The sequence below is a fragment of the Antechinus flavipes genome, chromosome 3 (genome assembly GCF_016432865.1).
Source record: "Antechinus flavipes isolate AdamAnt ecotype Samford, QLD, Australia chromosome 3, AdamAnt_v2, whole genome shotgun sequence".
NCBI classification, from domain to species: domain Eukaryota; kingdom Metazoa; phylum Chordata; class Mammalia; order Dasyuromorphia; family Dasyuridae; genus Antechinus; species Antechinus flavipes.
Window position 1 is genome coordinate 10,683,467 of NC_067400.1, and position 61,295 is coordinate 10,744,761.

Here is a 61,295-nt window from a genome sequence, read left to right on the forward strand (position 1 = left end):
AAGTTTGAATCCAGGTTCTCTGATGGCAAATTCAGCTGCTGAATCCATGGAGCCATGCAGAATCTCAGAAGAAACCTTGATGGCATGAACTATGGATGCCTCCATCTTGGGGGTCTGCACATCAGACAAAGCCCTAGCAAATACAGCATATGTGCAAGTCAACGTGCTGTGGGAGGAAGTACTAACGACTGGGGGGACAAGGAAAAGCCTGTGTCGGGTGACACGAAGCTCCTTTTGTAGGGAGGAATTCTAAAGGAAGAGGTGATGGGAGGATGGATCTCACACAGGTAGGATGCACAAATTTAGGGTCAGTGGCAGAGTTTGGAAGTAAAGTCAGGATTAGGGTTAGAGCTAGAACAAGATGGAAGACCTGGCTGACTGGAATGGAGTCCAGGAAGGGAACTAAGGTGTATAAAGTATGGTGAGGTGGACTGGAGCCAGATTGTGAAGAGATTTAGAGTCTGCATTTTATCCAAGAGGCAATAGGGAGCCACAAGAGCTTCTTGAATGAGGGAGTGACCCGGTCTGACTTGGAATATCACTTTGTCAGCTGGTCAGATGGATGGAAGATGGGATTGAGGTGAGGTTAGGGAACAAGGATGAGGCTGCTGCAATTGTCCAGCTAAGGAGCTAAGAAGGGACTGAGTTAATGTCTGTTTTTGAATAGGGAGAGAGTCATAGGCTCTTAGCATACTAGATTTATGTCAGATACGCCTCTCACAGCTCATCTACCCAATGGGAGGAGGAAACAGATTTATCAGTTAAGTGACTTCTTCTGTGTCATCCAGGTGATCTTGGCAGAACTAAGATTCGTATCAGACATGGGGACTGATAATGGAGGGAATGGGGGAGCAGTGAAGGGAGAGGGAAGAGTAGAGGATGCTTCAAATGAGCTTAGACTTGCCCTGAAAGCCCCGACCCACTCAGGTGCTGGAAGGCCAGGCCATGCTTAGGGCTCTAGACCTTTCAGCACTCATGGTGTGGACACGGCAATCAATCAAGCTCTCCAGATGTGCACACCTGCTTTTTTTTTTTTTTTTTTTTGGTCTTGGTCTTGGCCAATGATGACCTTGTGGCATGTGTGGCGACCAGTGGGCAATGGAACAGGTTTCCACAGATGGACCACGGGCTTGCTGAAGTTGTGGCCATCAAGAAAATAATGCTGGAAAAAAAAAAGAAAATAATGCTGGAGACCCAGGTTAGCCCCCAAGTTCACTGACCTTTGGCCATCTGAGGCTAGAAAGCCTTGCCTGGGCAGGAGAGGGGCAGCTGTGGAGCTGAGTGGGCGTCTATTGGTTTTTCTCAAGAGTTAATGAATAATACCCACCCACGGTTGTGTGATGACTTAGCTTCAGAACATTAAACAAGCATGATGCCAGAGTCAGAGTGTGGAGGGGAGCTGCCCCTGGACCGAGTGTCAGGAGACTTTCCCATCATGCCCTGTGTGACCTTGAGGAAGTAATTCTGTCAGTGTCTTCTGAGATTCCTTCTAGGGCCAGATCTCCGATCTGGTGACAGGGAATCTCCCGGGAGTATGGCCATACTCTAGTTTGCTGTGATGACTGGCCCCTCCAATCACAACTAATGATTTCCCTCAAGTCAGTCATGAGCTCTCTCCTCAGTTACTGCATTAGCTCCTTCCTGCCTCCCCTGCCTCCAGTCTTACCCCTTTCCAATCCCTCTTCCATGTAGCTGCCATATTCATCTTCCTAAAATGCAAATTTGATGTCACATTTCTGCTCAAGAAAGTCTAGCCTCTTTTTCCCCTCTAGGATACAACCCAAACTCCTGCTTTAGCACTTAAAGCTCTTGTGTTCTGACTCCAGTGTATTTTGAGACTGAATAAGCATCAATGTCTTTCATACGGGTTTTTTTAATTAGCCAAGCTGGCATTCTAGGCCCCAGATGTATAAATGCAAGAAAATAGCTCCCCTCTCAGGACAGTTTTGTTGGGTTGATTCATTGAGGTGATGATGATGATGGACTGGACCAACCATTGCACTGGCATAGGAAGCCTCCCACCCACAAAAGAGAAAGAAATATATATATATATATATATAAACTTTATTGATAGAACCCATGCCAGGGTAATTTTTTACAACATTATCCCTTGCATTCACTTCTGTTCCGATTTTTCCCCTCCTTCCCTCCACCCCCTCCCCCAGATGGCAAGCAGTCCTTTACATGTTGAATAGGTTACAGTATATCCTAGATACAATATATGTGTGCAGAACCGAACAGTTCTCTTGTTGCACAGGGAGAATTGGATTCAGAAGGTAGAAATAACCCGGGAAGAAAAACAAAAATGCAGATAGTTCACATTCGCTTCCCAGTGTTCTTTCTTTGGGTGTAGCTGCTTCTGTCCATCTTTGATCAAGTAAAGCTCTCTTTATCGAAGAGACCCACTTCCATCAGAATACATCCTCAAACAGTATCGTTGTTGAGGTATATAATGATCTCCTGGTTCTTCTCGTTTCACTTAGCATCTGTTCATGTAAGTCTCACCAGTCCAAAGAGAAAGAAATCAATGAATTTGGGGAATATTCTCACAGAGGGGGCACAGAGTGATTCAGGGTATAATTTCTACTTTACAGAATTAATTTCCTGTGTCCTTTGAACCTGGGTGTAGTCAGGGCAGTGGAGGATACAAACCAGAATAGGAACCTTTGGATTGGGGGGCCAAAGTTAGAATATGTGACTCCACAATAACAAGAGACACTTATAAAAATAACAGGACACTAGCTAATCAGTAAATTCACATTTATGAAGCACCTACTAAATGGCAGGTACAGCATTAATATCCATAATTACACCTCCTTTAATAATAATGAGCCACTGATAATTATCACCACAAGATCAGATCATTCTCTGAAAATAATGGGACTGGTCCTATATCTCTGATTTCACTTCTCCCCTTTTTAATCTTCAACTGGTAACTCTTAATTCTTCAATCTCCTCTGCTCTTAAATCTCCTTTCCCATCATCCTCTCACCATTCATCTTTTGCCAAGTCTCAGTCTCTTCCTCTTATCTCCTCTTTCTATTGACTTTCAGCCTCATTGGGCATTCCTCCCTTCCTTCTCTCTGTGATCAGCCAAGCGGACTTTCTCTCCGTTGTCTCACATGAGGCACTGCATGTCTTCTCTCTGGGACTTGGCACTAAAGAGCCCCATGCCTAGAAAAACCCCTCTCGTCACCATTCCCTCGGGATGCAACTGGGGTACCATTTTCTTCATGAATCCTTTCCCAAATCACTGACTGCTTGTGACCCACCCCCCAACCATTCTGCTTTAATTTCCCTATATTTATCCCATATGTGTACATTTTATACACACACACACACACACACACACACACACGTACATATCTTATTCTAATGTAAACTTCTTGGGAATAGGAATTGTTTCATTCTTTATTTCTGTACACATGGTAACTAGGTCAATACCTGGCACATTATAGGGGTTTAATACATTCTGGTTGTCTGATTGGCTGGAGATACTGGGCTCCTTGTCCCTGGAGGTCTTTCAGCAGAGGCAGGAAGACTGGTTATTGGGTCTGACTTAGAAGAGATGCTTGTTCTGGTCAAGGTTGGGTCACCTGGTTTCTGTGGACCCTTCTACCTATGAGGTTCTGTGAGAACTTGGGGAAAGAGCCAGAATCTAATGAGTTCATTGCCAGGAACTTGGGGTAAATGGCTTGCTTTGACTTCTTGAGTAATCCCTTTGGAAATGGTTGGGAAAACAGAGCTTATTAATCAGTGATTAATAAGTGGAGGGGAGCCCGGCCACAAAAATTAAGTGGAAACAAGCGCTGTTCTGCCGCCAACTTAGTAAGGTGCATGTCAATCATTTATTCGATTTATCGCTTGCTTGCAGATTTCAAGGTAACATCACCTTCCCTATCATCAAAGGTCAGCCTTGGATTCAGGGGATAAAAGGGCTTAAAGGAGAGATCTGTATTAGCCTCCCATTGTTACAGACGGAGGCAGCCAGTTCAGCAGCATGATCCTCACTCTCTCCCTGGGCCTCTTGGTCCTGGTGCATGGTGCCTGCAGTACATCTCCCCCAGGTGAGGTCTACCAGCCTCCTCCCCAGCCCAGCTGCAATGACTCTCGAGTGTTGTCCGTGGCGGGCCTTGCTTTGGAAAAGATCAATGAGGACCGGAAGGAAGGCTACATCTTCAGCCTCAATCGAGTGGCTGATGTCCAAGAACATCGTCAGGTAAAAATTGTGTTCACTAGGGAGTGAGGATGGTGGGGTGGTCATGGGGACAGTGGGGACCTTGTCCATCTGCTCACACTGTTACAGCCAAACAACTTATCTTCTCTGAAATGGCCATCCATCTCTTACCTCCCACCATGATCTTGCACAGCTTATCTCCCATGTCTGCCATGTACTACTTGCTCAGCTTTGTCTCTTTGGCTTTCTTCAAGGCTCAGTTCAGCTGCTAATTAAGGTAGATGGTGATGAGCCTTTGGGGATACTCTTAGTTCTTCCCCTTTTTGTTTTCATTGTTGGTCAAGACGTGATTTCACTGGAGTTCTTGGGAACCTCTCTTCATCCAGGCAGATCAGCAAATCCTAGTTTTAGGAAGTCTCCTAGAGACCCTAAGATTTAAGATGACTTGTCCAGAACGGCACAGACCATATTCCACAAAGACTCAAGACTGGGTCATCCTTACCATTCAGGTCATTAGTCCTTTCTTTAGCCCCCACACCATGTTATTTCTAGAGCTGATAGTCATTTCTCTGCTTACATGTTGCATCCCAAGGAGAATGAAATTTTTTTTCCTCTTCTTTTTCATTAAATGTATTTAGCATTTTATTTTCCCTCAGTTACATATAAAAATAATTTTAGCATTCATTTTTAAAACCTTTGAGTTTCAAATTCTCTCCCTTACTTCCTCCTCACCCCATTCCCCCTCAATGATAAAGCAAATAATTTGATATAGGTTATACATATGTTATCAAGCAAAACATTTCCATAATAGTCATGTTGTAAAAGAAAACATAGACCCTCCCCCAAATCTCTCAATAAAAATAAACTAAAAAAGTACACCTCAATCTGTATTCAGACATCATCATTTCTTTTTCTGTACATAAACGGCATTTTTTTTTCTCATAAATCCTTCAGAATTGTCTTGGATCATTGTATTGCTGAGAATAGATAAGCCATTCACGGCCGATCATCTTATAACATTGCTGTTACATTGAACACAGTCCATTTCACTTTGCATCAGCTCATGAAAATCTCTCCAAGTTTTTCTGAGGGCATTCTTCTCATCATTTCTCATAGCACAATAGTATTCTGTCATAATCACATACACAATTGATTCAGCCATTCTTCAATTGATGAGCATTCCCTTTATTTCCAATTCTTTGTCAACAGAAAAAAAAATAAACTACTCAAAATATTTTTGTAGATATGATTTCTTTTCCTGTTTGTTTTTGTTCTTTTTTTGGATACAGACTTAGTAATAACATTTCTAGATCAAAGGTGTGCATGATTTTATATCCTATGAGCATAGTTCCAGATTGCTTTACAGAATAATTGAATCAATTCACAACTCCATCAATCATGATATTCTGTCTCATTTCCCCCCACATCTCCACCATTTGTCTTTTTTCTTTACTGTCTTATTAACTAATATATGTGAAGTCATACTTCACATATATATCTATCAGATTGACTAAAAGAACAAAAGTAGTACTTCAGAATTGTTTTAAATTTGCATTTCTTCCAGCAATAGTGTTAGAGTATTTTTTTCATTTGATTACTTTGATTACTTCATCTGAAAACTGTTCATAACTTTTGATCATTTATCAATTGGAGAATGGTTCTTATTTTCATAAATTTGACTCAGTTCTTAATTTGCTTCAATTTTTTTCATAGTTACTATTGCTCAATGTATTTATCTCCTATCCTATCCTATCTGCATAAACACACATTTATTCTCTCCTTTCTCTTCTTTCACCCTGTCCCTCCTCAAAAGTATTTTGCTTCTGTCTACCCCTCCCCAACCTGTCTTCCTTTTTGTCATCACACTCCCTTATTCCCTTCCCTTCCTACTTCCTGTAGGTTAAAATAAAGCTCTATACCCAATCAAGTGTGTATGTTATTCCCTCTTTGAGTCAATTCTGATATCAGTAGGCTCACTCACTTTCCATTTCTTTCCCCCCTTTCCTTCTATTGCAAAAGCTTTTTCTCGCATCTTTTTTTGTGCAATAATTTATCCCATTCTATCTCCCCCTTTCTCTTTCATCCATCCCTTAATTTTATTTTTTTAGATATCAGCTCTTCATATTCAACACACACTTGTGCCCTCTGTATATATATACTCCTAATTGCCATTAATAATGAGAAGATTCTTATAAATTACAAGTATTATCTTGCCATGTAAGAATATAAACCGATTAACCTTTTTAATTCCTTTATTATTTTCCTTTCCTATTTACCTCTTTATAGTTGAGTCTTATAGTTGAATATCAAATTTTCTATTCAGCTCTGCTCTTTTCTTCAAGGATATTTGGAAGTCCTCTATTTCACTGAATAGCCATTTCCCCCAAGAACTGTACTCAGTTTTGCTGGGTAGGTGATTCTTGATTGCAATTCTTGCTTCTTTGCCTCTGAAATATTATATTCCAAATTTTCTGATCCTTTAATGGAGAAGCTGCTAACACTTGTGTCATTTTGACTGTGGCTCCATAATACTTCAATTGTTTCTTTCTGACTCCTTGACTTGGAACTCTGGAACAAGCTTTGGAATTAAGATAAAATATTCCTGGGAATTTTAATTTTGGGGTCAGTTTTGGGAAGTGATTAGTGGATTATCTATTATATAATCTGTTTATAGCATATCAGGGTAGGGTTTTTTTTTTTTTGATAATTTCTTGAAACATAATGTCTGGGCTCTTTTTTTGATCATGGCTTTCAAGTAGTCCAACAATTCTTAAACTATCTCTCCTGTATCTATTTTTCAGGTCAGTTGTTTTTCCATGAGGTATTTTATATTGTCTTCTATTTTTGAATTCTTTAAATTTTGCTTTATTGTTTCTTGATTTCTCATAATGTCATTAGCTTCCATTTGCTCAATTCTGATTTATAAGGAATTGTCTTCGTCAGTGAGCTTTTTGTATCTCCTTTTCCATTTAGCAATTCTAGTTTTTAAAAATAGCCTTTTATTTTTCCCCCAGTTGCATATCAAGAAGATTTTTAGCATTCATTTTTGCAGGGTTTTGAGTTCCAAATTTTCCTCCCTCCTTCTCTCTTCTGAAAATGGTAAGCATTTTGAAATAGTTTATTCACCAAGTAAACATATTTTCATATTAGTCACAATTGTGAAAGAAGAAACAGATTAAAAGAAAAGAACAGAAGAAAGAATGAAGTGAGAACGATATGCCTCAATCTGCATTCAGAGCCTACCAGTTGTTTATCTGGATAGCATTTTCCTTTGTGAGTCCTTTATATTTGTCTTAAATCATCATGCTGTTGAGAAGAACTGAGTCCGTTATAACTGATCATCATACAATGTTGGTGATGCTGTGCACAATGTTTTCCTGGGGCTGATTATTTTACTTTGTATCAATTTGTACAAGTCTTTCCAGGTTTTTTTTGAAATCTGCTTGTTCATCATTTCTTATATCCCACAATAGATTCCATTACATTCATACATCACAGGTTATTCAGCCATTCCCCAAATGGTGGGTATCTCGGAAATTTTCAATATTTTGCCATCATGAAAAGTGATGCTATAATTATTTTTGCACTTGTAGATTTTTTTCTGTTTTTATGATCTCACTGGAATAGAAACCTAGTAGAGGCATTGCTGGGTCAAGAGGTACAGGTAATTTGGTTGGCCTTTGGGCATAGTGGGCATGCCTCTAGTTGGGCATAATTGCTCTCCAGAATGATTGGATCAGTTCACAACTACACTGATGATGCATTAGTGTCCCAATTTTCCCCTATCCTCTCCAACTTGTTTTTGGATCATATTGGCCAATCTCATAGGTGTGAGGTGATATCTCAGCATTGTTTTAATGTGTATTTCTCTAATCAAACATGATTTAGACCACTTCTTCATGTCTATAGATAACCTTTGATTTTGATTTTGATTTCATTTTAAAACTGTCTCAGTTTTATGCTTTAAGGAGTTTTTTTCCAGTGAATTTTTGTGCTTCTGTTTTTATTTGGCCAATTCTGCTTTTTTTAAAGGCATTCTTCTTTTCATTGGCTTTTTGTACGTCTTTTACCCTAATCTGTTTTTTTCCCTTTGTGTGAGTGTTTTGCTTATCAAGTTCTATATTCGTTTTTCATGATTTTCTTGCTTCTCACTTTCATTTCTCTTCCTATTTTTTTCCTCTACCTCTCTTATTTGAATTCCAAAATTCTTTTAGAGCCATGGCATATTTTTCTTGGAGGCTTTGAACATAAGAGCTTTTAGTCATAGGACTATAGTTATACTGTAGTCACACTACAGTAACACGATCAAGGCACCTTGACTGTATGTCTTGATCTTCTTGTTTTGTAGTAACTTTGTAGGGTCAGATTTTATTGTTGTTGTTGTCTGCCCATTTCTCCAGTCTGTTACTTGACTTAACCCTTTGTTAAAGTAGGGGAATGCTTCCAGGGTGGAGGGTGTATTGTCCCAGGCTCCATGGGTTTTGTGCAGTTGTATTCAGAGATCCTTCTAGAAATCTGTAAGTTTTCAATAATTCCAAGGTAGTAATTATCTGAGGGGAGGTGTTTACTCCCTCCTGGCCTATACTCTGTCCGTGAGTGACCACAAGCACTGTCTCTTCTCTGGAACTGTGAGAAGGATTCCCGAACTTATGTTGAAATGGAAGGAAACAACACATACATACAAATATAAATAGAAAACAGAGAATTAATACAAGATAATGTGGGAGAGAGATTGGCAGAAAGGGACTATAGAATAGAGGGGGGGGGTATAGGGAAAACCTTTATATAGAAGGTTGTGTCTGAACTAAGTTTTGAAAGGAATGAGTTGACCTAAGATGAATAGAATCACCAATCATTTGATAGTCCACTTTCCAAACAATATTATTGTTTTGAAGATCCAGGGCTGATTCTCCCCCTTATGCTTTGTTGGCTCCCCTTCTCTTCCTCTATCTTACCTAGTTAAGTTAGAAAAGTTTCAAATTCAGGGTTACTATGGACTCTATGTCTGCCTGTGGGCCAGCATGATGCATAAATAAATATCAACAAATATTTGTTATGTGCCTATCCTATAGCCAGGAACTATGGGAACCTCTGGGGACATACAAGCAAAAATAAAAAATCTCTGCCTTTTACAAATGTATATTCTGTGAATGAATTAAGGGATTATTCTTCACTTGATCCCAGTGGAATGGATATTTTGGTCAGGTGACTACAACTCTCAAAGATCATCTACCAAGTTATGGAGTAGTTGTAAACTGTGTCAGGGGAGGGAGGATGTCCTGCCCAAAGATAAAATCAAGAAGGCTTGAGGAAGATGGGATCACTAAAAAAGACTGCTACAAACCACTTTTACATATGTGGTCTCTTTCCACATCTCATAAGATCTCTTTTCAAGATCTCTTTGGGAAATAGACTCAGTAGAGACACGTCTGGATCAAAGAGTATGCAGTTTTTTAGCCCTTTGGCCAGAATTCCAAATTGTTCTCCAGAATGGTTGGATTCACCAACAATGCATTAGTTTTCCAGTTTTCCCAATCCCCTCCAACACTTATCATTATCTTTTCCTCTCACTTTAGCCAATCTCAGAGGTGTGAACTGGTACCTCGGAGTTGTCTTAATTTGCATTTCTCTAATAAACAGGAACATTCACTTTTTTTGGTCATTTTTTATTATAATTTTTTATTGACAGAACATATGCATGGGTGATTTTTTACAATATTATCCCTTGCTCCCACTTTTGTTCCGACTTTTCCCTTCCCTCACTCCGCCCCCTTCCTTTGATGGCAGGCCATCTTGTGCATGTTAAATAAAACATTCACTTTTAAGAGCAGGAATCAATGCAACTTTTCTGGAGAATGTGGTACTTGAGCTAGGTTTCATAGTGGAACATAAGCTCCTTGAGGAGATCAGCAGAGGCTGATTCATTTTGGTCATTGTATCCCCAGCTCCTAATACAGTGTCTGGTCCTAGTGAATGCTTGCTAATTTTTTAGCAATTAATTTTTTTGCTGATTGATTAAGATGAGTCTTGAAGGAAGAGGAGGTAAGGTTGATCAGGGAGTGCTTGTGTGAAGAAAGCAGTAGATGTCTGGTCCAACCTGGGAACCAAGTAGAAGTCCCATATGAAAGGAACATCATCCTTTTTTTTTTTTTTTAAATTATAGCTTTTTATTCATAAGATACATGCATGGGTAATTTTTCAGCATTGACAATTGCCAAATCCTTTGTTCCAATTTTTCCCCTCCCTTCCTCCACCCCCTCTCCCAGATGGCAGGTTGACCAATACATGTTAAACATGTTAAAGCATAAGTTAAATACAATGTATGTATAAATGTTCATACAGTTATTTTGCTGTACAAAAAGAGTTGGACTTTGAAATAGTGTACAATTAACTTGTGAAGGAAATAAAAAATGCAGGCAGGTAAAAATAGAGGGATTGGGAATTCTATGTAGTGGTTTATAGTCATCTCCCAGAGTTCTTTTGCTGGTTCAATTCATTACTGCTCTATTGGAACTGATCTGGTTTATTTCATCGCCAAAAAGGGCCACGTCCATCAGAATTGATCCTCATATAATATTGTTGTTGAAATATATAATGATCTCCTGGTTCTGTTCATTTCACTCAGCATCAGTTCATGTAAGTCTCTCCAGGTCTTTCTGAAATCATCCTGCTGGTCATTTCTTACCGAATAATAATATTCCATGTTATTCATTTACCACAATTTATTCAGCCATTCTCCAATTGATGGGCATCCACTCAGTTTCCAGCCTCTGGCCACTACAAAGAAGTATTCTTTCACATACAGGACCCTTTCCCTTTTGAAAAATCTCTTTGGGGGTATAAGTTCAAGTAACACTGCTGGGTCAAAGGTTATATACAGTTTGATAGCTTTTTGAGCATAATTCCAAATTGCTCTCCAGAATGGCTGCATGCATTCACAATTCCACCAACAAGAACATCATCCTTTTCATTTTGAATGAATCAATATTTCATTTTGAAGTTTGCAAATCTTATATAAATTGTCTCATTTACATATCATATAATAATGTGGTGATAATGATATTGCATTTTAAGGTTTGCAAAATGCTTTACATATGTTAATCCCATTTGATAATCATAGAGCATGTGAGAAAAAAAAATTAGTGTGAGATGAGGCTGCTAGGGTAGATTAAGCCTCTCAAACTCCTCCTTGGCTTAATCTGGATAGGACCAAGGGGTGAGAAATCTTCTTGGGCAATGGTGGTCAATGCCAGGGCTATCTCCTTACTGAATGTGATGGGACTTATCCTTTCCAATCTATCCCATTCTCAGTTGCTCCATGAAATGAAACTTGAGGGTTTTATAGTTGTCTTTCATTCCCAGATCCCAGCTCTCCAGATCCTGGCACAACATTGCCTGCCATGGGCGAGCCATGCATGAAACATCTCTTATTTCCCCTCCTCACAGGCAGGTTCAGGCTCCGTGTACTACCTCACCCTTGATGTGTTAGAAACATATTGTCACGTGCTCAGCAAGAAAAACTGGAAAGATTGTGAGGCCAGGCGGCTGCATGATTCGGTAAGTGTTTATTCTCAGTGAATTCAGAGAGAGGAAGGGGAGAGGAGCCAAAGGGAAATGAGTCTCTGAGTTTGTTTTGTTCTGAAAAGCCTCGAGCTCTTGCAGAGAAAGCTGATTTGGGGGGGTCAGACTTGGTGAGTTTTACTACTCACTTACTATATGATATTGAATAAATCTATTTCTTTCTTTGGCCCTCTCAGTTTTCTCATCTGTAAACTGAGGGTGGGCAGGAGGGTGAACTGGATGGGCTCCAAGGTCACTTCTGGCTTTGTAAATATTTCCCTTTTACTTAGATGCATGCCAGTGGAATCCCATTGTTTCACAGCATATTCAATTCTCATTCCATATAATTGAGAAATACACTATGCTGATTTCTTTCAGTATGGAAAGTCTCCTTCCAGATCCTGCATTCTCATTATGTCCCCCATTACCAATTGTGAAGCTTCTTGGCATAAAATTGTGGAATGAGATGTGGACACCATCTTGTTATCTCAGAAATTATAACACTAATGTGTTTGACCCTAGATTTATGGCCAGTGCAAAGCCATATTTTATGTTAACTTGCCAAGAAGAATTCTCTACTTACCTGCCTATAATTGCACCATTCGTCCAGGTGAGGTATTTTTCCTTTGATTGGTCTGTTGAATTTGTCTTTAAGTTTTATTGATTTTAATGCTACAAATCATTTCCTGAAAAACAAAAACAAATTTCTCCTTCCCTATGTATGCTATGGTTCATCTTTCATTCAACTTTCTAATTGATCTTCCTAAACCATAGATCTGATCATGTTATTCCCCTTTTCAACAAACTCCTTTTACCTTCCTTATTCTTTTTGCCTCTTAGATCAAAGCTAAGACTTTTTTGACTCTGAAAGACCTCCATAACCTAGTACCTTCCTACTTTTCCCATCTTCTCAACCTCCATGTGTCATTGCCTCCCCTCTGCTCCTTGTACAGGACATGCCTAATTTCATATCTGGCTCTCTCTCCCTCTTCTCCCAGGATCCCGGCTTCCTTGATTTCCTTCTAATTCCAGCTCAGCATTCTCCTTCTGCAGGAAGATTTTTCTGGAATCCTCTTGATCTTAGTGCCTCTCTCTGGGATTATCTTCAATTCATCTTGTACTTATTTTATCTGTGCATGGTTGTTTGCATGTTGTCTCCCTTAGTAGGTGGTGAAAGCCTGAAGATGAGGGACAATGTTCTTCCTCTGTATTCCCAGGGTTCATCACGGTACTACCACATAGTAGGCACTTAATAAATGCTCGTTGGCTTGATTTGAACCACAGAACTTGTTTAATTTGAAGGGCACTGCCTCAGTCCAGCAGATCAAAGGTTCATGATCACCCGGCTACACTTTAAAAAAAGCTCCTAACTGACTGAGACTGACAAACCTAGGTCATTCTCGTTTTTGTTAAATGCAAATGTTGAGCTTTTCATGAATTCCCACAAAATTTATCTTACCCAGTTCACTGGCCTGTAAAGTTCCTCCTGGAACCTGACTGTCAACCTCCAGAATTAATCATCCTTCCAGACGTTAGGGCCTCTGACAAGACTGGATGAACATTCCCTCTTCAGCTTTATCTTCATCTCTGATCAAAATCTTAATGTCTCTTTATCGAATCCTCAGCAGAGCAGTTGTGTATAATAGGCTTCTTGAATTGGCAAAAAGCTCTTAGTGTGTTGAAAATTCCCCAACTACCTAATGTAGTACAATAACATAATGTGCAACTATGATTTTAAGAGCACAGAGAAGTTTATTTTTTCCCTATTTGTTTAAAAATCAGTGTCTAGTAGAGAGATTGCCACATTGTGCCCCGATTGCCCCGTGCTCCTTCCCAACAACATCTCAGATCCATGGATTTCTCAAACTGTTACTGAATCTCTGAAAAAAATCAACAAGGAGATTGGAGTGGGGAAGGCATTTCATCTCTTCAAAGTCACCGAAGCTCGAACCCAGGTAAGTGGGAGCCTGTTCTCTAGCTCTGTTTATCTGCTACTTTAAGATTAGAGGGAAGATCTCTCTCTCTCGTTCCCCTCCCACTTGCCCCCTTCTCTCTCTCTCTCTCTCTCTCTCTCTCTCTCTCTCTCTCTCTCTCTCTCTCCTGGGATTATCTATATACCTCAGGCCATCTTGCAATATAGATTGTGGGGAATTAACCTTTCCCTAACACAGGGATGGGGAATCTCCAGCTTGGGGTTTTTATTTATATAATCAGCTTCAGGTCTGGCGAAGCTGAAAGCTAATGTTACCTTTCCCTGCTTGGATTCTACAAGATAATAATCATCTCCCCTCCTGACTTGTCCCCATTCTCCTGCCTTCTTTTTCCCTTGCCTCCTTCTTCTTCCTCCCTCCAGTGGGTAGTGGGCCCTTCCTTCTTCGTGGATTTCTTAGTCACCGAGTCGCCCTGCACCAAGTCACTGCCTAAAGCATGTCTGCCGCCACTTGCTAATGCCCAGGTAAGCTCCTGGCCAAGGATTCTGGATCTTCTCCCCCAGGGGGGGTTAGCAGAAAATTGGCTAACTCAATCCAGAAAAAAAGATCTTTTAAATGATTTTTGGGCCCTCCAGGAACTGGTATTATCTGCTGGGATATTCTCTAAGGTCAAAAAGATAATTGAGCCTCCACCAGAGCTTTAATTAAGTGTTTACTGTGTACGAGCCTCTGAGCTCAGAGGCAGAAGCACAAATGGCAGGGAAACCAAAGTTAGCACCTGTCCTCAGGGAGCTTTCACCCCAGTGGGGGAGAATAACAGAGAAGATCGGGGGGAGGCAGAGAAGGAAGGGCTTGGGATCTGGGACCCTGTCCAGGATGGGCTCGAGGCTGGTGCGGGCTCCCTCTTTGGGAAGGACCAGGCAATGGCAGGCAGAGCCTCAAGGGGCATTGGATACTTCCAGTGCCAGAAGGTCACGGCTGAAGTGAGCTTGGGGGGGGGGGTGGGGTGGTTCTGGGTCATTCCAGAGAAGCTCTAGAAGGAGATTCAGGAGCGTAGCTGGGAGAAAAATGAGGAGCATTGGTCTATCCGAGGGGGCTGTGAAGCTCCCTGGAAAATGCTAGAAAAGCAGAGGAGAGCCCCGCTTCACTGTGGGCACAGCTCTCCCTAACAATGGCCTCTTTCCCCCTTTTTCCAGCCTGTAGGGATTTGCGAGGGTTCCCTAATTCGCGACGAAATCGAAACATCTGTCTCTGGGAAGTGTGAATTCTTCCAAAGCCAGGTATTTTTCAGTCCAGTTGTGTGCGCCTTCCCCAAACAGTAGGAGATGGCACCCACCCTCCCTTGCTCCTGCTGCCCTCTCCCTTCCCCTTCCCTTCTTTGCTGAAGGGGAGACAGTTCCAGCTAGGGCTCCCCAGATGGATCCCCTGCCCACTCATTCCAGTGGACAGCAGGCAACCTTTCCCCATGCAGGTGAACAGCAGATGTCCTGCCTCTGGCATTCTCAGCCAAAGGAACACTAAACTAGCCCATCTGTGCTGATTCCTAACTTGGTGTTCTCCTTGGGCAGAGCATTTAATACCTCAGTCTCAGTTTCCTCCTGGGTGAGCCAAAGATCTAAATCCACGCTCGCCCTCCCTCCCTGCAGGACCCAGTCGGAGCCAGGGCTCTCCTACCACTCATGTTCAGGGCTCTCCATCCTCCTGTGATGGGGAGATTAGGAACCCGTGGGTCTGGGGGCTCCAGGGGAATTTCTTCTAGAAGGAATTCTGGGGGAGGACATTCTCTCTAACAAGACAGAGCAGCACCTGTTTGTAGTTGACTGACTGACCTGGGAGTGTCCTGACTGTTCTGGGAGTCTCCTGATTGAGAGTACTTGACTATCCAAGTGTCCTGACTGTCCCAGAGAGTCCTGACTGTCTGGGAATCTCTGACTGTCCTTCAGTGCCCTGATTTTTCCAGAGTGTCCTGACTCTTCTAGAGTGTCCTAGTGTCCTGACTGTCCAAGAGTGTCCTGACTTTTCTAGAGTGTCCTGACTGTCTGGGAGTGCCTGAGTGTCTGAGTGGCTATGACCACTGAGAGTTTAGAGGCTTACTCAGGGGCGTGGAGCCAATGTGTGCGGGAGCCAGACTGTTCTGCTTCTGGGATTGGTCGGCTCTCTATCCACAACACCATGGATGCCTTTCAGAATATTGCTGCCCCCAAAGATCAAGAGAGGGACTTGACCATGGTCACATGCTAGTAGGGTCGGGGCAGAATTGGAATCCAGGGCTCTCCTGACTCCATGCTGAGCCCTTAGGCACTGACTACAGCTCTAGGTGCCTGTGCAGATGTCACATTTCCAGAAGGTTCTAAGGTTTGCTAGATCCTTTGCAGGGGCTTGGCTCTTTCACCCTTCCCAGTACCTTGGACAGCAGTGGCTCCTGGAGAGAGCTCTCTGACATTGCATTTTCCATGTGGGAGGAAGGTCCCTCAGAAAGGGAATGCAAAGTTGTCCTGCTGGGGACCCATAAGCTTAGAAAGGGTCACCCTTCTTCTCCCCTACATTTGGCATGAGAAAAGACTTTATCTTTCAGTTTTTGAAGCCTTTTTTTTTAAATTGGGGAGCCCTAAAAGTCATGCTCTTGAAATCTTTCTTTTTAAGAGCTAAGTAGGGGCAACTAGGTGGTGCAGTGGATAGAGCAGAGGATAGACCCTGAAGTCAGGAGGACCTGAGTTCAAATCTGGCCTCAGACACAACACTTCCTGGCTGTCTGACACTACGCAAGTCATGTAGTCCCATTTGCGAGAGAGAGAGAGAGAGAGAGAGAGAGAGAGAGAGAGAGAGAGAGAGAGAAAGAGAGAGAGAGAGAGGTCTCAGTAGGTTGGTGGAAAGAATGGGTCCGGGGATGCTCAAGTGGTGAGCTGTATGTGTTTGAAGGTGTCCCTCTTTTCAGCCAACTTCAGCCCCTGAGAGCCATCCTCCAGAGCACCAGGTTCCACAGCAACTGGCCTCCACAGCTGCACCTCCACTGGAGGGGCCAAAGGGATCTGTCCAGTTTTTGCCTGACCCGTCTGTAGGGAAGATTGAAGACTTCCAGGAAAAGAAACCCATCGTGACCTTCCCTGTACATGTCAGCTTGACTACACATCCCCTGGGAGAGGTCCTACACCTACCATCCCATTTCCTGCTGGAAAAAGAGGAGCTGCCCGTTGTGTTTCCTTTCCCAGAAGGATCAAGATCAAATGAATGTCCAGGACCTGCTGAGCACCCTAATTCTCTTATTCTTCCACCATGAAAGTCAATTTCTCTTCTCTCTCTCTCTCTCTCTCTCTCTCTCTCTCTCTCTCTCTCACACACACACACACACACACACACATCTGGTGTCATATTTGGGATGGTGTGTTGGAGGGGAAAGAGAGAGTATCTGGTATCCCACAATTCCATGCTGAGTATAATAAAATTTTTCCCTTTTTGGCTCATCTTTAATCTGAAACTATTTTGCTAAATTTTTTGATCATGATGAAGTAACATTACAAATACTTACTGGATGTGACCATTAAGTTCAGAGCATTAATTGGAGAGTGGGGTGTGGGATACAAGGAGATATAAGGCATAGATCCTGACCTCGATGAACTCATATACTAGGAAGGGGGTCACTCAAATTTTGCTTCTATAAACCACAGATATTTTCAATGAGAATATTCCCCCCAATGATTCAGTTCTCAACCACCCACATTTTTCCATCTTGCATTACTCTAGTCAGCGTCCTCCTGACAATACTCAATAGTCTCCATGCTTAGAGGTCTTCTTCCAAGGATCTGAGTGTCTTCTTCCAAAGATCTGAACGTCATCTGGATCCCATGTTGTGCCTCTTGGTTAATCTCTCATTTCCCTGGATCTTTTCTTCCAGTCGTGCATTGTGTTGACAAAGCTCTTCATAATACTTCCCACAGCTCCTTGCAGTAATGCCCATCTGTCCATTTACACCTGCCCTAGATTTTACTGTTGCTCTTTTGCTGAGCTGCAACTATAATTCTTTGGAATAGAAGTCACAGCCATACAGCATCATGGGAACAACACTGGAGTCCAGAGGAAAGGCTTTCTTTCAGGGAGAAAGAACAGGGGGCATTCACATGGTTGAAAAATTCCCAAATGGATTGCATTTGGGAAAGGGAGATCCAGAAAATAGCCAGGAGGTCAATGAGTGTTTATCAAGTCTTTACTGTACATTCAGACACATAAGCAAGCCAAATGCTTATATATATAAAAAAAAGGTGGAAACATGGCCATTGCACTCAAGGAGCTGACAGTCTAATGGGGGAGGTGACATGTCTATAATTATGTACAAATAAGTTATGAACAGGCTAAAAAGAAGATAAGCAGTAATGGGAAGGCACTAGAGCTAAAAAGGATTGGGAAAGGTTTCTTGTTGAAGGTGCAATTTTACTTGAGAAAGGGAGAGAGAAAATAAACATTTAAAGGAAAAGGCTTTTTTATTTTTAAAGAAAGACACAAAGACATATTGTGTCTTTTCAAATTTTCCCATTTCTGTCAAAAGCACCATAGGCATTCCAGTTCCCAAGTTTGTGGCTTCAGCATTACCTTGGACTCTTCCCCCTTCTTTCAATCAGTGGCCAATACTGGCTGTCTTTATCTTTCTTTTTCTCATGCAACTACCTCCTTAGTCCAGGTTCCTATTGATTCTTGCCTGGATGCAAGAGCTTCCTACAGTCTCCCCATGTCATATGTCTTCTCACTCCAGTCCATGTTCTTGCTGCTGCCAGAGTCATTTTATTTAAGCTCAGGACTGTCCCACTCAGTAACTGCAAGGGCTTCCTTTCACTTCTAGGTCTTTAGAGTCCTTGTTGACCTGTTTTCAATTAATCTTTCCCATCTTCTTGCATTCTGCAATTCAAAGCTTCTCTGGTCCTTTCCATAAGACACTGTCTCCCATCTCCATATTTTTGTGCCTACTGCCCTCACACCCAGAACATGCTCCCATCTTCCCTCTTACCTCACAAAGTCCTCTCTTCTTGAGATCCAATTCAAGCAACATTTTCTGCAAGCAGTTTTCGCTGATGTCCTAAATTCGCGCTATTTTCCTTAGCTCTTAGTATGTTCCTCAAAAAATGCTGTATTTATTTCAATGTGTATGTGGCAACACCAATCAAATCTAAACCCTTTGAAGGTAAATCCCCCAATTCCTGGCTCATGGCAAGACCTCCATGATTGGTGGCTGAATTGAATTGGGTCAGATGCCTTTGTGAACCCCTCTCTCCTTCTCCCTCCCATTTCAGGAGCCTCTTCTCAAGCTCTTACACTCCTTCCTGTCACCGGCACCAGAAAGGGCATGATTGTCCCCGCTTTAATGAAATAAAGTGACTCCTGTGTGCCTCATTGGCAGGAATAGAAACCTCTTGGTCTGAAACCTGGACACATGAAGATCCCCAAAGATCGCTTCTGTTAAAAAAAATTTGGATAAAAAATAGATGGATGGTGGTACCATGCTAAAAGTTAAGGATACAAAACCAAAAATGGTACTTTATCTATCCTTCAGCAGTTTACTCTCAATTAACCCACAATTGCTGAATAGGTTTTGTTCAATCCATACTATATACCAAGATAAGATCAAAGTAAAACATGGTTTAGAATCAAGGGTGATATTCTAAGAAAATTAGAAGAATAAGAAATAATTTGCCTATCAGACTATCAGAAGGAGAATTCAAAACTAAACAAGAGATAGAGAGCATTATAAAATGTAAAACACATAATTTTATTTTAAATTAAAAGGCATTTGCACAAACAAAATTATTGCAACCAAGATCAGAAGGAAAGCAGAAAGCTGGGAAACACTCTTTACAGTAAACATCTCTGATAAATACTTTATTTCTTAAATATTTTGAGAACTGAATCAAATTTATAAGAATGCAAGTCATTTCCCAACTGACAAATTGCCAATGGATATGAACAGACAGTTTTCAGATGAAGAAATCAAAACCATCTATAGGTATATGAAAAAGGGTTTCAAATTACTTTACCACCTCACACCTATAAAAATGGACAATATGACAAAAAGGGAAAGTGATAAATAATGTAGAGGATGTGGGAAAATCAGGACACTAATGCATTGTTGGTGGAGTTAGGAGCTGATCCAACCATCCTGGAGAACAATTTGGAGTTATGCCCTAAAGTAACCAAATTGTGAATACCCTTTGATCCAGCAATATAAGTACTAGGTCTGTATCCCAAAGAGATTATTAAACAAAGGAAAAGGGCCTACATGTGCAAGACTATTTATGACAACCTTTTATTTTTCTGATATAATTAGGGTTAAGTGATATGCTTAGGATTACACAGCTAAGAAGTATTAGGTATCTGAGGCCAGATTTGAAGGTAGGGCCTTCCAATATCAGGGCCAGTGCTCTATCCACTGCACCATCTAGCTACTGTTACAAAACTATTTTAACGGCCTTCTGTGTGGTGGCAAAATGTTAGAAATTGAGGGAATGTCCATCAACAGGGGAATGACTGAAGAATCTGAATACAATGGAATACTATTGTGCAATAAGAAATAATGAACAAGCAGAGGTCAAAAAAACCTGGAAAAAGTTGTAGGAACTGATACAATGTGCAATGAGCCAAACTAGAAAAACATTGTACACAATATCAGCAACATTGTATGATGATCAGTTGTTAAACTTTTCTCAGAAACATAATGATCCAAGACAAGTTCAAAGAATTCACAAAAGAAAATGCTATCCAAATTCAGATAAAGAACTGATGGACTCTGAGTGCAGATAAAAGCATAATCCTTATTATTAAATCCCTTATTTATTAATTTATATATCATTTATTTATTATTATAATAATAAATACTATTGTTATATTTATTTATAAGGTATATTCCCTTATTATTATTAACTTATTTATTTATTCTTCCTTGTGGTTTTTTCCTTTTGATCTGTTTCTTCTTTTACAACTGGGATAAATATGGAAATAGGTTTTACATGATGGCACATCTATATGAAACTAACTACCATCTTTGAAAGAGGGAGAAAAGAGAGAGAAGAAGGAAGAAAAATCCTATAAAATACATGCTAAAATTTTTCTTGATATGTAACTGGGGAAAATTTTTTTTTTATTATTCTCATTTATGTTTATTTTTTATGCTTCTCTTGAATTTTGTTTTTGTATGTCATACTTTCTATTCAGCTCTAAACTCTAGGAATGTTTTATTTCAGCAAATATTCATTTTTTCCCTTGATAGAGCACATTGAGTTTTGCTGAGTAAATTATTCTTAGTTTTAATCCTATCTCGTTTGTCATCCAGAATAACAGAACAAATGTTGTAGTCCTTAAAAGTAGTAGCTGCTAAATCTTATGTGACCCTGATTGTGGCTTCATGATAATAAAATAATATTTAAAAGAAAGGAATAGGGACAGCTAGGGATGCAGTACAGCACCAGTCCTGAAGTCAAGAGGACCTGAGTTCAGATCTGTCCTCAGACACATAGTACTTCCCAGGTGTGTGACCCTGGGCAAGTCACTTAACCTTAATTACTCCAAGGAAAAAAATGAAAGAAAGGAATATACCTATGGAAAATAGGTAGTCATCTTAGCAGAATTAAGATTTGTATCAGACTTGGGGACTTATAGTATAGGGAATGGGAGAGTAGTGAAGGGAGAGGGAAGAGTTAAGGATGCTTCAAATGAGTGTAGACTTCCACTGAAAGTCCTGACCCACTCAGGTGTTGGAAGGCCAGGCCGTGTTTAGGGCTCTAGGACCTTTCAGCACTCATGGTGTGGACACAGCAATCAATCAAGTTCTCCAGATGTGCACTCCTGCTTTTTTTTGGACATGATGTTGGCCAATTATGATTGTGTGGCATGTGTGGTGACCAGTGGGGCAATGGAACAGGTTTCCATAGATGGACCATGGGCTTGATGAAGTTCTGGCCATCAATAAAATGATGCTGGAGACCCAGGTTAGCCCCCATGTTCACTGACCTTTGGCTGTCTAAGGCTAGAAAGCCTTGCCTGGGCAGGAGAGGGGCAGCTGTGGAGCTGAGTGGGTGTATTGGTTTTTCTCAGAGAGTTAATGAATATCCACTGTTGTGGTTTGACTTAGCTTGAGAACATCAAACAAACATGATGCTGATGTAATAGTGATAAATGAATCATTGCCAATAAAATCAGGAGTGAAACAAAGTTGCCCACTTTCACCATTACTATTCAATATTGTATTAGAAATGCTAGTTTTGGCAATAAGAGAAGAAAAAGAGATTAAAGGAATTAGAGTAAGTAATGAGCAAACCAAATTATCACTTTTTGCAGATGATATGATGGTGGACTTAGAGAACCTCAGAGATTCTACTAAAAAGCTATTAGAAATAATTCACAACTTTAACAAAGTTGCAGGATACAAAATAAATTCACATCAATCCTCAGCATTTTTATACATCATCTACAAAATCCAACAGCAAGAGATACAAAGAGAAAGTCCATTCAAAATAACTGTCGATAGCATAAAATATTTGGGAATAAATCTGCCAAGGAAAAGTCAGGATTATTTGAACAAAACTACAAAACTCTTTCCACACAAATAAAGTCAGATTTAAATTATTGGAAAATATTAAATGCTCTTGGATAGGCTGAGCGAATATAATAAAGATGACAATACTCCCTAAACTGATGTATTTATTTAGTGCTATACCAATCAGACTCCTAAGAAACTATTTTATTGACCTAGAAAAAATAACAACAAAATTCATCTGGAAGAACAAAAGGTCAAGAATTTCAAGGGAACTAATGAAAAACAAAATCCAGTGAAGGTGGCCTCGTTGTAACTGATCTAAAATTATATTATAAAGCAGCAGTCACCGAAACCATTTGGTATTGGCTAAGAAATAGATCAGTAGAATAGGTTAGGTTCACAGGACAATCTAGTGATTGTCCCCCAAAACTCCAACCTTTGGGATAAGAATTCATTATTTGAAAAAAATTTCTGGGAAAATTGGAAATTAATATGGCAGAAACTAGGCATGGACCCATACTCAATACCATACACCAAGATAAGATCAAAATGGGTTCATGATTTAGGCATAAAGAATGAGATTATAAATAAATTAGAGGAACATAGGATAGTTTACCTCTCAGACTTGTGGAGGAGGAAGGAATTTGTGACCAAAGAAGAACTAGAGGTCATTATTGATCACAAAATAGAAAATTTCAAAAATATTAAATTAAAAAGCTTCTGTACAAATGAAACTAATGAGGACAGGATTAGAACAGAAGCAATAAATTGGGAAACCATTTTTTACAGCTAAAGGTTCTGATAAAAGGCTCATCTCCAAAATATATAGAGAATTGACTTTAATTTATAAGAAATCAAACCATTCTCCAACTGCTAAATGTTCAAAGGATAGAAACAGACAATTTTCAGATGAAGAAATTGAAACTATTTCTAGCCATATGAAAAGATGCTCTAAATCACTATTGATCAGAGAAATGCAAATTAAGGCAACTCTGAGATATCATTACAACCTATCAGATTGGGTAAGATCACATGAAAAGATAATGATGAATGTTGGAGGGGATGCAGGAAAACTGGGACACTGATGCATTGTTGGTGGAGTTGTGAACGAATCCAACCATTCTGGAGAGCAATCTGGAAATTATGCCCAAAAAATTATCAAACTAGGCATACCCTTTGATCCAGCAGTGCTACTACTGGGCTTATATCGCAAAGAAATACTAAAGAAGGGAAAGAGACCCGCATGTACAAAAATGTTTATGGCAGCCCTTTTTGTAGTGATTAGAAACTGGAAATTGAATGGTTGCCCATCAATTGGAGAATGGCTCAATAAATTCTGGTATATGAATGTGATGGAATATTATTGTTCTGTAAGAAATTCCAGCAGGAAGAATACAGAGAGGCTTGGAGAGACTTACATGAACTGATGCTGAGTGAAATGAGCAGAACCAACAGATCATTATCTACTTCAACAACAATACCATATGAAGATCAGTTCTGATGGACGTAGCTCTCTTCAACAATGAGAGGATCCAAATCAGTTCCAACTGATCTATAATGAACAGAACCAGCCATATCCAGAGAAAGAACACTGGGAAATGAATATGGACCATAACATAACATTTCGATTCTTTCTGTTATTGTTTGCTTACATTTTTGTTTTTTTCTTCTCAGATTATTTTTATCTTCTTTCTAAATCCTATCTTTCTTGTACAACAAGATAACTATACAAATATGTACACATATATTGCATATAACATATACTTTAACATATTTAACATGCATGTTACTACCTGCCATCTAGAGAAGGGAGTGGAGGGGAGGAGGGGAAAAGTTGAAACAGAAGTTTTTGCAAGGGTCAATGTTGAAAAATTACCCATACATATGTTTTGAATATAAAAAGCTATAATTTAAAAAAATGAAAAAAAAAAAACAAGCATAATGCCAGAGTCAGAGTATGGAGGGGAGCTGTCCCTGAACTGAGTTTCAGGAGGCTTTCCCATCATGCCCTGTGTGACCCTGAGGAAGTAATTCTTCTGTCTGAGCATCTTCTGAGATCCCTTCTATGGCCAGATCTCAAATCTGGTGACAGGATACCTCCCAAGGATACGGCCACAGCATAGTGCTGTGATGACTGGCCCTTCCAATCACAATTAATGATTTCCCTCAAGTCAGTCCTGAGTTCTCTCCTCAGTTACTGCATTAGCTTCTTCCTGCCTCCCCTGCCTCCAGTTTTACCCCTTTCTAATCCCTCTTCCATGTAGCTGCCATATTCATCTTCCTAAAATGCAAATTTGATGTCACATTTCTGCTCAAGAAAGTCTAGTCTCTTTTTCCCCTCTAGGATAAAATCCAAAGTCTTGCTTTAGCATTTAAAGCTCTTGTGTTCTGACTCCAATATATTTTGAGACTGAATAAGCATCAATGTCTTTCATATGGGTTTTTTAAATTAGCCAAACTGACATTCTAGGCCCCACGTGTACAAATGCAAGAAAATAGCCTCCCTCTCAGGACAGTTTTGTTGGGTTGATTCATTGAGGTGATGATTATGATGGACTGGACCAACCATTGCACTGGCATAGGAAGCCTCCCACCCACAAAAGAGAAAGAAATCAATGAATTTGGGGAATATTCTCACAGAGGGGGCACAGAGTGATTTGGGGTATAATTTCTACTTTACAGAATTAATCTTCCTGTGACCTTTGAACTGGGTGTAGTCAGGGCAGTGGAGGATACAAACCAGAATAGGAACTTTTGGATTTGGGGGCCAAAGTTAGAATAAGTGACTCCATAATAACAAGAGGCACTAATAAAAATAACAGGACACTAGCCAATCAGTAAATTCACATTTATGAAGCACCTACTAAATAGCAGGTGCAGCACTAATATCCATAATTACACCTCCTTTAATAATAATGAGCCACTGATAATTATCACCACAAGATCAGATCATTCTCTGAAAATAATCTTGGTAACTCTTTTAAAATAGCTTTTTATTTACTTTTTATTATTTACTTTTTTATTTACAAGTTCTATGCATGGGTAATTTTACAGCATTGATAATTGCCAAACCTTTTGTTTCAATTTTTCCCCTCTTTCCCCCCATCCCCTCCCCCAGATGGCAGGTGGACCAATACATGTTAAATATGTTAAAGTATAAATTAAATACAATATAAGCATACATGTCCAAATAGTTATTTTGCTGTACAAAAAGAATCAGACTTTGAAATAGTGTACCATTAGCCTGTGAAGGAAATCAAAAATGCAGGCGGACAAAAATAGAGGGATTGGGAATTCTATGTAGTGGTTCATAGTCATCTCCCAGAGTTCTTTCACTGAATGTAGCTGGTTCAGTTCATTACTGCTCTATTGGAACTGATTTTGGTCATCTCATTGCTGAGGATGGCCACGTCCATCAGAATTGATCCTCATATAGTATTGTTGTTGAAGTATAGAATGATCTCCTGGTCCTGCTCGTTTCACTCAGCATCAGTTCATGTAAGTCTCTCCAGGCCTCTCTGAAATCATCCTGCTGGTCATTTCTTATAGAACAATAATATTCCATAATATTCATAAACCACAATTTATTCAGCCATTTTCCAATTGATGGGCATCCACCCAGTTTCCAGTTTCTGGCCATACAAAGAGGGCTGCCACAAACATTCTTGCACACACAGGTCCCTTTCCCTTCTTTAAAATCTCTTTGGACTATAAGCTCAGTAGTAACACTGCTGGATCAAAGGGTATGCACACCAACTGGTAACTCTTAACTCTTCAGTCAATTCTGCTCTTAAATCTCCTTTCCCATCGTCCTTTCACTGTTCATCTTTTGCCAAGTTTCACTCTCTTCCTCTTTTCCTCTTTCTACTGACTTTTTCAGCCCCATTGGGCATCCTTCCTTTCCTTCTCCCTGCGATCCAGCCAAGCTGACTTCTTCTCTGTTCTCTCACATGAGATACTGCATATCTTCTCTCTGGGACTTGGCACTGAAGGGCCCCATGCCCAGAAAAATCCCTCTCATCACCATGCCCTTGGGATGCAGCTAAGGTACCATTTCCTTCCTGAATCCTTTCCCAAATTACTGACTGCTTGTGACCCACCCCCAACCATTCTACCTTTGTTTTACCTATATTTATCCCATATATGTACATTACACACACACACACACACACACACACACACACACACACACACACACACATGCCATTCTAATATAAACTTCTTGGGAACAGGAATTGTTTCATTCTTTATTTCTGTACAAGCGGTAACTAGATCAATACCTGGCACATTATAGGGCTTTACCACATTCTGGTTGTTTGATTAGCTGGTACTGGGCTCCTTGTCCCTGGAGGTCTTGCAGTAGAGGCAGGAAGACTGGTTATTGGGTCTGAATTAGAAGAGATGTTTGTTCTGGTCAAGGTTGGGTCACCTGGTTTCTGTGGACCCTTCTACCTATGAGGTTCTGTGAGAACTTGGGGAAAGAGCCAGAATCTAATGAGTCATTGGCAGGAACTTGGGGTAAATGGCTTGCTTTGATTTCTTGAGTAATCCCTTTGGAAATGATTGGGAAAACAGAGCTTATTAATCAGTGATTAAAAAGTGGAGGGGAGCCGGGTCAGAAAAATTTAAGTGGAAACGAGCTCTGTCCCGCCCCCCAACTTAGTAAAGTGCATGTCAATCATTGATTTGATTATCGCTTGCAGGTTTCAGGTAACATCCGGCTTCCCAGTCATCAAAGGTCAGCCTTGAATTCAGGGGATAAAAGGGCTTAAAGGTGAGATATGCATCCCATTTGTTAGCCTCCCATTGTTACAGACGGAGGCAGCCAGTCCAGCAGGATGATCCTCACTCTCTCCCTGGGCCTCTTGGTCCTGGTGCACAGTGCCTGGAGTACATCTCCCCCAGGTCAGATCCTCCAGACTCATCCTCTCCTCCTGAAGCCCAGCTGCAATGACTCTCGAGTATTGTCTATGGCGGGCTTTGCTTTGGAAAAGATCAATGAGGACCGGAAGGAAGGCTACATCTTCAGACTCAATCGAGTGGCTGATGTCCGAGAACATCATCAGGTAAAAAATGATGTTCACTAGGGAGTGGGGATGGCGGGATGTGGGAACAGTATGGATCCTTGTCCATCTGCTCACACTGTTACAGCCAAATAACTTATCTTCTCTGAAATGGCCGTCCATCTCCTACTTCCCACCATGATCTTTCCCAGCTTATCTCCCATGTCTGCCATGTACTACTCACTCAGCTTTTGCCTCTTTGGCTTTCTTCAAGGCTCAGTTCAGCTGCTAATTAGGGTAGATGGTGATGAGCCTTTGCAGATACTCTTAATCCTTCCCCTTTTTGTTTTCATTGTTAGTCCAGACTTTTGATTCCATTGAAGTGGTTGGGGACCTCCCTTCATCCAGGCAGATTAGCAAATCCTAGTCTTAGGAAGTCTCCTAGAGACCCTAAGATTTAAGGTGACTTGTCCCAGACTGCACAGACCATATTCCACAAAGAAAAGACTCAAGACTGGGTCATCCTTACCATTCAGGTCATTAGTCCTTTCTTTAGCCCCCACACCATGTTGTTTCTGGAGCTGATAATCATTTCTCTGCTTACATGTTGCATCCCAAGGAGAATGTAAGTTTTTTTCCTCTTCTTTTTCATTAAATGTATTTAGTATTTTATTTTCCCTCAGTTACATATAAAAATAATTTTAGCATTCATTTTTAAAACCTTTGAGTTCCATTTTCTCTCCCTTGCTCCCTCCTCACCCCATTCATTCCCCTTCATTGAGAAAACAAATAATTTGGTATAGGTTATACATGTATTGTCAAGCAAAACATTTCCATAATAGTCATGTTGTAAAAGAAAACATGGACCCCCAAACTTTTAAGAAAAGTAAAGAAACTAAAAAGGTATATTTTCAGATATCATCAGTTCTTTTTCTGTGTATGGATAGCATTTTTTTTTCTCATAAATCCTTCAGAATTGTTTTGGATCATTGTATTGCTGAGAATAGATAAGCCATTCATGGCTGATCATCTTATAAGCTTACTGTTACATTGAACACAGTCCATTTCACTTTGCATCAGCTCATGAAAATCTCTCCAGGTTTTTCTGAAGGCATTCTTCTCATCATTTTTCATAGCACACTAGTATTCTGTCATAATCACATACACAATTGATTCGTTCTTCAATTGATGAACATCTGCTCTATTTCTAATTCTTTGCCACCAGAAAAAAAAACAAACTACTTAAAATATTTTTGTAGATATGATTTCTTTTCCTGTTTGTTTTTTCTCTCTTTTTGTATACAAACTTAGTAATAGCATTTCTAGATCAAGGGTGTGCATGGTTTTATAGTCCTTTGAACATAGTTCCAAACTGCTCTACAGAATAATGGAATCAGTTCACAACTCCACCAACCATGTATATCATGGCTCGTTTTCCCCACATATCCTCCACCATTTGTCATTTTCCTTTTCTGTTCGATTAGCCAGTGTGATAGGTATGAAAAAATAACTTCTTCACAACTGTTTTAATTTTCATTTCTTCTAGCAATAGACAGAGCATTTTTTCCATTTGATTACTTTATCTGAAAACTGTTCATAACTTTTGAACATTTGTCAGTTGAGGAATGGTTCTTATTTTTATAAAATTGACTCAATTCTCTATGTTTGAGAAATGAGGTCTTTAACGCAGAAGTTTGCTTCAATTTTTTTCATAGTTACTATTGCTAAATGTATTTGCCTCCTATCCTATCCTGTCCCACACACATTTATTCTCTCCTCTCTCTCCTTTCACCCTGTCCCGCCTCAAAAGTATTTTGCTTCTGTCTACCCTTCCCCAACCTGTTTTCCTTTTTGTCATCACATTCCCTTATCCCCTTTCCCTCCTGCTTTCCTGTAGGGTTAAGTATAGCTCTATATCCAGCCGAGTGTGTATGTTATTCCCTCTTTGAGGCAATTCTGATATCAGTAAGTTCACTCACTTTCTATTTCTTTCCCCCCTTTCCCTCTATTGCAAAAACTTTTTCTCACATCTTTTATGTGAGATAATTTATCCCATTCCATCTCCCCCTTTCCCTTTCTCCCATCCCTTAATTTAATTTAATTTTATTTTTTAGATATTAACTCTTCATATTCAACTCACACTTGTGCCTTCTGTCTATATATACTCTTAACTGCCATTAATAAGGAGAAAATTCTTATGAGTTACAAGTATTACCTTGCCAAGTAAGAATATAAACTGATTAACCTTATTAATTCCTTTATTATTTTCCTTTCCTGTTTACCTATTGATACTCTTGAGTCTTGAATTTGAATATCAAATTTTCTATTCGGCTTTGCTCTTTTCTTCAAGGACATTTGAAAGTCCTTTATTTCACTGAATAGCCATTTCCTCCAAGAATTGTATTCAGTTTTGCTGGGTAGTTGATTCTTGATTGCAATACTTGCTTCTTTGCCTTCTAAATATCTATTCCAAACTGTCTGATCCTTTAATGCAAAAGCTGCTAACAGTTGTGTTATCCTGACTGTGGCTGTATAATACTTGAATTATTTCTTTCTGACTGCTTGCGATATTTTCTCCTTGACTTGGAACTCTGGAACAAGCTCTGGAATTAGGATAAAATATTCCTAGGAATTTAGTTTTGGGATCACTTTTGGGAAGTGATTAGTGGATTATCCATTATATAATCTGTTTCTAGAATATCAGAGTAGGGTTTTTTTTTTTTTGGATAATTTCTTGAAAGATGATATCTGGGCTCTTTTTTTGATCATGGCTTTCAGGCAGTCCAATAATTCTTAAATTATCTCTCCTGTATCTATTTTTCAGGTCAGTTATTTTTCCATGAGATATTTTGCATTGTCTTCTATTTTTCATTCTTTTGTTTTTGCTTTATTGTTTCTTGATTTCTCATAATGTCATTTGCTTCCTTTTGCTCAATTCTGATTTTTAAGGAATTATCTTCTTCTTTTGTATTTCCTTTTCCATTTGGCTAATTCTATTTTTTAAAAATAGCCTTTTCTTTTCTCCCCTAGTTGCATATCAAGAAGATTTTTAGCATTCATTTTAGTAGTTTTGAGTTCCAAATTTTCTTCCCTTCTTTTCTCTTCTGAAAATGGTAAGCAATTTGATATAGTTTATTCACCAAGTAAACATATTTTCATATTAGTCACAATTGTGAAAGAAGAAACTGATGAAAAGAAAACAACTGAAGAAAGAATGAAATGAAAACAACATGCTTCACTCTGCATTCAGAGTCTACCAGTTGTTTATCTGGATAGCATTTTCCTTTGTGAGTCCTTTATATTTGTCTTAAATCATCGTACTGTTGAGAAGAACTGAGTCCGTTATAGCTGATCATTACACAATGTTGGCGATACTGTGCACAATGTTTTCCTGGTGCTGATTATTTCACTTTGTATCAATTTGTGCAAGTCTTTCCAGTTTTTTTCTGAAATGTGCTTTGCTCATCATTGCTCATCATTTCTTACATCTCACAATAGATTCCATTACATTCATACATCCCAGCTTATTCAGCCATTCCCTAATTGGTGCCATCATGAAAAGTGATGCTATAACTATTTTTGCACTTGTAGATCTTTTTCCATTTTTATGATTTCACTGGGATAGAAACCTAGTAGAGGCATTGCTGGGTCAAAAGGTACAAGCAATTTGGTTGGCGTTTGGGCAAAGTGGGTATGCCCCTAATTGGGGCCCCTAGTGTTTTTCTTATAAAGTTCTTTATTAGTTTTTCAAGATTTTCTTGATTTTCACTCTCATTTCTCTTCTTAATTCTCTTTCTAAGGGTAGATTAAGCCTCTCAGACTCCTCCTTGGCTTAATCTGGTGAGGATCGTGGGTGGGAAGTCTTCTTGGGCAATGGTGGCCAATGCCAGGGCTATCTCCTTACTGAATATGACTGGAATCATCCTTCCCAATCTATCCCATTCTCAATTGCTCCATGGAATGAAACTTGAGGGTTTTACAACTTTCTTTCATTCCCAGATCCCAGCTCTCCAGATCCTGGCACAATATTGCCTGCCATGGGCGAGCCATGCATAAAACATCTCTTATTTCCCCTCCTCACAGGCAGGTTCAGGCTCCGTGTACTACCTCACCCTTGATGTAGTAGATACGAATTGTCACGTGCTCAGCAAGAAAAACTGGAAGGATTGTGAGATTGGGCAGTTCTTCGAATCAGTAAGTGTTTATTCTCAATGAATTCAGAGAGAGGAAGGGGAGAGGGTCCAAAGGGAAATGAGTCTCTGAGTTTGTTTAGTTCTAAAAAGCCTCATGCTCTTGCAGAGAAAGCTGATTTGGGGCGTGGGGGGGGTCAGATTTGGTGTGTTTTACTACTCACTTGCTATATGACTTGAATAAATCTATTTCTTTGGTCCTCAGTTTTCTCATCTGTAAAATGGATGGATGGGCTCCAAGGTCGCTTCCAGTTTTGTAAATATTTCCCTTTTCACTTAGATGCATGCCAGTGGAATCCCATTGTTTCACAGTATATTCGATCCTCATTCCAAATAATTGAAAAATACTCCAGACTGATTTCTTTCAGTATGGAAAAAGTCTCCTTCCAGATCCTGCATTCTCATTAGGTCCCCCATTATCATGGGGGGCTTCTTGGGATAACATTGAGGAATGAGATAAGGACACCATCTTGTTTTCTCAGCAACTATAACGTGTTAATTAATGTGTTTGACTCTAGGTTTATGGCCAGTGCAAAGCCATATTTTATGTTAACTTGCCAAGAAGAATTCTCGACTTACCTGCCTATAATTGCACCATTCGTCCAGGTGAGGTAGTTTTCCTTTGATTGGTCCGTTGAATTTGTTTTCAAGTTTTATTGATTTTAATGCTACAAATCATTTCCCAAAAAACAAAAACAAATTTCTCCTTTCCTATGTAAGCTATGGTTCATCTTCCATTCAGCAGCCTAACGGATCTTCTTAAAGCATAGATCTGATCACGTTATTCCCCTCTTCAACAAACTCCTTTTACCTCCCTTATTCTTTTTACCTCTTCGATCAAGGCTCTATTTGACTCTGAAAGAGCTCCATAACCTGGTACCTTTCCACCTTTCCCATCTTCTCACACCTCCATGTGTCATTGCCTCCCCTCTGCTCCTTGTACAGACACGCCTAATTTCATATCTGGCTCTCTCTCCCTCTTCTCCCAGGCTCCCAGCTTCCTTGATTTCCTCCTAGTCCCAGCTCAGCTCTCTCCTTCTGCAGGAAGATTTTTCTGGAGTCCTCTTGATCTTAGTTCCTCTCTCTGGGATTATCTTCAATTCATCTTGTACTTATTTTATCTGTGCATGGTTGTTTGCATGTTGTCTCCCTTAGTAGATGGTGAAAGCCTGAGGATGAGGGACAATATTCTTCCTCTGTATTCCCAGGGTTCATCACGGTGCTACCACACAGTCGGCACTTTAATAAATGCTTGTTGGCTTGATTTGAACCACAGCATTTGTCTAATTTGAAGGCCAGTGCCTCAGTCCAACAGAACAAAGGTTCATAATCACCCTGCTACATTTTAAGAAAAGCTCCTAATCTACTGAGACTGACAAACCTAGGCCATTCTCATTGATTTGTTAAATGCAAATGTTGAGCTTTTCATTAATTCCCACAGAAATTTGTCTTACCCAGTTCACTAGCCTGGGAAGTTCCTGGAACCTGACTGTCAACCCCCAGAATTAATCATCCTTCCAGACTTTAGGTCCTCTGAAAAGACTGGATGAGCATTCCCTCTTCACCTTTACCTTCATCTTTGATCAAAATCGTAATGTCTCTTTATCGAATCCGCAGTAGAGCAGAAGGTCCCTGAGGGCATCTGCAGTATCTGGGGAGCAGAAATTTTACTTCTGGGGATTTTGCTTGAACTCAGTGACTTGTTTTGTGCATAACAGGCTTCTTGAAAAAAGAACTTAGTGTGTTGAAAACTGCCCAGCTACCTAATGTAGTGCAATAACATGATGTGCAACTGTGATTTTAAGAGCACAAAGATGTTTATTTTTTCCCTATTTGCTTAAAAATCAGTTTCCAGAAGAGAACTTGCCACATTGTGCCCCGATTGCCCTGTGTACATTACCAACTTCTCAGATCCAAGGATTTTTCAAACTGTTAGTGAATCTCTGGAAAAAATCAACAAGGAGACTACAGTGGGGAAGGCATTTCATCTCTTCAAAGTTACCAAAGTTCTTACTTATGTAAGTTGGAGACTGTTCCCTAGTCCTGTTTATCTACTACCCTATGGTTAGAGGAAAGATCTCTCTCTCCTCTCTCCTCTCCTCTCCTCCCCTCCCCTCTCCTCTCCTCTCCTCCCCTTCCCTCCCCTCCTCTCCTCTCTCCTCTCCTTTCCTCTCCTCTCCTCCTTTCCCTTCCCCTCTCCTCTCCTCTCTTCTCCTCTCCTCTGCTCTCCTCCTTTCCCTTCCCCTCTCCTCTCCTCTCTTCTCCTCCCCTCCCCTCCCCTCCCCTCTCCTCTCTCCTCTCCTCCTTTCCCTTCCCCTCTCCTCTCTTCTCTTCCCCTCTCCTCTCCTCTTCTCTCCTCTCCTCTCTTCTCTTCTCCTCTCCTCTTTGTCTCTGTCTCTGTCTCTCTCTCTGTCTGTCTCTCTCTCTCTCTCTCTCTCTGTCTCTCTCTCTCTCTCTCTCTCTCTCTCTCTCTCTCTCTGTCCTGGGATTATCTATTATCTTAGGCCATCTTGCAATATAGATTGTGGGGAATTAACCTTTCCCTAACACAAGGGATGGGGAATCTCCAGGCTTGGGGTTTTTATTTACATAATCAGCTTCAGGTCTATAGAAGCTGAAAGCTGATGTAACCTTCCCCTGCTTAGGTTCTACAAGATAATATTCATCTCCCCTCCTGACTCATCCCCATTCCCCTGCCTCTCTACACCTTCTCTTTCCCTTGCCTCCTTCCTCTTCCTCCCTCCAGTGGGTCAGGGGCCCTTCCTACTCCGTGGAATTCTTAGTCACCGAGTCTCCCTGCACCAAGTCGCTGCCTAAAAAATGTCTGCCACCACCTGCTAATGCCCAGGTAAGCTCCTGCCCAAGGATTATGGATCTTCTCCCCCGGGGAGTTTAGCAGAAAATTGGCTAACTCAATCAAGGAAAAAAGATCATTTAAATAGCTCAGAGCCCTCCAGGACCTGGTATTATCTGCTGGGATGTTCTCTAAGGTCAACGAGGTAATTGAGCTTCCACCAGAGCTTTAATGAAGTGCTTACTGTGTACCTACCTCTGAGCTCAGAGCCAGAAGCACAAATGGCAGTGGAACCAGTCAGAGCCTGTCCTCAGTGTGCTTTTGCCCCAGTGGGGGAGGACAACAGAGAAGGAGGTCGGGGGGGAGGCAGAGAAGGAAGGGCTTGGGATCCGGGACCCTGCCCAGGTTGGGCTCGAGGCTGGCGTGGGCTCCTCCTTGGGAAGGACCAGGCAGTGTAAGGGAGAGCCTCAAGGGGCATTGGTTACTTCCAGTGCCAGAGGGTCATGGCTGAAGTGAGCTTGGGTGGTGGTGGGGTTTCCTGAGTCATCCCAGAGCAGCTCTAGAAGGAGATTCAGGAGCGAAGCTGAGAGAAAAATGAGGAGCACTGGTCTATCCGAGGGGACTGTGAAGCCCCCTGGGAAGTGCTAGCAAGAGCAGAGGAGAGCCCCCCTGCACTGTTCTTTCTAACGATGGCCTCTTTCCCCCCTTTTCCAGCCTGTAGGGATTTGCAAGGGTTCCCTAAGTGGTGACCACATCAAAAAATATGTCTCTGGGACGTGTGAATTCTTCCAAAGCCAGGTATTTTTCAGTCCAGTTGTGCGCGCCTTCCTCAGACAGCAGGGAGATGGCCAGCTGCCCTCCCGTGCTCCTGTTGCCCACTCCCTTCCCTGTCCCTTCTTTGCTGAGGGGGAGACAGTTCCGGCTAGGGCTCCCCAGACAGATCCCCTGTCCACTCATCCCTCAGCGGGCAACATTTCCCCACCAGGTGGAGAGTGGATATCTTGCCCCTACACCCATGGCCATTTGTGCTGATCCTGGTCTTGCCACTCCCTAACTTGGTATTCTCCTTGGGCAGGGCACTTAATCTCTCAGCCTCAGTTTCTCCTGGGTGAGACAGAGATTAAATTCCCTCTCTCCTCTCTCCCCTCAGTGCCCAATCAGAGCCAGGGCTGTCCTACAGCTGGTGTGCAGGGCTCTCCTTCTCCCTGTGATGGAGGGATTAGGAGCCCGTGGGTCTGGGGGCTCCAGCGGAATTTCTTCTAGAAGGAATTCTGGGGGAGGAAACTCTCTCTAACAAGACAGAGCAGCACCTGTTTGCAGCTGACTGATTGACCCGGGAGTGTCCTGACTGTCCCAGAGGGTTCTGACTGTCTGCCAATCTCCTGATTGTCCTATAGTGCCCTGAGTGTCCAAGAGTATCTTGACCGTCCTAGACTCTCCTGACTTACTGGGAGTGCCTGAGTGTCAGAGTGGCTGAGACCACTGAGACTTCCGAGGCTTGCTCAGGGGTGTGGAGGCAGTATGTGCAAGACCCAGAGTGTTCTGCTTCTGGGATTGGTCGGCTCTCCATCCACGACACTGTGGATGCCTTTTAGAATATTGCTGCCCCCAAAGATCAAGCGAGAACTTGACCATGCTCACTTGGCTAGTAGGCGTCAGGGCAGAATTGGAATCCAGGGTTTTCCTGAGTCCATGCTCAGCCCTTAGGCACTGACTACAACTCTGGGTGCCTGGGTGGATCCCACATTTCCAGAAGGTGCTAAGGCAGGGGTCCTCAAACTTTTAAAATAGGGGTCAGTTCACTGTCCCTCAGACTGTTGGAGGGCTGGACTATAGTAAAAACAAAAACTTTGTTTTGTGGGCCTTTAAATAAAGAAACTTCATAGCCATGGGGGAGGGGGATAAATGTCCTCAGCTACAGCATCTGGCCTGAGGGCCGTAGTTTGAGGACCCCTGTTAGGGTTTGCTAGGTTCTTTATACAGCCCAGCTCTTTCACCCTTCCCAGTACCTTGGACAGCAGTGAACGCTTGGAGAGCTCTCTGGCATTTCCCTCAGGAAGGGACTGCAGAGTTGTCCTGCTGGGGACCCATCAGCTTCGAAAGGGTCACCCTCCCCCTCCCCTACATTTGGCATGAGAAAAGACTTTTTATCCTTTCTTTATGAGAGTTAAGTAGGGGCAGCTAGGTGGTGCAGTGGATAGAACACCAGCCCTGATGTCAGGAGGACCTGAACTGAGTTCAAAGCTGACCTCAGATACTTAACACTTTCTGGGCAAGTCACTGGGCAAGTCACTTAGCCCCAATTGACTCAGCGAGAGAGAGAGAGAGAGAGAGAGAGAGAGAGAGAGAGAGAGAGAGAAGTCTCAGTAGGTTGGTGGAAAGAATGGGTCCAGGGATGCTCAAGTGGTGAGCTGTGTGTGTTTGAAGGTGTCCCTCTTTTCAGCCAACTTTGGCTCCTGAGAGCCATCCTCCGGAGCACCAGGTTCCACAGCAACTGGCTTCTTCCACGGATGCACCCCCACTGGAGGAGCCAAAGGGATCTGTCCAGTTATTGCCTGACCCGTCTGTAGGGAAGTTTGAAGACTTCCAGGAAAAGAGACCCATTGTGACCTTTCCTGTACATGTCAGCTTGACTACAGAGCCCCTGGGAGAGGTCCTACACCTACCATCCCATTACCTGCTGGAAAAAGAGGAGCTACCCATTGTGCTTCCTTTTCCAGAAGGATTAAGATCAAATGAGTGTCCAGGACCTGCTGAGTACCCTAATTCTCTGATTCTTCCACCATGAAAGTCAATTTCTCTCTGTCTGTCTCTGCTCTTTCTGTCTTTCTGTCTCTGTTTCTCTGTCTCTCTGTCTCTGTCTCTGTCTCTGTCTCTGTCCCTCTCTCTCTCTCTCTTTCTCTCTCTCTCATACACACACATCTGGTATCATCCTTGCAATGGAGAGATGGAGGGGAAAGAGAGAATATCTGGTATCCCACAATTCCATGCTGAGAATAATAAAGTTTTTTCTTTTTTGGCCCCTCATTAATCTGAAATTATTTTGCTAAATTTTCTCATCATGATGAAGTAACATTACAAATACTTACTGGGTGTGTCCATTAAGTTCAGAATATTAATTGGATAGTGGGGTGAGGGATACAAGGAAATATAAGACATAAATCCTGACCTCGACGAACTCATACCTTAGGAGGGGGGTCACTCAAACTTTGCTTCTTTAAACCAGTGTTATTTTCAATGAGAATATTACCCCCAATGATTCAGTTCTCAACCCACCCACATTTTTCCATCTTGCATTACTCTAGTCAGCGTCCTCCTGACAATACTCAATAGTCTCCATGCTTAGAGGTCTTCTTCCAAGGATCTGAGTGTCTTCTTCCAAAGATCCGAATGTCACCTGGATCCCATGTTGTCACCTGGGTCCCATGTTGTGCCTCTTAGTTAATGATCTCCATCATTTCCCTGGATCTTTTCTTCTTGTCGTGCTTTGGTTTGACAAACCTCTTTGTAATGCTTCCCACAGCTCATTGCAGTAATGCCCATCTGTCCATTTATGCCTACCCTAGATTTTACTTTGCTCTTTGCTGAGCTGCAACTAAAATTCTTTGGAGTAGAAGTCACAGTTATACAGCATATAACAAAACCAAAAACGATACTTTATCTATCCTTAAGCAGTTTGCTCTCAATTAACCCACAATTGCTGAACAAGTTTTGTTCAATCCACACCATACACCAAGATAAAGCCAAAATGAGCCATGGTTTAGAATCAAGGGTGATAGCCTAAGAAAATTATAAGAATAAGAAATAATCTGCTTCTCTGACCATCAGAAGAAGAAAAATTCAAGACCAAACAAGAGACAGAGAACATTACAAAATGTAAAACACATAATTTTATGTTAAATTAAAGGCATTTGCACAAACAAAACCATTGCAACCAAGATTAGAAGGAAAGCAGAAAGCCGAGAAACACTTTACAGCAAATGTCTCTAATAAAAGGCCTTATTTCTTAAATATGTGGAGAACTGAGTTAGTTCTCTCTGAGTTAGTTAAATTTATAATAATGCAAGTCATTTCCCAACTGACAAATGGCTAAAGGATATGAATAGACAGTTTTCAGATGAAGAAATCAAAACTATCTATAGGTATGTGAAGAAGGGTTCCAAATTACTTTCCCACCTCACACCTCTAAAACTGGCCAATATGACAAAAAAGGAAAGTGATAAATACTGTAGAGGGTGTGGGAAAATTGGGACACTAATGCATTGTTGGTGAGTTTTGAGATGATCCAACCATCCTGGAGAGCAATTTGGAGTTATGACCAAAAGGTAACCAAATTGTGAATACCCTTTGATCCAGCAATATAAGTACTAGGTCTGTATCCTAAAGAGATTATTAAGAAAAAAAAGGGAAAAGGCCTATATGTGCAAAACTATTTATGACAACCTTTTATTTTTCTAAGCCTAGGGTTACAAAGCTAAGAAGTATTAGCTGCCTGAGGCCAGATTTGAAGGTAGGGCCTTCCAATTTCAGGGCCAGTGCTCTATCCCCTGCTACAAAACTATTTTAACGGTCCTCTGTGTGGTGGCAAAAATCTGGAAATTGAGGGAATGCCCATCAACTGGGGAATGACTGAACAAGATGAATACAATGGAATACTATTGCACAATAAGAAATAATGAACAGACAGAGGTCAGAAAAAGCTGTTGTTTTTCTTTGTTGTAAGAAAGAATTGTAGGAACTGATACAATATACAATGAGCCAAACTAGGAAAACATTGTACACAATATCAGCAACATTGTGCGATGATCAATGGTTGAACTTTTCTCAGAAACATAATGATCCAAGACAAATTCAAAGGATTCACAAAGGAAAATGCTCTCCACATCCAGATAAAGAACTGATGGACTCTGAGTGCAGAGAAAGGCATTTCCCCTCTTATTTGATTCTTTCTTATGTTTTTTTCCTTTTGATCTGTTTTTTCCATCACAACTGTGATAAATATGGAAATAGGTCTTACATGATGGCATATGTATATGAAATTAATGACCATCTTTGAAAGAGAGGGGAGAGTAGGACTTGAAAGCCCTCAGGAATCATTGGGTTTTCTGAGAAATGATAAGACTCTTACAGGACTTCAAAATCTGCTGGAATCATTGGATTCCCTAACACATAAAAAGACTTTTGCGGGACTTCAAAAACTTGGGCGGAATCATTGGATTCCCTGATATGTGAAGCAGTGGACAATAGATTGGTTTTGGACTATCTCTTGGCTGCTGAAGAAGGCGTATGTGTGACTGCTATTTACATACTCTCCTTCTAGGACTTCTGGCAATCTTTTACACCATATTGATTTATATCGTTTGTTATACCGTTACCTGCATGTACAATTCATGTTTGGTACACCACATTAAGCCTACACTGACTGTGGGGAGAGTCATCACTAATAGCCTCTGCGTTATTGCTATGTGTTTGTGTAATACTTCCCATGCTGATGGGTTTGTGCATACCTGTTTCAATAAGATCCTTCAGCCCAGAAACCCGCTAGCAACCCCACTTCCCTTTGGTGCTTTTCATCTCCCTTCCTGAGATGTCAGGGAGGGCGTGATTATCTCCTTTTTAGTGCTTTCACTTCCCTTCCTGAGAAGTCGGGGGGTTGTGATCACCTCCTTTTCGGTGCTTTCACCTCCTTTCTTGAGAAGTCAGGGAGAGTGTGATCACCTCCTCTTGGGGGCTCTGACCTCCCTGAGGAGTCAGGGATGGCATGACCTCCTGTGTTCTAAAACAAAAGAAAGTGGGAGATGTAATGGGCTGAGGCTTGAGTTGATGCACTGAGGTCCCAAGCATGTGAGGCTAAATAGTAATTGGACCACACTCTATTAATATATATGCTTGGAGAAAGAATGGCCCCTGCCCACTCTTTGTGCAAGTCCTGATGTATTGTATAGGAAATGACGATTTTGGTGGGTGGAGGCAGGGGAGGGGAAAGAGAAGTGGAAAAAGAAGCTGCTGGCTGGTTTCTTGGCACAGCTGCTCTCATTGCTATCGCTACCACCCTTTACCTCTGACCCCCTTTTCACCTGCTATCCCCTTTCACCTCTACTAGCTGGCTTCCTGTCGCAGCTGCCCATATTACTATCACAATCCTTTTTCACCTCTACTGAGATAAAGATTGAAGATTTTTCCCTTAAGCTGAATTCCTGACTCTGGCTGATTTTAGATATGCAGTCATCACAGGGGAGGAAGAAGAAAAATCCTATAAAAATGAATGCTAAAATTTTTCTTGATATGTAAGTGGGGAAAAATAAAATATTTTTATTATTATCATTTATGTTTCTTTTTTATGCTTCTCTTGAATTTTAATTTTGTGTGTCACACTTTCTATTCAGCTCTAAACTCTAGGAATGTTTTAAAGCCCTCTATTTCAGCAAATATTCAATTTTATCCTTGATAGAGCACATTGAGTTTTGCTGAGTAAGTTATTGTTAGTTTTAATCCTGATTCATTTGTCATCCAGAATAACAGAACAAATGCTGTAGTCCTTAAAAGTAGTAGCTGCTAAATCTTATATGACCCTGAAGTCAGGAGGACCTGAGTTCAAATCTGTCCTCAGACACATAGCACTTCCCAGGTATGTGACCCTAGGCAAGTACTTAACCCCAAATACCCCAAGAAAAAATGAAATAAAGGAATATCACTATGGAAATTAGGTGGTGACTGGGTTGTGAAGAAAAGAGACCAGAGAGAGGACGACCAATTAGAAATCCATTCCAGTAGTGCAGCTGAGCAGTAATGAAATCTAATGTGTTGGTTACATGTGTGAAGAGAAGTTATTATGTACAAATACATCAGTCCTGGGCCTTCTATTAACCTTAGAGCCCATGGTGGAGATAATGACGGGAAGGAATCATGGTAGTGCCATGGTGTCCAGGTGGTCACCATATTATGCAGAAATCTGGGGAGTTAAAACTGCTTCTTTGCCTTGGACCACCTTTAAAGCCCAGACTGGACAGGAGCCTCCCATAGTTAAACAGAGAGTATTTAGAAACATTGTGCTTATTAATAAATGCTTATTCATTCATTTGCTTATGAATAGCTTTAAGAATTGAAGGTTGTTGGATTAGATTCCTCCTGAGCTTCCTCCAGATTTAAGCTAAATTGCCTGGACCCAGAGGTTACTCTTAAGGGAAAGTTTTTTTTTTATTAAAGCTTTTTATTTTCAAAACATATGCACCTATAGTTTTTCAACATTAACCCTTGCAAAACCTTATGTTCTAAATTTCCCCCTCTTTCCCCCATCCCCTTCCCTAGATGGTAAGTAATCCATTGTATGTATACTCATTAAAATATATTAAATCCAATATATGTATACATATTTATACAATTCTCTTGCTGCACACAAAAAAAATTCAGATCAAAAAGAGGAAAAATGAGAAAGAAAAGAAAATACAAGCAAACAACAATAAAAAGAGTGAGAATGCGATGTTGTGATCCCCCCTCAGTTCCCACAGTCCTCTCTCTGGGTGCAGATGGCTCTCTCCATCACAAGATCATTGGAACCGGTCTCAATCAGCTCCTTGTTGAAGAGTCACGTCCATCAGAATTGATCATCACATATCTTGTTGCCGTGTATGATAATCTCCTAGTTCTGCTCATTTCACTTAGCATCAGTTCATATGTCTCTCCAGTATTTCTGAACTTTGATCATTCCTTACAGAACAATGGTATTCCATAGTATTCAGACACCATAATTTATTCAGCTGATGGGCATCCACTCAGTTTCCAGTTTCTCGCCACTATAAACAGGGCTGCCACAAACATTTTTGCACATGTAGGTCCCTGTCCCTCTTTTAAGATCTCTTTGGGATAGAAGCCCAGTAGAAACACTGCTGGCTCAAAGGGTACATGCAGTTTGATAACTTTTTGAACATAGTTCCAGATTGCAACCAGAATGGCTGGATCCATTCACAGTTCCACCAACAATGTATCAGTGTCCCAGTTTCCCCCCATCCCTTCCAACATTTTGCATTATCTTTCCCTGTCATTCTAGCCAATCTGACAGGTGTATAGTGGTACCTCAGAGTTGTCTTAATTTGCATTTCTCTGATCAATAATGATTTAGAGCACTTTTTTGTATGACTAGAAATGGTTTCAATTCCTTCATCTGAAAATTGTCTGTTCATTCTTTAACCACTTATCAATTCAGAATGGCTTGAATTCTTATAAATTTGAGTTGATTCTCTCTATATTTGAGAAATGAGCCCTTTATCAGAACTTTAAGGAGAATCTTACCCTAGTAAACCCAGGGTTCAGTTGTGTTCTGATTTAAATAGAGTCTTACAGATTGTCTCAAGCATTTGAATAGTGGGCAGCCCTCCCTTCTTTCCCAGGTTCAGATTCCTTTCTCCTGCTGCCTCTGGGTCTCACCCTGCTGGGAACCAATAATAATAATAGGAGAGTAATAGCTGACCTTTATCTAGCACAATGCAAAAGTGCTACATGGAAAAGGGATTGCAAAGGGGTAACTGGAGGCAGGGGAGGCAGGAAGGAGCTAATGCAGTAACTGAGGAGAGAGCTCATGACTGATTTGAGGGAAATTATTAGTCGTGATTGGAAGGGCCAATCATCACAGCAAAATGTGCTGTGGCCATATACTTGGGAGATATCCTGTCACCAGATTTGAGATCCGGTCCTAGAAGGGATCTCAGAAGATGCTCAGACAGAAGAATTACTTCCTCGGGTCACACAGGGCATGATGGGAAAGCCTCCTGACACTCAGTCCAGGGACAACTCCCCTACACACTCTGACTCTGGCATCATTTTTGTTTGATGTTCTCAAGCTAAGTCACCACACAACGGTGGGTGTTATTCATTAACTCTCTGAGAAAAACCAATAGACACCCACTCAGTTCCACAGCTGTCCCTCTCCTACCATGTAGCTGCCATATTCATCTTCCTAAAATGCAAATTTTAGGCCCCACGTTGGGCGCCAAAATGTGGGAGTTCAAATGTTGGGTTCTTGTTCTTCTTTAAAATATTATAAAAGTTCTCTCTGGGTGCCTTCCCAGGATTTTGTCAGTCCCTGTTCCGGCGCCAAAATGTGGTGAGCTTTTTCTTCTCAAAACATAGCCAGGTGATAAAAGTTCAGATCTTTTATTATCTCCAATATAGCCCGGTTAGCTTAGAGGTCCATCTCTCTGCTTGGTTCCAAGAGCTCCCTCTGTGGTCGCCAAATCCAAAGGTTTTGTCCTTCACTTGGGGCTCGGCTAGCTTTATTCTCTCTTGCCTTGCCTCGGAGAGAGGACTTCTGGCGTAACTCTGCTGAAATCTGACCGAGAGCCTCTGTCTGTTTCTTTTATACAAGAGGGATGAATTGTGGGATACGAGAGAGAGGGATTATGGGTTTTCTCCTATAGTGCTCTCTGGCCCAAAGAGCTTCGAGGGAGGTGTGAATTCACGAAGGTACAAAGTTTACTTTGTGAATCTGGCAAACTTGTGAACTCCAATGAATAAAGGTGCAAACACAAGCATTGTACTAATTAGTTCTACTTAGTACCTTGTTTCAGGTTCTGCCCAAAACATCTTCTTGTAAGATTAGATCAACTCTAATTAGTTAGCAGTTTGTAAGGATTCCAACAATGTCACATTTCTGCTCAAGAAAATCTAGCCTCTCTTTCCCCTCTGGGATAAAATTCAAACTCCTGCTTTAGCACTTAAAGCTCTTGTGTTCTGACTCCAGTGTATTTTGAGACTGAATAAGCATCAATGTCTTTCATATGGGTTTTTAAATTAGTCAAACTGACATTCTAGGGCCCCTGGTGTACAAATGCAAAAAATAGCACCCCTCTCAGGACAGTTTTGTTGGGTTGATGCATTGAGGTGATGATGATGATGGACTGGACCAATGATTGCACTGGCATAGGAAGCCTCCCACCCACAAAAGAGAAGGAAATCAATGAATGTGGGAATATGCTGACAGAAGGGGAACAGAGTGATTTGGGGGTATAATTTCTACTTTACAGAATTAATCTTTCTGTCACCTTTGAACCTGGGTGTAGTCAGGGCCATGAAGGATACAAACCAGATTGAAACCTTTGGATTTTGGGGCCAAAATTAGAATATGTGACTCTACAATTAATAATAGCCACTAATAAAAATAACATAACATTTATGAAGCACCTATTAAGTTGCAAATATAGCACTAATATCCATAATTACATCTTCTTTTAATAATAATGAGCCACTGATAATTATCATCACAAAATCTTATCATTCTCTGAAAATAATATGACAGCTTGAGTTGGATCTCAAGAAGAGTGGACTTTGTGAGACAAGAGGGAGGAAAGGAGGAGACAGCATGTGCATGAGAGAGCAACTTCAAAGTTAGGAAGACCTGAATGCAAATGCCTTCTATGACATTGACTAGGTGACTTTGGACAAGTCACATGACTTTTCAATGTCCAAGGCAATGTTTTACATTGGAAGAAGAAATTTCTCCAATAGGAGTTTTCTATACAAATGAAATCAGTTTTTCTCCAAAATTATTTTTAAAATATGGATGGATGGTGATAGCTAGAGAATCCTAAGCTATCAGATATTGAACACTTACTATGTGCTAGATATCATGCTAGGTGTTAGAGATACAAAACCCAAACTAAACCTTTTCCAGTCCTCATTGGGTTCTGCTCTCAATTAGCCCACAATTCCCGAACACCTTTCATTTGATTCCACTTTGCAAGTATAGTCAAGAACCTACTATGTGCCAGGAACTGTAGATGGAAATAGAAGGAATGGAGCAATTTCTGTTTCAAATCCACCCTTTGAGAGTGTGTTTCTCTTAGACGAGGTGGCTTCCTACCTTCGAATTTCCTGAGTTCCCATATAGCATAGAGGTCATTTCCTTTTCTCTAGAAGGATACCATAGCTTGCTTGGGATCCATAGTTCAGGAAGGACATTGATAATCTAGAAAGTATTCAGAGGTTGGTAATCAGCATGGTGAAAGGCCTGTTTCATAAGAGGATTATCTAAAAATTAGCAAATGTTGAGCTTGGAGGAGCAAAGGTTCAGGAGATGTTACATGTCACCACATAGAAACATGGTGCCTCACCAGATCCTGCCATTAAGCACAAGTCTTCCATTCCTTTGGATAGAAACTTGGACATTCTACCAAAAGAACCAAGCCTCCCATCCTTCCATCTCTCATGATGTCTCAAATCCCTTCTTCAAGACCTCCCTCAACCCCTCAGTTCCTTGGTCCCTTAGGTCTGATTTCACTTTCCCCCTTTCTAATCTTGGCCCAACTGGTAACTTAACTCTTAAGTCTCCTCTGCTCTTAAATCTCCTTTCCCACCATCCTCTCACTATTCATCTTTTGTCAAGTTTCACTCTCTTCCTCTTTCTACTGACTTGTTCAGTCTCATTGGGCATCCATCCCTTCCTTCTCCCTGCGATCCAGCCAAGTGGACTTCCTCTCTGTTCTCTTACATGCAGTATCTCTACTGTATGTCTTCTCTCTGAGACTTGGCACTGAAAGGCCCCATGCCTAGAAAAACCCCTCTCATCACCAATCCCTCAGGATGCAGCTGAGGTACCATTTCCTTCATGAATCCTTTCCCAAATCACTGACTGCTTGTGAGTCATTCCCCAACCATTCGGCCTTTGTTTTCCCTCTATTTATCCCATATATGTACATCACACACACACACACACATATACACACACATACACACACATGTATATCTATATACTTATACAAACATACACATATACACATACATATGCCATTATAATGTAAACTTCTTAGGAACAGGAATTGTTTCATTCCTTATTTCTGTACACCCAGTACCTAGATCAATACCTGGCACATTATAGGGGTTTAATACATTCTGGTTGTCTGATTGGCTGGAGGTACTGGGCTCCTTTTCTCTGGAGGTCTTACAGCAGAGGCGGAAAGACTGGTTATTGGATCTGACTTAGAAGAGATACTTATTCTGGTCAAGGTTGGGTCACCTGGTTTCTGTGGACCCTTTCACCATATTAGATTCTGTGAGAATCTGGGGAAAGAGCCAGAATCTAATGAGTTCATTGGCAGGAACTTGGGGTAAATGGCTTGCTTTGACTTCTTGAGTAATCCCTTTGGAAAGGGTTGGGAAAACAGAGCTTATTAATCAGTGATTAATAAGTGGAGGGGAGCCCGGTCACAAAAATTAAGTGGAAACAAGGGTTGAACTGCCCCTGACTTAGTAAGGTGCATTTCAATTATTGATTCAATTTATCGTTTGCAGGTTTCAACGTAATATCCCGGCTTCTCAGTCATCAAAGGTCAGCCTTGGATTCAGGGGACAAAAGGGCTTAAAGATGAGATCTGAATCCCATTGTTATAGACTGAGGCAGCCAGTCCAGCAGGATGATCCTCACTCTCTCCCTGGGCCTCTTGGTCCTGGTGCACTGTAGCTGGAGTGCATCTCTCCCAGCTCAGGTCCGCCAGACTCGTCCTCTCCTCTTGGAGCCCAGCTGCAGTGACTCTCAAGTGTTGTCTGTGGCGGGCCTTGCTTTGGAAAAGATCAATGAGGACCGGAAGGAAGGCTATGTCTTCAGCCTTAATCGAGTGGTTGATGTCCGAGAACATCGTCAGGTAAAAAATTCATTAGGGAGTGGGGATGGCGGGGTGACCGTGGGGACAGTGAGGACCTTGTCCATCTGCTCACACTGTTACAGTCAAACAGCTTATCTTCCCTGAAAGGGCCGTCTATCTCCTACCTCCCACCATGATCTTGCACAGCTTATCTCCCATATCTGCCATGTACTACTTGCTCAACTTTGCCTCTTTGGCTTTCTTCAAGGCTCAGTTCAGCTGCTAATTAGGGTAGATAGTGATGAGCCTTTGTGGATATTCTTAATCCTTCCCCTTTTTATTTTCATTGTTGGTCCAGACTTGTGATTCCATTGAAGTGCTTGGGAACCTCTCTTCATCCAGGCAGATCAGCAAATCCTAATCTTAGGGAGTCTCCTAGAGACCCTAAGATTTAAGATGACTTGTCCAGGATGGCACAGATCATATTCCACAAAAAAAAGACTCAACAAAGACCTTACCATTCAGGTCATTAGTCCTTTCTTTAGCCCCAAACCATGTTGTTTCTGGAGCTGATAGTCATTTCTCTGCTTACATGTTGCATCCCAAGGAGAATGAAAGTTTTTTCTCTTCTTTTTCATTAAATGTATTTAGTATTTTATATTCCCTCAGTTACATATAAAAGTAATTTTAGCATTCATTTTTAAAACCTTTGAGTTTCAAATTTTCTCCCTTGCTTCCTCCTCAACTCATTCCCCCTCATTAGAAAGCAAATAATTTGATATAGGTTATACCTGTGTTGTCAAGCAAAACATTTCCATAATAGTCATGATGTAAAAGAAAACATAGACTCCCCAAATCTCTCAAGAAAAATAAACTAAAAAAGTACATCTCAATCTGTATTCAGGCACTATCAGTTCATTTTCTGTACATAAACAGCATTTTCCTTCATAAATCTTTCAGAATTATCTTGGATCATTTTATTGCTGAGAATAGATAAGCCATTCATGGCCGATCATCTTATAACATTGCTGTTACATTGAACACAGTCCATTTCACTTTGCATCAGCTCATGAAAATCTCTCCAGGTTTTTCTGAAGGCATTCTTCTCATTATTTCTTATAGCACGATAGTTTTCTGTCATAATCACACACACAATTGATTTAGGCATTCTTCAATTGATGAACATCTCCTCTATTTCCAATTATTTGCCACCAGAAAAAAAAAACTACTCAAAATATTTTTTTAGATTTGATTTCTTTTTCTGTTTGCTTTTGCTCTCTTTTTGGATACAGTCTTAGTAACAGTATTGCTAGATCAAGGATGTGCGTGGTTTTATAGTCCTTTGAGCATAGTTCCAAATTGCTCTACAGAATAATGGAATCAGTTCACAACTCCACCAACCATGTATATTATGGCTCGTTTTCCCCACATCTCCTCCACCATTTGTCATTTTCCTTTTCTGTCCGATTAGCCAATCTAATAGGTATGAAAAAATAACTTCTTGACAATTGTTTTAATTTTCATTTCTTTCAGTAATAGAGCATTTTTTCCATTTGATTACTTCATTTAAAAACTGTTCATAACTTTTGAACATTTGTCAATTGAGGAACGGTTCTTATTTTTATAAAATTGATTCAGTTCTCTATGTTTGAGAAATGAGGTCCTTAACACAGAAGTTTGCTTCAATTTTTTTTCACAGTTACTGTTGCTAAATGTATTTGCCTCCTATCCTATCCGACACACACATTTATTCTCTCCTCTCCCTCCTTTCACCCTGTCCCTCCTCAAAAGTATTTTGCTTCTGTCTACCCCTCCCCAACCTGTCTTCCTTTTTGTCATCACACTCCCTTATCCCCTTCCCCTCCTGCTTTCCTGTAGGATAAAATAGAGCTCTATACCCAATCGAGTGTGTATGTTATTCCCTCTTTGAGCCAATTCTGATAATAGTAAGTTCACTCACTTTCCATTTCTTTCCCCCCTTTCCCTCTATTCCAAAAGCTTTTTCTCACATCTTTTGTGAGATAATTTATCCCATTCTATCTCCCCCTTTCCCTTTCTCCCATCTTTTAACTTTATTTTTTAGATATCAGCTCTTCATATTCAACTCATACATGTGCCCTCTCCCTCTCTATACTCCTAACTTCCATTAATAATGAGAAAATTCTTATGAGATACAAGTATTATCTTGCCATGTAAAATATAAACTGATTAACCTTCTTAATTCCTTTATTATTTTCCTTTCCTGTTTACATATGGATATTCGTGAGTCTTGTAATTGAATATCAAATTTTTTATTTAGCTTTGCTCTTTTCTTCAAGGACCTTTGAAAGTTCTCTATTTCATTGAATAGCCATTTTCTTCAAAAATTGTACTCTATTTTGCTGAGTAAGTGAATCTTGGTTGCAATTCTAGCTCCTTTGCCTTTGAAATATCATATTCCAAACTGTCTGATCCTTTAATGAAGAAGTTGCTTACATTTGTTTTATCCTGACTGTGGCTCCATAATACTAGAATTGTTTTTTTCTGATTGCTTGTGATATTTTCTTCTTGACTTGGAGCTCTGAAACAAGCTCTAGAATTAAGAAACAATATTCTAGAAATTTTAATTTTGGGATCACTTTTGGGAAGTGATTAGTGGATTATCTATTATATACTCTGTTTCTAGAATATCAGGGTAGTTTTTCTTGATAGTTTCTTGAAATGCTGTAAAAAATTACCCTGGCATGGGTCCTGTCAATAAAAAATTATTTAAAGAATAAAAATTTTAAAAAGATATTTTCTTGAAAGATAAAGTCTGGGCTCTTTTTTTGATCATGGCTTTCAGGTAGTCTAATAATTCTTAAATTATTTCTCCTGTATCTATTTTTCCAGTCAGTTGTTTTTCCATGAGATATGTTACATTGTCTTCTTTTTTTTTGTTCTTTTGGTTTTGCTTTATTGTTTCTTGATTTCTCATAATGTCATTAGCTTCCATTTGTTCAATTCTGATTTTTAAGGAATTATCTTCTTCAGGGAACTTTTGTATCTCCTTTTCCATGTAGCTAATTCTACTTTCAAAAAATAGTTTTTGTCTTTTTCCCCTTAGTTGCATATCAAGAAGGTTTTTAGCATTCATTTTTGCAGGGTTGAGTTCCAAACTTTTCTCCTCTCTTCTTCTTCTGGAAATAGTAGGCAGTTTTATATAGTTTATACATATGACATCAAATAAAACATTTACATATTTGTCACAATCATGAAAGAAAAAACAGAGCAAAAGAAAAAAGAACAGAAGAAAGAATGAAGTGAAAACAATGTACTTCAATCTGCATTCAGAGTCCACCAATTGTTTATCTGGATAACTTTTTTCTTTGTGAGTCTTTCATATTTGTCTTAAATCATTGTCCTATTGGAAAGGGTGGAGTCCGTTATGGTTGATCATCACACAGTGTTGGTGATACCGTGTACAATGTTTTCCTGGTGCTGATTATTTTACTTTGTATCAATTCGTACAAGTCTTTCCAGGTTTTTCTGAAATCTGCTTGTTCATCGTTTCTTATATCTCACAATAGATTCCATTACATTCAAACATCACAGTTATTTAGCCATTCCCCATTTGGTGGGTATCTCTGAAATTTTCAATATTTTGCCCTCATGAAAAGTGATGTTATAAATATTCTTGCACTTGTAGATCTTTTTCCATTTTCATGATCTCACTGGGATAGCAACTTAGTAGAGGCATTGCTGGGTCAAAGGGCACAGGAAATTTGGTTGGCCTTTGGGCATAGTGGGTGTGCCTCTACTTGGGCATTATTGCTCTCCAGAATGATTGGATCAGTTCACAACTCCACAAATAATGCATTAGTGTCCCAATTTTCCCACATCCTCTCCACCTTGTTTTTGGATCATATTGGCCAATCTCATGGGTATGAGGCAATATTTCAGCATTGTTTTAATTTGCATTTCTCTAATCAAAAGTGATTTAGACCACTTCTTCATGTCTATAGATAGCTTTGATTTTGATTTTGATTTCAGTTTTAAACTGTCTCAATTCTACTTTTTAAGAAGTTTTTTCCCAGTGATTTTTTTGTGCTTCTCTTTATATTTAGCCAATTCTGCTTTTTTTTAAAGGCATTCTTTTTTTCATTGGCTTTTTGTTCCTCTTTATCACTTGGCCTAATCTGTTTTTTTCTTTGTGGGTGTTTTTCTTATCAAGTTCTTTATCAGTTTTTCAAGATTTACTTGATTCTCACTCTCATTTCTCTTCCTAATTCTCTTTCTAAGGGTAGATTAAGCCTCTCAGGCTCTTCCTTGGCTTAATTTAGTGAGGGCCATGGGTGGGAAGTCTTCTTGGGCAATGGTGGTCAATGCCAGTGCTATCTCCTTACTGAATGTGATGGGACTTATCCTTTCCAATCTATCCCATTCTCAGTTGCTCCATGGAATGAAACTTTATAGTTTTACAGCTGTCCTTCATTCCCCAATCCCACCTCTCCAGATCCTGGCACAACATTGCCTGCCCTGGGTGGGCCATGCATGAAACCTCTCTTATTTCCCTCCTCACAGGCAGGTTCAGGCTCCGTGTACTACCTCACCCTTGATGTGTTAGAAACGAATTGTCACGTGCTCAGCAAGAAACACTGGAAGGATTGTAAGAGGCTGCCACAGTATTCAGTAAGTGTTTCTTCTCAGTGAATTCAGAGAGAGGAAGAGGAGAGGGTCCAAAGGAAAATAAGTCTCTGAGTTTGTTTTGTTCTGAAAAGCCTCGAGCTCTTGCAGAGAAAGCTGATTTGGGGATCAGACTTGGTGAGTTTTACTACTCACTTACTATATGACATTGAATAAATCTATTTCTTTCTTTGGCCCTCAGTTTTTTCATCTGTAAACTGAGAGTGGGTAGGAGGGTGAACTGGATGGGCTCCAAAGTACTTCTAGCTTTGTAAATATTTCCCTTGTCACTTAGATGTGTGCCAGTAGAATCCCATTGTTTCACAGTATATTCGATCCTCATTCCATATAATTGAAAAATACTCCATACTGATTTCTTTCAGTATGGAAAAAGTCTCCTTCCATACCCTGAATTCTCATTATGTCCCCCATTACCAATTGTGAAGCTTCTTGGGATAAAATTGTGGAATGAGATGTGGACACGGTCTTGTTTTCTCGGCAACTATAACACTAATGTGTTTGACCCTAGATTTATGGCCGGTGCAAAGCCATATTTTATGTTAACTTGCCAAGAAGAATTCTCTACTTACCTGCCTATAATTGCACCATTCGTCCAGGTGAGGTATTTTTTCTTTGATCGGTCCATTGAATTTGTTTTTTAAGTTTAATTGGTTTTAATACTACAAATCATTTCTTGAAAAATGAAAACAAAATTCTCCTTCCCTATGTATGCTATGGTTCATTTTCCATACAGTTTCCTAACTGAACTTCCTAAAGCATAGATCTGATCATGTTATTCCCCTATTCAACAATTCCTTTTACCTCAATTATTCTTTTTACCTCCTAGATCAAAGCTCTATTTGACTCTGAAAGACCTCCATAACCTGGTACCTTCCCACCTTTCCCATCTTCTCACACCTCCATATGTCATTGCCTCCCCACTGCTCCTTGTACAAGACATGCCTAATTTCATATCTGGCTCTCTCTCTCTCCTCCCCCAGGCTCCTGGCTTCCTTGATTTCCTCCTAGACTCAGCTCAATTCTCTCCTTCTGCAGGAAGATTTTATCTTCAATTCATCTTGTGCTTATTTTATATGTACATGGTTGTTTGCATGTTGTCTCCCTTAGAAGATGGTGAAAGCCTGAGGATGAAGGACAATATTCTTCCTCTACATTCCCAGGGTTCATCACGGTGCTACCACACAGCAGGCACTTAATAAATGCTTGTTGGCTTGATTTGAACCACAGCATTTGTCTAATTTGAAGGGCAGTGCCTCAGTCCAGCAGATAAAAGGTTCATGATCAGCCCCCTAACTTTAAACAAAGCTCCTAACCCACTGAGACTGACAAACCTAGGCCATTGTCATTGATTTATTAAATGTAAATGTTAAGCTTTTCATTAATTCCCATAAAATTTATCTTACCCAGTTCACTGGCCTGGAAGTTCCTTCTGGATCCTGACCGTCCATCCCCAGAATTGATCATCCTTCCAGACTTTAAGTCCTCTGAAAAGACGGGATGAGCATTCCCTCTTCACCTTTACCTTCATCTCTGGTCAAAATCTTAATGTCTCTTTATCGAATCCCTCAGCATAGCAGAAGGTCCCTGAGGGCATCTGCAGTATCTGAGGAGCAGAAATTTTATTTCTGGGGATTTTCCTTGAACCCGGTGATTTGTTTTGTGTATAACAGGCTTCCTGAATTGGCAAAAAGTACTTAGTGTGTTGAAAATTCCCCAGTTACCTAATGTAGTACAATAACATGATGTGCGACTCTGTGATTTTAAGAGCACAAAGAAGTTTATTTTTTCTCTATTTGCTTAAAAATCAGTTTCTACAGAAGACATGTCCAGACTGTGCCCCATTTGCCCTGTGCTCATTCCCAAGAACATGTCAGATCCAGCGATTTTACAAACTGTTAGTGGATCTCTGGAAAAAATCAATGAGAACATTGCAGTGGGGAAGAAATTTCATCTCTTACAAGTCATCAGAGTTTTTACCAAGGTAAGTTGTAAGTTGGAGGCTATTCCTTAGCCCTTTCTATCTGCTATTCTAAAATTGTAGGGAAGATATTCTCTCTCTCTCTCTCTCTCTCTCTCTCTCTCTCTCTCTCTCTCTCCCTCCCCTCTCCCCTCCCCTCCCCTCCCCTCCCCTCTCCTTCTCTTCTCTTCTCTTCTCTTCTCTTCTCTTCTCTTCTCTTCTCTTCTCTTCTCTTCTCTTCTCTTCTCTTCTCTTCTCTTCTCTTCTCTTCTCTTCTCTTCTCTTCTCTCTTCTCTTCTCTTCTCTTCTCTTCTCTTCTCTTCTCTTCTCTTCTCTCTTCTCTTCTCTTCTCTTCTCTCTCTCTGTCTCTTTCTCTCTGTCCTGGGATTATCTATTACCTCGGGCCATCTTGCAATATGGATTGTGGGAATGAACCTTTCCCTAACACAAGAATGGGGAATCTCCAGTCTTGGGGGTTTTATTTACATAATCAGCTTCAGGTCTGCAGAAGCTGAAAGTTGATGTAACTGTCCCTTGATTGGGTTCTGCAAGATAATATTCATCTCCCCTCCTGACTTGTCCCCATTCCCCTGTCTCTCTACCCCTTCCCTTTCCCTTGCCTCCTTCCTCTTCCTCTCTCCAGTGGACAATGGACTCTCTCCTCCTCGTGGAATTCTCAGTCACCGAGTCGCCCTGCAACGAGTCACTGCCTGACCAATGTCTTCAGCCACCTGCTGATGCCCAGGTAAGCTCCTGGCCAAGGATTCTGGTTCTTCTCCCCCAGGGGTTTTAGAACAAAATTGGCTAAATCAATAAGAAAAGATCTTTTAAATGATTTTGGGGCCCTCCATTACCTGGTATTATTTGCTGGGATGTTCTCTAAGGTTGAAAAGGTAATTGAGCCTCCACCAGAGCTTTAATGAAGTGCTTACTGTGTACCAGCCTCTGAGCTCAGATCCAGAAGCACAAATGGCAGTGGAACCAAAGTTAGTGCCTGTCCTCAGAGAAGCTTTTGCCCCAGTGGGGGAGGACAACAGAGAAGGAGGTCGGGGGGGGGAGGCAGAGAAGGAAGGCCCTGGGATCAGGGACTCTGCACAGGCTGGGCTCATGGATGGAGTGGGCTCCCTCCTTGGGAAGGATCAGGCAGTGGAAGAGAGAACCTCAAGGGGCATTGGGTACTTCCAGTTCCAAAGGATTATGGCTTTGGGAGGAAAGGGTTGGGGGTCATCCCAGAGAAGCTCTAGAAGGAGATTCAGTAGGGTAGCTGGGAGAAAAATGAGGAGCACTGGTCTCTCTGAGAGGGTTGGGAAGCCTCCTGGGAAGGGCTAGCAAGAGCAGAAGAGAGCCCCTCTTCACTGTGGGCAACAGCTCTTCCTAACAATTGCCTATTTTCCCCCTTTTCCAGCCCGTAGGGATTTGCCTAGGTTCTGTAGATCGCAAGACCTTCCTAAAATACGTCTTTAGTTCGTGTGAATTCTTCCAAAGCCAGGTATTGTTCAGTCCAGTTGTGTGTGCCTTCTCCCAACAGTAGGGAGATAGCCAGCTGCACTCCCTTGCTCCTGCTGCCCTCTCCCTTCCCCTTCCCTTCTTTGCTGAAGGGGAGACAGTTCCAACTAGGGCTCCCCAGTCGGATCCCCTGCCCACTCATCCCAGTGGATAATGGGCAAACTTTCCCCACCCAAGTGGAGAGTGAAAGTCTTGCCCCCACACCCATGGCCAGTGGATGCCCTGCCCCCACTCAGCTGAACAGCAGGTGCCCCGCCCCTGATGTTTTCAGCCAAAGGAACACTAGGCTAGCCCATTTGTGCTGATCCTGCTCCTGCCATTGCCTAACTTGGTGTCCTCCTTGGGCAGGGAACTTACTCTCTCAGCCTCAGTTTCCTCCTAGGTGAGACAAAGATCTAAATTTCCGCTCCCCTCCCTCCCTGCAGGACCCAGTCAGAGTCAGGGCTGTCCTACAGCTCGTGTGTGGGGCTCTCCTTTTCCCTGTGATGGAGGGATTAGGAGCCCGTGGATCTGGGGGCTCTAGAAGGAATTCTGGGGGAGGAAACTCTGTCTAACAAGACAGAGCAGCACCTGTTTGAAGCTGACTGACTGACTGGGAGTGTCCTGACTGTCCCAGAGTATCTTGACTGTCCTAGACTGCCCTGACTATCTGGGAGTCTTCTCACTGCCCTATAGTACCCTGAATGTCCAAGAGTGTCCTGATTGTTCTAGAGTGTCCTGACTGTCTGGGAGTGTCCTCACTATCTGAGAGTCTCCTAACTCTCCTAGAGTGTCCTGATGGTCCCAGAGGGTCCTGACTGTCCTAGACTGTCCTGACTGTCTGGGAGTGCCTGAGTGTCTGAGTGTCTGAGACCACTGAGAGTTCAGAGGCTTGCTCAGGAGCGTGGAGCCAGTATGTGAGGGACCCAGACTGTTCTGCTTCTGGGATTGGTCGGCTCTCTATCCACGACACCGTGGATGCCTTTTAGAATATTGCTGCCCCCAAAGATCAAGTGAGGGACTTGACCATGGTCACATGGCTAGTAGGGTCAGGGCAGAATTGGAGTCCAGGGCTCTCCTGAATCCATGTTCAGCCCTCAGACACTGACTACAGCTCTGAGTGCCTGGGCGGATCCCACATTTCCAGAAGGTGCTAAGTGTTGCTAGGTCCTTTATACAGCTGGGCTCTTTCACCCTTCCCAGTACCTTGGACAGCGGTGGCCGCTCAGAGAACTCTCTGGCATTGCATTTCCCATGTGGGAGGAAAGTCCCTCGGGAAGGGACTGCAGAGTTGTCCTGCTGGGAACCATCAGCTTAGAGAAGGTCACTCTCCCTCTCCCCTACATTTGGCATGAGAAAAGACTTTTTATCTTTCAGTTTTGAAAGCCTTTTTTTTATTGGGGATCTCTGAAAGTCACGCTCTTGAAATCTTTTTTTGAGAGAGCTAAGTAGGGGCAGTAGGTGCACCAGCCCTGAAGTCAGGAAGACCTGAGATCAAATCTTCCCTCAGACACTTAACACTTCCTGGCTGTATGACCCTGGGCAAGTCACTTAGCCCCAAATGACTCAGCTAAAATGCTAAAATGAAGAGGGAGGTGGGGAGCACTTAGTAGGTTGGTGGAAAGAATGGGTCTAGGGAGGCTCTGGTGGTGAGCTGTGTGTGTTTGAAGATGTCCCTCTTTTCAGCCAACTTCAGCCCCTGAGAGCCATTCTCCAGAGCACCAGGTTCCCCAGAAAATGGCCTCCTCCACGGATGCACCCCCACTGGAGGGGCCGAAGGGATCTGTCCAGTTTTTGTTTGACCCGTCTGTAGGGAAGATTGAAGACAACCAGGAAAAGAAACCCCTCCTGACTTTCCCTGAACGTGTCAGCTTGACTACAGAGCCCCTGGGAGAGGTCCTACACATACCATCCCATTTCCTGCTGGAAAAAGAGGAGCTGCCCATTGTGCTTCCTTTCCCAGAAGGATCAAGATCAAATGAGTGTCCAGGACCTGCTGAGTATGCTAATTTTCTGATTCTTCCACCATGAATGTCAATTTCCCTCTCTCTCTCTTTCTTTCTCTCTCTCTCTCTCTCTCTCTCTCTCTCACACACACACACACACACATACACACACACACACACACACACACACACACACACCTGGTGTCATGCTTGGGATAGTGAGATGGAGGGAAAAGAGAGAGTATGTGGTATCCCACAATTCCATGCTGAGTATAATAAAGTTTTTCCTTTTTTGTTCTCCCTTTAATTTGGAATTATTTTGCTAAACTTTCTGATCATGATGAATTAACATTACAAATACTTACTGGGTGTGTGCATTAAGTTCAGAGCATTACTTGGAGAGTGGGGTGTGGGATACAAGGAGATATAAGACATAGATCCTGACCTCGATGAGCTCATACACTAGGAAGGGGGTCATTCAAATTTTGCTTCTATAAACCACAGATATTTTCAATGAGAATATTCCCCCCAATGATTCAGTTCTCAACCCACCCACATTTTTCCATCTTGCATTGCTCTAGTCAGTGCCCTCCTGACAATACTCAATAGTCTCCATGCTTGGAGGACTTCTTCCAACGATCTGAATGTCTTGTTCCAAAGATCCAAATGTCACCTGGGTCCCATTTTGTACTTCTTGGTTAATGTTCTCCCTCATTTTCCTAGATCTTTTCTTCTAATTGTGCATTGTGTTGACAAAGCTCTTTGTAATTCTTCCCACAGCTTCTTGCAGTAATGCCCATCTGTCAATTTACACCTACCTAGTTGCTCTTTGGCTGAACTGTAACTAAAATTCTTTGAAGTAGAAGTCACAGCCATACAGCATCATGGGAACAACACTGGAGTCCAGAGGAAAGGCTTTCTTTCTGGGAGAAAGAACAGGGGGAATTCAAATGGTTGAAAAATTCCCAAATGGATTGCATTTGGGAAAGGGAGGTCCAGATAATAGCCAGGAGGTCAATGAGTGTTTATCAAGTCCTTACTGTACACCCAGGCACTGTGCCAAATGCTTATATATATAAAAAAGGTGGAAACATGGCCACTGCACTTAAGGAGCTGATAGTCTAATGGGGGAAGTTACATGTCTATAATTATGTACAAATTGGCTATGAATAGGATAAAAGGAAGATAAGCAGTAGAGGGAAGGCACTAGAACTAATGGAGTCAGAAGACAGTTTTGTGGGAGAGGGATGAGTAGTGCAATACAGCTGGATTGTGGAGTGTGGAGAGCAGTGAAAGGGAAGAAGCCAGGAAAGGTGGGGTCAGCTTGGGAAGCACTTTCCAAAACAAAGAGGATATTTTGCTTGGTCCTGGGAGTCAGAGCTGACTGACATGGTGAGAGATATGAATGTAAAAAACTAGAAATGAAGAGCACAGGGTTCAAGATTCAGGAGACCCCTCAAAGTAACCAACTCCTCAAATGGGCCAATAGAATGGTCAGTGATGGAGGAAGACCCTGGATCAGCCACTGAGACTTGAGGGCAAAGGAGGGTCTGAGTGGAGCTTAAAGGGGATAGCCTAGGCAGTGATGCCCTCACACAGTCAGGAAGCACAAAGGCAGAAACTCAAATCCTATTCAAACTCATCTGCAATCAGTGGGAGAGGCCAAGAATCTACCAGGCACTGATTTCCCTGTAAATAAAATAGGCACAAGACACAAAACATCACCCTGGCTGAGATTATTTGATGATCGATTGGTCAGTGTTGTAAAAAGAGCCATCCTTGACACTCCAAGTATGGAGCAGTTTTACTCTCCTATCACCCAATCAGTGAATTGTTTCAATTGGATGTTTCAAACTGGATATCCCAAGGATGTCTCAAATGTGATGTGTCTGAAACAGAACTCATGATCTTTCTTCCCATTTCTGTCAAAATTTTCCCATTTCTATCAAAAGCACCATGATCATTCCAGTCTAATAATCAATAGAGGGAAGGCATTAGAATTCATCAGGATTGGGAAAGATTTTCTATGAGATTTTAAATGAGGAAGAAAGAGAGAGAAAATAAATGCTTAAATGAAAAAAAGGCTTTTTTATTTTTAAAGAAAGACACAAAGTCAAAAGACACATTGTGTCTTTTCAAATTTTCCCATTTCTGTCAAAAGCCATAAGCATTCCAGTTTCCAAGTTTGTGGCTTCAGCATTACCTTGGATTCTTCCCCTTCTTTCAATCACTTCCCAACACTGACTGTCTTTATCTTTCTTCTTCTCAAGCAACTATCTCCTTAGTCCAGGCTCCTATTGATTCTTGCCTGCATGCAAGACCTCCCTATAGTCTCCCCATGTCATGTGTCTTCTCACTCCAGTCCGTGGTCTTGCTGCTGCCAGAGTCATTTTTTTTTAAGCTCAAGTAACTGTAAGGACTTCGTTTGACCTCTAGGTCTTTAGAGTCCTTGTTGACCTATTTTCAACTGATCTTTCCAAATTTCCTGCTTTCTGCAATGCAAGGCTTCTCTGTTCCTTTCCATAAGGCACTGTCTCCCATCTCCATATTTTTGTGCCTACTTTTCTCACACCTAGAATTCCCTCCTTTCCTCCCTCTTGTCTCACAAAGTCCACTCTTCTTGAGATCCAACTCAAGCAACATTTTCTGCAAGCAGCTTTCACTGATGTCCTAAATTGCCAGTGACCTCCTTCCCAAACTACCTTGTATTTAATGACATGTCTTTTCCAAATTTACCTTATGCTGCATACATTAAAAAAATGTTTATTGACTCCTTCAACAAGGGAAGAGGGATGGTTTCATTCTTGTTTTTGGATCCCTGCTGCCCAAGAAAATGTCATAGCATTCAAAAAGCTCTTCACTAGTACCTGTTAATTGAAAGATTAGTAGGGGTGTTTGGGATAATCTTCCTGATTGGTCTTCCTGATGCTGAGTGTGACTTTCTATCCACTTCTCCATTTTCTTTCTCCTTCAATAACTTTTTCTTCTCTTATTGCCAAAGCTAACATTTCTAATACAATATTGAATAGTAATGGTGATAATGGGCAACACTGTTTTACCCCGATCTTATTGGGAATGCTTCTAGTTTCATAATCTTTTTCTAAAGCTTTTAAGGCTGCTTCACACACATGCACTACTTAGTAATTCTTTGTATATAATTCCAATTGCTTTCCAGAGTGGTGGAATCCATTCTCAGGTTCACTAAGCATGCATCACTGTTCCCGTTTTTTCATATCTTTCCCCAACTCTAAATATTTACCACTTTCTTTTTTGTTATTTTTGCCAATCTGAGTGATGTGAGGCAGAACATCAGAAGTGCTTTAAATTCCACTTCCTTATTCTTAACTCAGAACTTTTTTTCATAGGTCTACAGACAGCTTGGATTTCTTCTTTTATGATTGATTGCTCAAGCATGATAATTGTGGAAATGTGTAGAGGTGAATTGTACTTGTTTAATATATTGGATTACTTGCTGTGTAGGGGAGGGCCTGGGGAGAAGAGAGAGAGAAAAAAATTGAAACACAAGGTTTTGCACAAGTGAATGCTGCAATCTATCTGTACATATGTTTTGAAAATAAAAATCTATCGAAAAATTAAAAAAAAAGAATAGGCAACGAGGAAATAAAATTACCTACTCGTTGCAAAAAAGCAAAATAACAAAAATATGACTGCTCATATCCTTAGACAGTCAGGTTTTTTTTTGTTTTTGTTTTTTGCAAAGATATATGAAGAAATGACATTAATAAGAGCTATGCTTCAATTGATAATTGGCTCATATCCTTAAACCAATTATCAATTGAAGCATAGCTCTTATTAATGAGTCATTTCTTCATATATCTTAGACACGAGACCTTATCAGAGAAATTTGCTGTAGGGATTTTCCCCCTAATCAGGCAATTCCCTTTTAATCTTAGTAGTAGTAGAAGAAGCAGAAAGAAAAAGAGGAAGAGAAGGAAAAGAGTGGAAAAGAGGAGAAGATGAGAAAAAAGTGGAGGAAGAGAAGGAAGAGGAGGAGAAGTAAGGTAGAGGAGAAGAGGAGGGAAAAAAGGAAGAGGAGTGTGTGTTTGCATTCTCATCTTAAACCTGCTCAAATATCATTTTGTAGAAAAAGAAGAATTGCTTGTGAGCAGGAAGCCTAGTTCTATATTGTAAGACAGGTCATGGAAAACACTTTACATCAAATGCCAATTGTTTAGCTTGGCACTAAAACCCTTCACCATGTGAACCCAATAACTTTTCAGGCTTAAGTGATGTTCTAACCAAACTTCTCTCTTTGCTTCTGCCCATGCCTTCCTCTGGATCTTTGCAGAAGCTGTCCCCCAGGCTTGAATGCTCTCCCCCTCACCTCCACCATTTAGTATCCTCAGCTTTCTTTAAGGCTTAGCTCATGGGTCCACCCTAATGGTGGGGGAGGGAATAGAAAAAGGGAATAAGTACCTGCTATGTGCCAGACACTGTGGTAAATCCTTCACAGTTATCTCACTTGATCTTCACAACCCT

General features: G+C 41.1%; 2 protein-coding genes across 3 annotated transcripts; both read left to right on the top strand.

Moving 5' to 3' along the window:
- Window positions 1-3,985: 3,985 nt before the first annotated feature.
- LOC127558384 (fetuin-B-like) lies at window positions 3,986-37,197 on the top strand. Of its 2 annotated transcripts, XM_051991764.1 has the most exons (8): window positions 3,986-4,219; window positions 11,624-11,734; window positions 12,260-12,347; window positions 13,520-13,692; window positions 14,091-14,192; window positions 14,865-14,948; window positions 16,604-16,642; window positions 36,653-37,197. In XM_051991764.1, exons 1-8 carry the CDS (start codon window positions 4,001-4,003, stop codon window positions 36,956-36,958), a joined length of 1,122 nt encoding a protein of 373 aa, XP_051847724.1. In that variant the 5' UTR covers window positions 3,986-4,000; the 3' UTR covers window positions 36,959-37,197. The 2 variants fall into 2 exon arrangements, with proteins under 2 accessions (XP_051847724.1, XP_051847723.1); XM_051991763.1 differs by lacking the exons at window positions 3,986-4,219; window positions 11,624-11,734; window positions 12,260-12,347; ... (2 more) ...; window positions 14,865-14,948; window positions 16,604-16,642 and adding exons at window positions 26,987-27,249; window positions 31,270-31,380; window positions 31,895-31,982; ... (1 more) ...; window positions 34,123-34,224; window positions 34,885-34,968 and having other exon boundaries at window positions 36,614-37,197.
- Window positions 37,198-46,559: 9,362 nt separating this feature from the next.
- Window positions 46,560-56,922, top strand: LOC127558385 (fetuin-B-like). The gene is made up of 7 exons (XM_051991765.1): window positions 46,560-46,802; window positions 51,285-51,392; window positions 51,916-52,003; window positions 53,216-53,388; window positions 54,008-54,109; window positions 54,770-54,853; window positions 56,536-56,922. The coding sequence occupies exons 1-7, from the start codon at window positions 46,575-46,577 to the stop codon at window positions 56,878-56,880; spliced, it is 1,128 nt and encodes a 375-aa protein (XP_051847725.1). The 5' UTR covers window positions 46,560-46,574; the 3' UTR covers window positions 56,881-56,922.
- The last annotated feature ends 4,373 nt before the right edge of the window (window positions 56,923-61,295 follow it).

What these genes read in the sequence shown, in the direction of transcription:
- LOC127558384 (XM_051991763.1), top strand. Translation starts at nt 27,022, where the DNA reads ATGATCCTCACTCTCTCCCTGGGCCTCTTGGTCCTGGTGCACAGTGCC. An exon ending in TAATTGCACCATTCGTCCAG is followed by an intron (nt 31,983 to 33,224) that starts GTGAGGTAGTTT and finishes CTTAAAAATCAG; the next exon opens with TTTCCAGAAGAGAACTTGCC. An exon ending in CACCACCTGCTAATGCCCAG is followed by an intron (nt 34,225 to 34,884) that starts GTAAGCTCCTGC and finishes CCCCTTTTCCAG; the next exon opens with CCTGTAGGGATTTGCAAGGG.
- LOC127558385 (XM_051991765.1), top strand. Translation starts at nt 46,575, where the DNA reads ATGATCCTCACTCTCTCCCTGGGCCTCTTGGTCCTGGTGCACTGTAGC. An exon ending in AGCCACCTGCTGATGCCCAG is followed by an intron (nt 54,110 to 54,769) that starts GTAAGCTCCTGG and finishes CCCCTTTTCCAG; the next exon opens with CCCGTAGGGATTTGCCTAGG. An exon ending in GTGAATTCTTCCAAAGCCAG is followed by an intron (nt 54,854 to 56,535) that starts GTATTGTTCAGT and finishes CCCTCTTTTCAG; the next exon opens with CCAACTTCAGCCCCTGAGAG.